Source organism: Protopterus annectens, chromosome 12.part0 (genome assembly GCF_019279795.1).
Source record: "Protopterus annectens isolate FY-2018-M chromosome 12.part0, PAN1.0, whole genome shotgun sequence".
NCBI classification, from domain to species: Eukaryota; Metazoa; Chordata; order Ceratodontiformes; family Protopteridae; genus Protopterus; species Protopterus annectens.
Genome location: NC_056746.1, coordinates 1399730897 through 1399802985, shown reverse-complemented (window position 1 = coordinate 1399802985; position 72089 = coordinate 1399730897).

Here is a 72089-nt window from a genome sequence, read left to right as displayed (position 1 = left end):
TTCTTCAGCCTTAAATACTGAGGGGGATTCATAAAGGTTAACACAAAGTTTAGACTAAATATACCCCTTATGTAATCTTTCTGAGTGATTGGAAGGGAGAATAATGTGTAAGGGATGTTCATGAATACACATCATGTGCACCTAGTGTGTACTTAGTGAAGGTATTAATAAATCAGTGTTTTCTAAAGTAAATGAAACCTAAACTGCATCCCTAATTCATTTCTATAGACTAATCTGGTTCACTGTTTAATTAGTTTGATTTATTATTTATTTTTGCATTTCATAACTTTGTAAGTGAATGAGTCAAATAACCTGTACTACCCATGACCCAAGTTGCAAGGCAAAAACAGGTTAAATTATAAAATCGGTTGAGTTATACATTAAACAAATGAATCCAAGCTAGTTTGAAGTATGTTGCAATGACATGCAAACTATGTGAAAATATAGAATTATCATTTTTCTATCATAATAGTGAAACAAACTCAATACTGCAAATGTTACTTATATTTCTCTGTAGACTGATTACTCCTTATTAAGCCCAAATTGCATTATGAACCAACTTGTTGAGCACAAATCAATGACGTTGATCTCCACGATCACTGTGTTCTATACAGAATCTCTCCAGTATGTTTTCTAAGTCTGCACATGTAGAAACTCCTTTCCTGTTGAAGGTTTTTCACTTCTTCTTGTTAGTGTTATGCTTTTTTTTTTTGGGTGAGGGGGGACTTGCCCCTTACAAAAATTGCTTACAATTATATTTCTTGTTGGGGTGGTTACCTGATCAGTTGCATTCAGCAAATTGGTTTCTCACTGCGTTGTAACTTCACAAGTCATACTTGAAGCTCGGCATTACTTGGGTCACTCCGATTCCAAAATTCATTGGCAGAGAAACACTGCCAACCAACTCCTCATAACAGAATGAATGAAGAATAAAATATATATGTTTTGTTAGAGCTATAGCTGTCTTCTGCTTCAGTTCCATCATAGCTGAGAACTCATTAGGAAGCTCTTTGCTCTATAAGACATATTCTGATTTAATACACTGAAATGCACAATGTACAGGGTATGAAAGAAACCATGGTGTGGAATTTGGCATCCAAGGCCAATCTTCATGTCTCTCATCATCTGAAAAGTAAATTGCTACAGTTGTATCCCAGAAGACATGATTACAAAGGTAGTAATGCTCTGCTTTATTGTGATTCCCCAAATAGGACTTTGGCCTACATACTGAATTAAATGTTAATTAGTAATAAGAAAAGTACTCATTTCATGAGAGCAACATATGCAGTAATACATTGATAAGACAAATATGGCACTTTTTTTTCAAACACATTAAAAACGCACACACACACACACACACACACGCACACGCGCACATGCGCACATGCGCACACACACACACACACACACACACACACACACACACACACACACACATTTAGCTGGATTTGGTGCATATTACTGTTTTTTAATAACTTGGTCTAATCTAAGAGTTTTTGTGATAGAATTTAAGTTGCATATGAAACTGTATTGTCATATGCAGTAGTGTATTGATTGACTTTTGAAGATATTTCATCACAGGTTTCTTGGAATCACGTGCCTTAAGAGTCAATCTCAGAAATCTTCAGTGTCGTCTTGGCACAGTTTGCATCTTAGATATCAAAATGTATGAGCTCTGTCTCCAAACGAAGACTAAGAATATATCATATTTTGTTTACTGTTTTTATGAACCTTACTCAGATTGGCAGATATTTCCAAATGCAAACTTTTGTAGAAGCCTTGCTTCAAGGATGCATTGAAGGAGATGAGTGACTGCTAATAAACTCTTGCTTCTTATAGCAAAAGTATGACTTCTAAAAGTAACCCCTGCAGAAGAAAATGGATTTTCATTATAATACATGTGTAAGTTAAAATTAAAACACAGAGAGTTATAATACTACTCTTAGAAATCTAAGTTAACACTTTTTATCTCAAAATGTTGTAAAAATCAAAAGCAATCTTTCACCATAGAGTCAAGAAATAATACTTTCATTGAAATTGTAACTCACAGTAACTTCTAGGCATTATAATAAATGACAATCTCATATATGACCAGCATATACTGCACACCATTAAATCTACACACCAGAAACTAGGTTTCATTTATAGGATCAAAGGATTCCTTACAGATACTGCAAGAAAAACTCCAGTTACCACCTTCTTTCTGTCAACTCTCTTATACACCACTCTTATCTTAACAAAGTTAAACAATACTCAAAGAAAGAAACTCATATCCTGCTACAATAAAATAGCCACATTTGCCACCAATCCCCCTTAAAAAACCCACAATTGTCACAGCTTAACTGGCTTGAACTGCACAACTACCTATCGTATTCACAACTAACTACGGCACGTAAACTCATTCATCATCCAGAAAAATGCCCTGCACTAAAAAACATATTATTGCCATACTGTCCAACAAGGGACATTTGTTCTAGTAATAAGTTCTTACTACTCACAAATAAGTCAAATAATGTTGCAGGAGACTCACCCTACTCCCAATACATTCTTAAACTCTGGAATAGTATCCCCACAGAAATAAAACTCTCTGATAAATGTAATAGTTTTAAATCACTGCTTAAACAACAGCCTGACTAATCCTGGTCCTGCACATGCTCAGCACCACGTTAAGACTTTGTGATCACATACTATACTCTCAAATACTCTCCTTAAACAGAATACTCTCACCTGCACATGCTCAGCACCAGGTTACGACTTTGTGATCAAATACTATACTCTCAAATACTCTCCTTAAACAGAATACTCTCACCTGCACATGCTCAGCACCAGGTTAAGACTTTGTGATCACACACTATACTCTAAAATACTCTCCTTAAACAGAATACTCTCACCTGCACATGCTCAGCACCAGGTTAAGACTTTGTGATCACATATTATACTCTCAAATACTCTCCTTAAACAGAATACTCTCAACCTCTCACAGAAATGACAAAACAATTTTTATATGTAACTGCTACCTGTACAATCCATTAAATTGCACTTGGGCTTTCTCTTTAGTAACTTCTGCATCTGTATAATCTTAGAATGTATAAATGTAACTACTGTTTGCGTATAAATGTAAACAGAAATGTAAGCCATTGGAGATTTTGTCCCGGGACCTCTGCTGAAAATGGGTATTACCCATCTGGACTTTGACAGTAAACAAAGTAAATAAATAAATAAATAAATAAATACATATCACCACAATGTTTCCACTGATAGAGGGCATAGGCCACACCTTTTCTTTAAATGCAATGACAAACTAGAAGAAAGACAAATAAGTCAACTGTACTCAGTAATGTAGGAGTCATATTATTCACTTTTAACTCTCTTGTCCTTACAGCATTCCTATTTTTAGAATAATCAAACATTATGATGGTGCCTACTATAATTTTTAAGGTCATAACTCAGGTATTTAGAATTTTAAGATTGATACACAGAACTGGGGGAACTTATATATGGTTTTTGATCCTACCTTACAGTTTAAAAAGGATGTTTGTTTGTCTTTTCGGCTTTTCCTGGTTAGGGGTCGCCACAGCGGAACTCCGGTCCACTAATGATTGGCAGTCAAATTTTTTTTTTATGGTGCCGAGTTGCCAGCCCGATGCCCAACCTTCAGCGAAAGCATGACCATTCACGTATGTCTTTCAGAGGCCACTCGACCATGGGGAGGACATGCAGACTGCACACAGAAGGCACTCCAGCCATGAATTGAACAGGAGAACCTCTTGCTGTGAGGTAACAATGCTACCGCTGTACCACCGTCATAACTCAGGTATTCAGAATTTTGAGATTGATATACAGAACTGGGTGAACTTAGATATGGTTTTGGATCCTACCTTACAGTTTGAAAAGGATATAGCTGTCATTTTATCATTAGCTTTGGAAGAAGGCATTATTTAAAAAAAATATTGTATATCATCTCACAGTTCAGGATCCTTCCCCACAATATTTCTATATGCTGCCCAAGGTAAAATTCAACTTGTCCCCCAGGTAGGCCTATAGTTTCAAGCAAGTGGTGCTTGAGCCTTTGCCAGCTTTTTTTTGACAAAATATCCAAAGCCATTGGTGGTTGGGGTTAGACCTCATATTCAAGATACTACTGAATTTCTGAATATATTGCAGGCTCATTGGTATATGTGCACTTTGGATGTTAAAGCATTATATACTAATATTCTGCATTGGGCTAGTTTATTGGCAGTTGAGTTTTGGTAGGAAAAGATCCCTTTATATAGCCCAGGGTTTAATATTTTTTGGTGTGTTTAGCAGAACATGTTCTAACTAAAAATGTGTTTTATTTTAATGGAGATTGTTTTTTACAATTAAAAGGCACACCATGGGGGCATAGTTTGTGTGTATTTATGCAGACCTATTCATGGGATATTTAGAAGAACAATTAATCTATGATGCCAGTCATAATATTCTTTTACAAGAAATAGGTTTGTGGTGCCATTACCTTGATGATTGTTGGGTGGTATGAAAATCTGACACCATCTGTTTGTAGGAATTTATACAGTATTCGAATGATAATAAATGGGGGCTACAATTTAGCTTGAATTTTAATTTGAATCCAATTTCTTTTCTGGATGTCAATGTTGTTAAAAATGCTGTTGGTGCATTGTCTACTTCTTTGTTTTGGAAGAAATTTCATTACAATTTCTTTTTGGATGCCACTAGCTGTCATCTGCCCATATAATTAGGACTATTCCTAAATCTCAATTTTTAAAGGTTAAGGGGATTTGTTCCTCTGTCGAGGAGATAGAAAAAAAAATGAAAAAATGGTATCAAGATTCTGGGCTAGAGGTTATAGATTTGATCATATTCATCAAAGAGAGAATTTTGCCAGCTCTGTAGATAGATCTGTATTACTAAAATATGGGGAATGGAAGACGCAGGATGCTATGTTACATAAGCTCCCCAACTTTGGATATAATTCTGCAGCTTTGTGTGATTTAATTAACAAACAACGGAGGATACTTTTATCAGATAATAGGCTGGCAGAGCTGTTATCCACATATTGTACATTTTCTTATAGACAGGAAAACCATTGGTAACTATTTGAATCACTTCAAAAAAGTTTTCCATTCTGATTCAGCTATGCAGTATTCCTTGAAGGGACACAATTAAAAGGTTGCTATCTCTGTGGACTTTACTCAGCTTGTAAATTTGCTATGAAAAGAAAGCATTTTTCATTTCCTAATACATCTCGCGTTTTTGATATTCATTGCATGATTACTCGTATTTCAGAATGGGTGATATACTTAGATGAATGTAGCTGTTCTTCTTTTTATGTAGGGTGTCTAGACAGTTTAAAACATATTTTCTCCCATGTGCTGAAACAACATGTGAAGAGACTAGTGTACAATTCACAAGGCCAATGTCTGCAAAGTTCATAATATGTCTTTTGTGAGATACTGTAGGGTCCTTATAACAAAGATTGCCAGTGTTACACTAACCTTCACATTCACTAGGTATGCATGCCATGTATCCACTTGCTTCCATGTGAGGGTAGCAATATCTCTATTAAATCCAAGATGGTGTCTCTCTCTACATGGAAGAGGTTAGCAATATCCTTGTCACGAAGATGATGGTATGTTAGTGCCTGGCAGATGCATTTTCCATGCAGAAGACAATAGCATGTAAGATCATGAACACTGGTTCAGAAGATGGCCAATAATGCATGCTGTCCATTTAAGGCTGATGTTAATCCTAGCATCATAACATGAATGAAACTCCTGTACACAGTAATATCCTGATGTTCAGAAGAGATTAGCACAGTAGCTCATTCTGCCTGGTTGATCCTTTTCTAAATGTGTTTCTAAGTTGTGCCACCAGGTTTGATTTTGTTATTTGCATATGTGGTGGCTCTCATTAGCATGCTGCCAGTCATTTGTATACAGTTATGTAGTCATTTAGCATATAATAAACAACAAGCTATTTCTACAGTAGTGACGTTCTACTTTATGGGTCTCTGAATTGTTCCCTCCCTGCATGTAGCATCATGCTACTTCATATCATGAAAAGCAATATGCATTTCTGACATTTATCAAACCCCCTCCCTCAAGGTCTATGGTAAAAACTCTGGCACTCAGGAAGCATGCTGCATATCAATATGTGCTCTGGCCTTGGTCTCATCTAGTTCTTTAGGCACTACAAAAGAATTCCACTCTTTGTAGCAGATTGCGGAACATCCTGTCACCAATCTTGTTATCTGCTTCTTCTTCTCTGTAGTCTTTTCCTATTGTTTTAGTTGACATCCCATCATTTTAAAACATATTTCAGTTTTCACTGTTGCTAGCTTTTGTAATAAACTGGCTATTTTCTTGATAGACTGCTTACACTTTTTACCCACCCACTTTTCTTGATTTTGTGGAATGCAAACTCTCAACACATTCTAGCACACAAACGATATTAAATTCATTTTGACAAACTATTTTGGAAGTTGCCCAATCAAAATAATTTCTTCTCTAGTTCACAGCTGATAAACTTCCACACTTATTGTTACATTCCAAAAATTAATATTCTTCAATGAATCTCAAAGACTTATTTTGTTTATATCAAGGATTCTATTCCATTTCACCTCCTGTTCTTTTTTAGCCAAGCAACGTCTTTTGGCTTTTCCTAGTTAAGGGTCACCACAGCAGATCACCGGTCCGCAAATTGATTGGCAGTGGAGTTTTTACAGTGTCAAGTTGCCAGCATGCAGTCCAACCTTCACAGAAGGCACACACATGCACACACCCACCTTCCTGCATGTCTTTAAAACTCAACGTGCAGATTCCACACAGACGGCACTTCAGCCAAAAATTGAACCAGAGAACCTCTTGCTGTGAGGCAACAACGCTAACAGCTAAACCACCACAGCTGACTCTTTTTTAGCTATGAATTCTTGATAATCCATTTATCAATCTCATTTTCTCCGCTTCTTATGACTCTGAAACTTTTGTTTTAGTCTATTTTACTGTGTATAAAATTAGGGTTATTATCAGACTCCCCAGTGTTTGTGATACATGAGATATCATGGAATTGTTTAGCCTACTTTGATCAAGTTACCATTGCAGATTTGGCTCTATGGCATGTAGAGTGTACAGCTGTATAACCCAGACCTAGACAATTGGGGTTTGTTTAGCAGCATGTGTGTTGGTGTTGCCTTACAGAAAGTGTACAAAGTACAAACGATGTCTGCTCACCTGTGGGATGTGACAGGCAGTCCAGTCTATCATTATTTTGATTGTTATGGTGAAGTGAGAGTAGAACGTGCAGAATATTGGCCAGGGATGTGAACTTTATTCTACTCCACTGTAGTAATGCAGTAACGTTTTGAAAGAACAAATGCAGAAATGTAAGAGGAAGGAGGTTTTCCATACCCACCTGTAAGCAAGTGTACATATCAGTTACCTTGAGAGATGGAGGCTTAGGCACTTAACAGAAAAGCCTCATGGCTTCCTGGATGTGCAATCAGTTCTTGCCCTAACCAGAAGGAATGAGCTACTTGTGGGAGGTCTGATGGTTTGCAGGCAGTTACAGTAACTAATTGATTACTCATATAATTGTTCACACTTTCCCTGGTCATTCATCATTAATTTACTTAATGCATTTACCCAGCTAAGCAAATTTTCAAAGTAAAGGTACAGAATGTTACAAAAATGGAGAGTGGTTTCTGTTCTGACACATTACATTTCAAAGACAAATAATTAGTCTTTCAAAGAGTATGTTTATAAGAAACGTATTAGCATGCAATAAAAGACATTGATATAGAAAAGCAAAAACACAATTCCTGGAAGTTGCTGATCATGGGAAGCACAGTATTCCAACATGAAACAGAACAATTTGATCAATCTGTGCTTACAAAAGTGCAGATGGTCAAGATCCGATAACCTTGAATCATGATACAACAGAAACTTGAAGAGGAAAAAGCTGACAGCTTTCTTAAACAAACCAGCACACATGACAGTATAGAAAGGTGCCACACAGATTAATTTAAATGGATATAAATTATCAGTGACGGAAATAAGTAAAGTTTGGAGTTAAATGAGATTTAAAATTACAATCCTATATGTTAGTCATAATCTTCTTTGACTCTTAGACATGCAGTCTGCCATATGGCTTCTTTTAGCATTAACTAATAGTATAAAACTAAAAAAGGAGCAGATATAAGGAAATTTAAATTAGTAAAATGTTACATTACTTTTTCCAAAGAATGAAACACTGCAGTCTACATTTTCTTTGTCAACTATGTACATGGAATATTGATCTAACATATAAGAGTAAAATACATTTTAAAATGGAACCTTAAAAGTCTCATTATAAAAGATTAACTGCTCATTTAGCTGTTTTAGCTGAATGCTTAAATTAAATAAAACTGATTTTTAAAATGCTGCAAATAACAATGGCATTTAAAAGTTAATAAAAAATCACAGCATCTTATGGGTAGGCTAGATAAAAGTACATAGATGTACATAGAAGTGGGAAATTTGTGATCCACATTTGCTTTAATTCCAAAGGAGGAGCAAACTGCTTTTTATATACCATTAAAACAGAATAAAACAATTTTGACAATACTACGTCATATATGTTATAGTTTTTTAAAGAAAATTAATACTTTCCATGATTTGCTATGACATAGTGTTCAGTTATAATATGATGGTTTATGAATTGATTAAAAACATATTATTATTATATACCTCGTTATATAACATATAGCAAGCACTGTTACAGTTGTGTTTCATGCTACAGAAGTACATTACGGGTTTATCTTTTTTTTCTGATTTTGGAGTGTAATCGCAACACTCCCTGCACTACAATACTTTTGTTGTATGATCTATTATTTGTCCAAAACAGTTAGCTGAAATTAAATTGGCATTAATGGAACATTCCATACCAGGACAAGCTTAAAAGTTTGTAACACAAATGAACCTTCAAATAGACATTTTTTACAAATATACTTATTAGGAAAAGCAAAATCAGTTTTGTGGATGGCACTTTAGAAGCTAACAGGATAGGCCACTTAACATACACATTTAAAGGTGTTCTGTAGTCACAGAAAATCTTGCACTGTGATATATATATATATATATATATATATATATATATATATATATAGAGAGAGAGAGAGAGAAAGATAGAGACAGAGAGGGACAGAGACACGTGCACATACAGACCAAAGAGTAAAAAGGTCACAATACACAATTGGTAAACACTGCAGAAAAAGGAAAATAAACAGCCAAGCTAGAGTCTTCATGGTGTAATACCTTAAACCTTCTGTAGTGGAAGCCCATGGGATATATGTAAATTATTCCTTAAGCTTTACAAGTGCTTCAGCTAGTTGGCTTCTAAATACTCATGATTTTTTACTTTTCAAGTTCTGATTGGCACCTTGAAACCAATAAAGTCAACCCCACTAGCTGTAGACATTGCATGTTTCTTGAGCTCATAATTATAAGATAAGTGGATTGTCTGGTTATATTCCTGAAACACAGAGCTTAAAGCCACGTCTGAAGTCTCTTCATTAGAGTCTCTGCAAAATATCTGAAATATTATCTAAACCAAAGGGTGAGAATGTCACAAAGGCAAAGCATTTAGTAAAAAATGTGAGAAAGCCCCAGCCAAGCTACAGTCTTCACTGTGTAATACCTTAATCCTCATGCACTGGATGTACATGGGATATATGCAAATGACCCCTTAAGGACATACCAGAGTTTCAGCATCATGTCTTTTGAATGCTCTTTGCTTTTTTTCTTTTCACTTTTTTACTTTTTAAGTCTTTATGGGTTCATCAAGGCAAATTAGCCAAGCATGCCATGTTTCAGTCTTTCTCATGGCTCATAAAATGTCCAAAACATCCAAATCAAAGGAAGGAATGGTCACACAGATAAACCTCCCATTAAATTATGCAAAAAAAAAAAAAAAAAGAGGAAGAAGTAACAAGCCTGAGCCTTCACCGTAAAATACATTAACTCTCCTGTAGTGGAAGCTCATGCATGATATACAAATATCCATTTAAGAATGTGAAGTGTTTCTCCCACATAGTTTCTAAAGACCCATGATTTTTTGTTTTTCAAATTTATATGAGTACAGTCAATGTAATAAAACCAATAGCCAGTGCCTACAGGTTTACCATGTTTCACAGTTTTCCTGAGCTCGTCATTGTAGTATACTTGGATTGTTTTGCTACAATTTGGAAACACAGAGCTTATAAATAATAATAATATCCCAAATAACATCTAAACCAAAGGGAAGAACAGTCACACAGACACCCCATTCAGTAAAACTGCAAGAAAGACACACAAACTTGAGTCTTCATTGTGTAATATCTTAAACATCCTGTAGTGGAGGTCCATGGAATATATGCAAATGACCCTTTAAGGGTCTCACAGTGTCTCAGCTACTTGACTTCTTGATGCGCATGACTTTTTACTTTTTAAGATTTTATGGGTACATGAAGGCCAATGAAGTGTGTTTTCGCCTTTGTGTGGCCTTTTCCCTATTACAACGGAAGAACAATAGTCCCATTAATACCACAAATATAGACTGTAAACCTGTTGAATGCATAATTAAAGGCATACTTGCTGAGCTGAAAAACAATATCATAGCTGAGCTAAACATCCTGGACACAAACTGATTTGGAATCGTAAAACATATGATAGCCCTACTAAGCGTGTTTCTTTTCTTCTAAAGGTCTAGATGACAGCCTGCTAATCCATAGTGCAGGTTTTGACTTCATCAACATATTTGAAACCATTTGATCTGCTGGTATCATGGATAAATTCTCCCACCATAACATAAACTGGAATATAGTCCACTGTACAGTCAACTGGCACCCTAAGAGAACCTGTTCTGTTAATGCATGGGTTATTTCCTCTGGCCATTAGAGTGTCATTATTGTGGATTCCAGGGTTCTGTCCTTTGTCACCTAATTTTTTGCAGTGAAAGTAGATATCGAGGAACTATAGCTAAGTAAGACTGTTGATGACTGTGTATTGGTTGCAATTGCTAAGTTCCCCCAGGCAATAAAATACACCAGCTGGATATGGACTGAACCAGTGTCTGGTATGTTAGTCACGAGCTTACCTTAAAGCTAAAACATACAGTATAGTTAACTTTGGGAAAGACATGACTCCATCATCTTACCACATTGCTGGTATCACTCTCAAACACACATAACTATCTAGGACTTGGGTACTTATGTTGATAACAACAAACTTTCTTTTGAACACCATGTCTCAGTTATAGTTAAGAAGTCATTCTACCGAGCATAACTGAGTGCATGCTTTATCTCCTCTACGTCCCGGCAATATCAGTCATCTATATATTTCCCACAATAGACAATGTTCCTTTTAGAATCCACTTTATAAAGCACCTTCACCAACTTGAAAGATCGTAAAGATTTCTGACCAAGAATATTTCTAGACTACACAATCTATTCTATACTGAAAAGATAAAAGCTGTATCACACTTCTCTGTCTCATACAGACTTCTGAGGGGTGATCTGGTTTTGTTTTTTGAGCTTTGAATGTCACTACTGTTTTTCAACCTTTTGTATGTTTGTAGAAATGATGATTTAATGTTCATACCAAACACCTCATAGTCCATTTCAACATCAATGGTACCTGCTAGTATAATATAGTCATTGTCTGGTACATTGTTTTTTTTTTTTTTTTTTTTTTAATAAACTCCTTATGTATGTCAAGCCAAGTAAAACCCTCTTTATTTTTAAGATTAGACGTGGTGACTCAACCAGAGATCATAAATTCATGCACAGGTGTGTGGAAATCTTCCTATCAAAGACTAATAATATACTGTCAGTACAAAGAGATGTTATAGCTAAGCTTGTCAATGGCCACTGGCCATAAGCTAAGTATGAATCAATGAACTCATGAATTTTTAGTGCTATGTCTTGCAAATGTAGATCTACATGAGATACATTTCTCATATATCTGATAGGTAAGAAATGGATGAAATCAAGTTTTACATTCATCAGTACATCCTGACTGAATTTAATTTTAAAACTGCCAGTAAGTTGATACAAAGTTCTCTTAATAGCTATGAATCTCAGGCCATCTACAGCATTGCTCGCAGTCTTTCCATACCTTATTCTTCTTCATGTATATTATTTTGCTAAATGTTAAAATGTGGAGAAGTAGGAATTTATAGGAACAAAATATGCCTAAACTCTGCAAAAGGAGAACTTACCCCTAGTCATAACCAAAACCAAACAGAAGTACTTGGTACAATTATCCTGCTTTTATTTATTTATTTTTTGTTTGTTTTTTTTTTCATTCTGCTTAATGGAATCCTGATGTCACACTTTCTGGAGTTTCTGACTTTATTCTTGTTGTTGCTATGGCTCCCAGTCAGAGAAGTGAAACCAGGAACCTTAAATTCTGCATGTACAGACTCTCCATCCTACCCTCCGGGATGTGTGTCCGCTGTCCCTATATCCCTCCTACATATACATCTTAAATGGGAGATAACCGTAGTACAACACCACCAAACTTAGCATATACTCCACATTTTTGCACTCTCAGTGTTATGCTTATTAGGATCACATTTGTGACACACTGAGTTCTGAAATGAACCCTTGCTTTATCCTTTTTTGTTTGGTGTCCCATATTAAATTATTCCTTAGTTCCACATCTGTTTTGAGAACAGATTTCAGATTCTCAAATCATATGATTGTACCTCTCAAAATAGAAATGTACTAGTGACTTTAAGAGTAGTATTTATAACTCTCTGTGTTTTATTAACTAGAGATAATACAAAAGTCTTAAACAGGAATCTCGGTTACAAGAAATGCTTGATTAAGCTGCATTCAGTTAACTATAGCCTGGTTAAAAGAGTTTAAATTTTAGTTGAGTCGGAGGTTTGATTCTTTGAGCCAGGTTTCTACAGAGGAGAAAGATTTTTGGGTACTGTATTGGAGATTTCTTATTGAGGCTGCACATATGAATGATGAGTTATCTGCATACTGAACTAAAGTAGCATGGTGTGTGGCATTATGGAGGCTATTACTAAATATATTAAATAGGAGAGGACCAAGGATAGAGCCTTGAGGGATGCCTATAGTAAATGGTTGAAAAGACGAGTAAGTTTGTTTCCATTTAATGGTTTGTTGCCTTCCAGATGGGTAACTATGGAACCACAACAAAGAGTACTGTAAAAGTCCTATTGAGGAGCGTCAACAAACAGTTGCTGGTGTGAGACAGTATCAAATGCCTTTGACAAGTCTAAGAACATGTTGGACACGAGCAGACCATCGTTTCTATGTTGGTTTATTTTATTGGTAAAAATGTAGTAGAGCAGTAATGGTGCTGTGCTGGGGCCTAAAGCCATGTTGTATTTCTGAGAGCAGGTTATCTGAGGTTAGGTATTGCATCGGCTGTACATGGATGTATATCTCTAATATTTTAGAGTAGATGGAGAACATCGCTATTGTTCTGTAGTTATTAAACTTTGTACATGTGTTGCCTTTGTGCAGTGGCATGATGTGGGATTTTTTTCCACAGTGACCCATACCTCTCAACTTGTTAGAGCAAGAAATCTGTACAAAGCCATAAATAAAAGTGGGAAAAAGGACCAAAATTAGGACAACTTTTAAATATTGCTTTTACAAACTTAGAAAGTTGATAAAATAACAGGTTTGGCATTAGCACAAATTTTCTGAAGGATTGAAGTCTGAAACTCAAATGTCTGTCATTATTTTCTAACTTCAATCTTTAATTATTTGAAATTCATTAGCCAGAAAAACACAATTTTATTAAAAAACGGACCAAAAATGTGAAGCTAAAATCTGGACATTTTGTGAAAATCTGTGCAGTTGAGAGGTGATGTATCTTTCTGCTATGTACCTATTAATTAGTATGGACACAGGGAAGGCTATGACTTTTGTGGCCATTATTTAGTTAGTCTGATGGTAGTTGGTCTACAGCTGTACAGGTAGTTTTTAGTTTAAGGAGAATTTTCATTATGGGTGAGGTGGGTGCTGGAAAAAAACTCAAGAGCTGTGGGTGGTTTTGGTTGGAAAGGAGTAGACTGAAGAGGCAGATGTATTAGTGTATAAAGTAGGAATTAAATTATTGTCGTATTGTCTGTTTTTGGAGATAGAATGGTGGTCTTTCCAGGGTGGAATAGTTTATTTAGTGATGACCAAAAATGTTTTGGGTTATTTTGATGTTTGTTTTGTAGGTTGGCAGAGTATGTTTGCTTGAATTGTCTGAGATGGAGTTTTGCAAGGTTTCTAATATGTCTAAATTGCTGGAAGACATTTTGAGTTCTTTTTTATATCAATTTTTCCAGGCTTTATCCTTTTTTATCATGCATATTTTGCTTCTTTTGAAGCTATGGTGCAGGGTTAGACTTTGCTCTTTTATCACATACTGGTGCTAGATTATTTAAGGTCTGTAAGGATATGTTATTAAACATTCAGTAGGCAAAGCAACTTCCACTGTTAACTGTGATTCTTCCGTCTTGGTACATTTATTCAGAGGAACTATCACTTCCACTTACAAAAAGTGTTAAGGTGATATGACTACCTGATTATTTTCTATGTAATTTTAAAGCAATTTCTTCAAGCTTTGACACTTCTCTTTTTAGGATTAACACAAAATAAGATGTTTTCCATCACAAAAAAAAAGTAATATAAATATAAATCCTATTGCAAATGAAATACTAAAATCTGAAGCTCATTTACCTGAAAATTAGAAGGACTGGGTTGCTTTTCCTTCTCAACTCACTTCACAAGAATGCTCATTGTAATAAACTTTTTCATACAACTTTAGTGTGTAGTTAGTGGGTTGGGGGAAAAAACAACATTTGCTTCATGTTCAAATCACAGATTCTAGGCTTATCACTGCTTGTTCAGGTCTAGGTCATACATATTGTATGCTACAAAACAGCTCTGTTTTTATCACTAAACTAGTTAAGTTTCTCTTTGAAATAGATTTATTATCTCAGTCTTTTTCAATATGGATTGATACCCTGGTATTTGATAGTCCTTGCATATGTTAGTTATTTGCTAGCCCATACAAGGGGTGCTGCCCTGTTGCTTTCTAGTTATTAAACAGCCTCACATTTTGTAATTTGACAGGTCTCAAACTGTCAGCTGTTCAGTTATTTAGTAGTACCTTAAGAGGTTTCAGTTCTCATAAATGCAGTCTTTAACTGTCTGGGTACCCCCTTTTTCAGTGTTATAAAGTACATTATCAATGCTCTGAGTTTTCAATGTTTTGGGTTTTCAGTGTTTTAAATTTTGTTAATGTTATGAAATTTCATTGTTATGAAGTAGACCCATATATATATATATATATATATATATATATATATATATATATATATATATTTATCTATATATATATATATATATATATATATATATATATATATATGTATGTGTGTGTGCGTGTGTGTGTGTGTGTGTGTGTGTGTGTGTGTGTGTGTGTGTGTGTGTGTATTTTATATATATATATAAAAAATCTCAAAGGCCTCAAAACAATGGATAAAGAAGCAAGCTCCACTCTTAGCAAAATTAGTTTTGAAACACAGTCTTCAAACATTTTGCATTCACCGAAACTTACTTCACCCATTTGACATGTTTCCCTGCTATGCCATGTCTGATAGTTTACATAAATATGTGACAATTATTGAACATTTGATTCACAGCTAATAAAAATCAGTTAAACAGAGTTATGTGATTGTGACGTAGACACTTATTAAACCTATTAAGCAGGGTGACCAAAATCGACATCTGTGGTCATGTGCACTGGCAGATCTTCGTAGTTTGAATAAGGGTTGACATATATCCTGTTATCTGTATGTTATGCATCATATTGTATGGTTTCATGTTACCTGTATGTTATGCATTATATTGTACGGTTTCATGTTATCTGTATGTTATGCATCATATTGTATGGTTTCATGTTAGCTGTATGGTATGCGTCTTATTGTATGGTTTCATGTTAACTATATGTAATGCATCAAATTGTATGGTTTCATGTTACATGGGAGTTATGCACTCTATTGTATGGTTCCATGTTATCTGTATGTTATGCATTCTATTGTATGGCTCCATGTTATTTGTATGTTATGCATCTTATTGTATAGTTTCATGTTATCTGTATGTTATGCATCGTATTGTATGGTTTCATGTTATCTGTATGTTATGCATCGTATTGTATGGTTTCATGTTATCTGTATGTTATGCATCGTATTGTATGGTTTCATGTTATCTGTATGTTATGCATCGTATTGTATGGTTTCATGTCATCTGTATGTTATGCATTGTATTATATAGTTCTACATAACCTTCTCTTTTACATTCCTTTTGTAGACGTGACAACAGTCCATCTTTAATTCTTAATACTGTCCTAGAACAATAGACAGATATCTATGAAACAGAGCATAGATACACACAGTAACAAAACTACAATCTGTTGTTTAAGAGAAGAAAAACAATGATTAAAATGGGCAAAGACATGAGCTTCTTTATGGCATTTAATTACCAGCTGCAATAGTCTCATCAGCCATTACCTTGACTTCTGTGTGCTTGTTTCAAAAGTAATTACTTAACAGTCCTATATCTCCGTCACAGCAGTGTCTGCCCACATTTACCACAGCATTTATTTGGTAGTCTTATCCAGGTAGTAGTATTTTCTTACACAACTGTTTTACCTGTAGTTTCATCACATTTACTTGTTACTTTTGACATGCATTTTGTTCACAGTGAATATGGCCATATGACACAAAGGATAATTTGCGGTCTTGTTTATCTGTTATAACTATGTCAGTGACGCTCATTATAAGTTTTGACCTGCTGACAGTGTCCTCTTGCCTTTATAGCTGCCTCCACGTCTGGACTATATTAGTAATGTATCATACTCTAGTTTAACAGACAAATGATACTACATGTGTGACAATGACAAAGTTCGGACTGATGCAAAGTCAGTGACATATCTCATGTACTAACTGAAAGAAAGTATGTCCAAGTAAGGAACTGTAGAAGATGCCAAAACATTGACCAGAAGCACACAAGTTAATATTTGTACATTTATGCTACTAGGTCTCACAAACACAAATAACACAATGATTAAGTTTGCTGGTGTTAGCAGAAAAGAACTGAAGACATATCCCAAAATGTTAGGGACATGAACTAGGATAGAAACATTTGACTCCAGAGTTTTTTTTTTTTTATGAATTTCCCTAACTATAGTATACACCTATGGATTATCATAATTTAAACTGAATTAACTGCAGATAGGCTAACAGAACATATTGCATATGATGCTATATAAAAAGTATGGCACAACCAGTTTTACCTGATTAGACAAAAATATCAGGTGATTGTGAGCACTCATAAATGATTTCTTTGCAGACAAAAGCAGCACACAGTTCAAATTAATTCTAATTTGTTTATTTATATATTTGTTTACAATTTGTGAACCGAGTAAGTGAATTGGTGCACTGATTCTTCTCAGCCAGAACACTGCTACAATAAATAATTGACAGATGAACAGTATGTAACTATGAATGTGTTTAAATGAAAGAATTAGCAGCAGTAATGCAGAAACATTACAGACTAATATTGAAAATTATCAGAGTTATCATACGCATGGTAACCATTTTTTTATAAAAAGGTAGATGACCAAATTGCATTTTATTATGTATCTCTAGTTTACGCACTTTATCACAGAGGGTAAAGACTGCAAGCTGCAATGAGTTAGTTATGTAGAACTAAGCTTGATGCTCATAAATTGTGTGGTTCTGAACAAGTGACTTACAAATATCCAGACTTCACTCATATGTTACCATTATAAAATAATACATTTTCTTTAGAGAGGTAAATGCAAGATCAACTTAAAAAAGAAACAAAAACATGTCATGTTCAGTTTCTATTCTGTATTGCAGCCTGTCTATGTTTTATTAGTGCAGTCTATGGAAAATCTGCAATCTTGACTTCAAGTGCCAGACATAAGATGAGCAGTACAAGGGCAGGAGACAAGATATGACATTAACTGTCTAATAATTTCATCACATAATACGCTGATAATAAAACTAAATACTTTACCATGTGAAACTATGTTAAGAAAACACATTTCAGTTGTCTGTATGCACAAATATTTTGTTAATGGCTTTGTGGTTACATAAATTTATGTTATCCATTATTTTCTGGAAGGTTGCTTCATTTTCCAACAGATATTTGTAAAAAATACTGTAAGTCTCATCACTAGACGTTCAGAAATCCATCAGAACTGGAAAGAAGTTAGAAAGTTACCCCAACAAATTTTATTACTCACTGAGGGGGGGGGGGTTATGAATACAAAATCAACTTTGTTTATGCAGTACCATGTGGCACCTAAATTACTATTAATCCTTAACTGCCACTTCAGCATCAGTAGTTATTTTTAAGTTATCATACCCATTAACTTTTCTATCCAAAAACAAATTAAAACTTGACCACCAGTAAATTAATTCACTGAGCCATTGCTTTGATTGTTTCTCAAATTGTGAGGCTAGTATCTTGATGGAAAGCCTACCTTACTACAAGAGATGACCAAACAAATAAAAAAAATCATTTGGACTTAAAACTAAGTAATCAGTATTAATTGTATGTTCACCAGGTTTAATAATAGAGAATAAATCTGCATAATTGACTGTAACTCAGTACTTAAAAGAGAAGTAATAGGGTGGGGAAGTTTAAGAAATTATTTGCTTTTGCACAGTGCAGATGTGTTTTTTGTGTGAAGAACTCCGAGGTATTTTTCTGATATATTCAAAGGGGAGGCTCAAGGACATTTAATTGTTTTAAGATAGACTTACTGTCACAGTCTGAGAGCTATATTTTATTTTTGTCATCACATTGTGTTTTTTTTCCTTCTTTTCATTGTCTAGAGTGAATGTTATCATCTGGATAGCAAGATTTTACATCATGCTAAACATTTTCAGTATGAGTTATATAATAAGAACACCCGACGTAGAAATGAATACAACTAGGTTGTACCTGTCCCAAATTTACCTACTTTCTCTTACTACATAGTTTTCTCCTTATTAATTAAACTGTTACTAAAAGCAATTAATACTGCATATCAATGCCATATTTTCTTGAATTGCTTCACTTACTTTGACTTGAATTTCAAAATGTCTGTTGTGAAGTTCTATCATCTTTTGGGAAAGAATAATCTCACAGAAGATTTCTTTGATATTGTGTCAAACCACGACCCCTTGTTCTTCTGCATTTTTTTTTATCAGAATACGTTGTCTGCTATGATTTTAAGCCTCCCTTTAGTTAGCCAAAAGCTTTTTTCAAGTAACCTTTCTTATCATTTGAGTAATATAAATTAGAATAATTGTAGAAAAGTAATGCAGCTGCATGGTAAGTATGCATTAAAATTCTGATATTGTTTCACTCCATATTTTTGAGGACATTTGAATGAGAAATTCTTTCTCTGGTAAGTCATATCAGAATTAAAACAAAGAGGTTTTATTTCAACTTAGTATAATGGTACTTTTAATGAAGCAAATTGCAAGCAAGTTAACAGCATTTAAGCAGATTGTGAACCTGAGCTGTCCAGTTTGGCCAGAGATAGAAGAGCTTAGTATCTGTCAAACTACAAATATCTGCATGACACATTGCTCAGGGCATGTTGGGAACTGACATCTGAATTGTACAAGCTGAAAGATATTGCAATGAGCATGTGCCAGTGGTCATACAACTGCACACATCTCAGAGCATGTGGTACTATATTGCATGTCAGAAATGTGCACCCCATAAAATAAATGGTTTAGAAAAGAAAACACACACATTCTTCTCTCTGTCCCTGTAACAGCCCTGTAAGAATGATGAAGTCTAAATGTCAGCAAATCAGAAATGATGTGAACCACTTTAAAGTCAAACATGCGTTACTGAAAATGCAGGGGAGCTGGATAATGTGTTATTTATGTATTTGTGTATGTATGTATGTATCTATGTATGTATGTATGCATGTATATATTTATTTATTTATATATGTAGTTTATTAGACAGGGTTATTGGGCACAGATGATTCTCTTCAGTGGTTCTGCAGCAACAAAGATTAAATGGTTTGTTTAGGGTCACACTCTTTGCAAATGATGGGCAAGATAATCAAACACTGGACTACAGGATGGGATGTGTTACTATATTTCTCAACATTTTATTGCAAGAATTCTGGACAAAGCAAAAGCAAATGGGTGTATAAAAACATAGGGCAGTACTCATAGTCATTTATGCAAATACATTCAGGCTGTTGTCTGTGATATCTGTAAATGAGTGAAATGGATGTGATTCAGAGACCATTTACACAAATGCATGATGGCTTCAAATGAGCCTATGCAAATGTACTACTAGTGAGATGTAAATGAGGAATGATGCAGCTCAGTGTGTGCTATTGAAATATTCTGTACACAATTTGCTGTTCATAGTGGAATTTTCCCACTTGTTTGTGCTGCTTGCATATATGTTATATAAAGGGAAGTCTTGCCAAATCGATCAGAGTTGCAGTTCATGATAATGCTGTCACTTGCAACTAGTTTTGCTACTTCCTGCTGTGAACTGTTTGTCTTGGCTTGGACAAAAACACTTGCACCCAAAGGTTCTTACTGGCCAGCAAGGCAAAAATATAAACAAAGAATATGTCATTATAACTTTGACAGTCAAGAAATCCCTCATAGGTTCAGAGTAGACAGGGATACTATAAAGGTCTTAATGGATATGTTTGACCCCCATAGGGATACTGGAGAAATGTGTAGACTTACTAACCTTGTGGACATTAAGTTATGTACAGCCTTCGCTATACTTATCAAGGGGATCTTCCACAGACATTTAAGGGACACACTGGGGATCTCATGGACTTTTACCTGAAGGATACTGCAGCAGTTTCTGAATGTACTCTTGGCATGTGTCGATCAATACATTTATTTCTTTGTGTCACCTCAGGACCAAGCCAGGACTATGCATGCCTTTTACAGGGTAGCACATTTTCCTGAGGTACCCAGTGTGACAGATTGACCCCAGGTTGCAATTAGGGACCCTTCTGGTTCACAGAGTGGGCAATACCACAATAGAAAAGACTACCATTCCATAAATTGCCAGGTAGTGTGTTGTGCATGGGGGTGCTTCTCCAACATGTATGCCCAGCATCCTAGCAATGCACACAATTCCCATATCTGACTCACTACCTTACCCTGCTGCCTCTTCTTCCATGGTAGGATGTCCAGTGGTCATCTTGCTGGTAAGTGGAAAAATAATTGTTTTTATATTATATTTAAGTAGTTATTTGTGTTAAAATTGTTGTTGAATGTTAAGCATTTTTTGTTTATTTTGTTTTTTCTCACCCTTTTCACTCTTCCTCTCTCCCTCTATTTTTTTTTTATTTCAGGTGATGCAGACTATCCAGTGGAGCCATGGCTTATGACACCAATGACAAATCCAATTGAATCTGCTTAAAAAACATATAATTAGGTGTACACATCCCTGTCCCAGACCCATACTGTAATGGAGAGGCTTTTTGGCATCCTGAAGAGCCTCTTCAGGTGCCTAGATGAGTCTATGAGTAACCTTCAGTATGACACAAACTACTGCATGAATTATTGCATGTTGCATTAGGCACAACATAATCATGTACCAGTCTGATGGTGAAGTGACCCATGCTGTTACTGTAGCTCTCAGTTCCAGTCCCACTATGACTAATGGAGACCAGCTGGAAGCAGCAGTAAAGGACTCCATGCAGCGGGCTCTTGCATGCCATATGACTGCCCAAGTAAAAAGGTAGTGTGTAGTGCAGAATAATAGACCATGACATTTAGGTTAGTACCTCATTTTTGTAAAAAATACATGGAGTACAATTAATGCATGCAATGATATCTGTGAGCCATATGATGTGTGGTGCAACATCTACTATCTCTGTTCATCTAACAATCTCTCTCATCTGAGTGCTCACTGACTCCTGTTCATTGATGTTGTAAGGCATCATATAAAGAATAATCACATTTTTCTCAGTTGCGATAATAAATTCTGCTGTAATGCTTTACTTAAGTATGGAAGTATTGAATGTTCTCAGCATTTCAATATTTCATGAGTTAATGCATTGCAATTGGATAAAAACATATTTGCTGTTTTTATATTATATTTATGCAATTTTTCCGCAAATTTTGATTGCTGCAATAGTGCACATTAGATTATTTTTATGTTTTCACATACACAATAACTTGTGGCTTCAGAGACATACAGACTATCATCATTTGTGCAGTGGGGAGTGTGAAGTGGCAGCAGTGTTTGTTTACATGACAGGATGTGCATTTTAATCTGTAATATTTCTCACAAAAATGTGTGTGTGTGTGTGTGTGTGTGTGTGTGTGTGTGTGTGTGTGTGTGTGTGTGTGTGTGTGTGTGTGTGTGTGTGTATTAATACTTTTATGTTGTAGGCAACTGCCACCTGCAAGAATGGTAATGCATATAGCATTGATTTTTTCCACCTTTCCTTGATGGTTGACATAGTAGGTTTACAGGGATGAAATGCATACATTTGCATAGTTGTTTCCACCTCCCAATTTTTTTTTATCTTAAATCCATTGAAGTTATACCTTCAGCTCTGTCTTTGAAGGTGAAAGTGTAAAGCCGAAGAATTTTCAGACATGATTCATAGTAGCTCAAGATAAAATCAGTGATACACTTCTCCTCAAGACTGGCTAGGTGATGGTGCAACTGATTTTGTAGAGGGGCTACTACAAGAACTGAAAGGTGAACTGATATGATATCATATATCATGACCTATTTGATGTAGCTGAGCTTGCAGACACTAATCTAACAGTGCTGCTTGACCATGATCGCGACCTTAAATGGGAGGTTCTGCTAGGTATACATGAATGCTGATATGCCCTGCATGAAATCTGTTGAGCTTGATCACCTTGACTGCTGATGCTAATGTCCTGAGAAGCAATTGTATTGTCATGTGATCTTATCCCAAATCTGGGAAGTACCCTGTCCTCTTCCTCTTTCCACACTGACTCCAACTTGACTCTGCTATGTCCTACCTAGTGTACAAATGGAGGCAGACACTGATGGTTGGTGTACTTTTGTACTACACATCAACGTGATCATGGCATTATCCCTGCTCTGTGCCATTTCCAAATACTGCCAGAAATTCTCATGCATAACCTTGAAGACTCTGGCCATTTTCAGCTAACTTTCTGTTGCAGTGCTGTGAGTCCTAAAAATGTCACGGTTGGGCAGCCAATGCTTTATATGATTCCTGGGGTTGCTGTAACAAAGTCCTGTACTGGGCTCCCCCTTGTAAAGTTGCCTCCATAGAAACTGCCATAGGTTCATAGGTTCATAGGTAGGTACTAGGCTATCTGCCCGAGGGCATTTATAAGACTAGCCAGAGTGTGTCGGCTTTCACCACCCCATTGATTAATTAACAGATCCTCTGTCAAGCAGAGCCAATGAAGTGATCCCAGGGGTGTATTTTCTGTTACCTATCCACTCGTCAAGGTTTCTCTTGAAGAGTGTTAGTGAAGGGCTCTGCCTGATGTAATTTGTAATTTTGTTCCAAAGCATGGGGAGTCTCTGTGACAGGAATCTATCCCTCCAGCATGTTCTATTTATTGTTGTGGCAAGGTTTAGCTCACTAGGGTACGTGGCTTGCAGTAACTTGGATTTCTTTAGGTGGAGCATGTCCATCACTTCTGAGTTGGACATGGCTTTGTAAGTCAAGCAGAGATCACCTCTGAGTAAGCGATATGCCACTGAGTACAGCCGAAGGTTTTTCAGTCGGGCTGCATAGGACATATGTTTGAGACCAGTAATCCTCTTGGTGAGGTACTTTTGTGGTCTTTCCAGCTATTGGAAGTGTCTTGTGAGGTACATCCCAAATGGGGCATTGTACTCTATGATGGGTCTAATGAGTGACAAGTAGAGGGGCACTATAACCTCTTTATTTCTAAATGCGAACCCTTTAGTAATTAGATGGGCCACATAGAAGGATTTCCTAACTAGTTTGGCAATATGATTGTCAAAGGAGAGATTACTATCTACCTGGGTCCCTAGATCTCTTATTACCTCTTCTGTATTAAGGGGGCTGTCACCTATGTGGTAATTCATGGGTGTTTTGTTTTTCCCAGATGGGATGACTATGCATTTTTTGGCATTTAGCTTGAGGCCATGACTTTGACACCAGATATCTGTCTCAGTAAGGTCCTTTTGGAGGATGTCCATGTCAGCCGGAGAGTAAGTTATGGCTCCCAGTTTGCAGTCATTGGCAAACTTGGTTAGCCATAGTCCTCCTGTGTTTGCCTGTACTTCTGAGAAGTATATGCCGAACAGTAGCGGTCCCAGGACTGAGCCCTGTGGGATACCACTTGTGACTAGTTTAGAGTCGGACCTGGAGCCAGCTATTCTTACCATGTGAGTTCTGTCTGTAAGCCAGTTGGCAACCCATCTCATGACGTAGCGGCTTATGTTCAGGCTGGTGAGTTTTTCTGTAATACCCGAGTGGGGAATGGTGTTGAAAGCTTTGGCGAGGTCAAAGTAGGCTGTGTGAACCACCTTTCCCTCATCTATGGCCTTGGTGACTGTCTCGAAGAAGTACACCAGGTTTAGTAGACATGATCTGCCCTTAGCAAAGCCGAACTGGGCTGGCTCAAGTGTTTGGAGGTTCCCAATGTCTTCGTTAATGAGTTCCATGATGATGCGCTCCATAGCCTTGCAGACCAGGCTAGTCAGGCTTATGAGGCGATAGTTACAAGGGTCTGTTGTGGCCCCTCCTTTGTGGAGAGGAATAACCATTGCTGTGCACCATTCTATGGGCATGTAGCTTGTGGAGAGGCTGAGGCTGAACAGCGTGTTTAGGTGGGGGGTTTAGTTTGTTCTGTAGTTTGTGCAAGACGCAGCCTGGGACACCATCTGGTCCCATTAATGCTGTGTTTTTGGCTTTTGAAAGGGCTGTTTTCACCTGTGCGTCTTTGATTTTTGGGACACTACACTTTTCCAGTATTGTTGTGGGTCCTTTTGCAGGTGAGAAGGGAGTGAAGTTTGCACTGAATCTATCTGCCAGGAAGTTGGCAATATCAGTAGGTTCAGTATATTTTGTGCTATTTTGCACTAGTTCAGTGCATATCTGCGAGTTGCCACTTAGATTCTTAACATAGATAAAAAAGGCTTTGTGGTTATCTTTTGAATCCTTGGCTATTTTTTTTTTTTTTTGCAGTTAGCTTTGGATGTGTTCATGAGGGACCTCAGTTTCTTACTGATACTGATCAGGGATGTCTTTCCTTCTTGGGATTTGCTTTTTTTCTGAACTAGTTTCCTCCTTCGATTGTATAGCCTGTTTATTGTAAGGGTCCACCAAACTGGTTTCCTTCTCTTAGAAGAGTGAGTCTTGGTTTTGCTAGGGATGGCATGATCCATGCACCCTTGTAGGTGGTCATAGAGAGCATTTTTAAAGGTTTCTGTATCTTGGGCAGCATTATCCTTTAGCGTGGGGACTGTGAAACTTACCACCTCTGTCTTAAGTAAGGTGAAGTTTGCTTTGGAAATTTTTTTTACTGTGATTTCCTTAGTTGGGGGTGGTGGTGGGGTGTGGACATCCAGAGTAATTAGTTTATGGTCTTATTTAATCAGTGACCAGTTGACCTCCGGTGTGGAACACCTGTCACCCATGTTGGTGATGACCAGGTCCAATATGTTTTCACCTCTGGTAGGGGAGTTTACCAGCTGATCCAGGGCATTTGAGTTGATGAATTCCAGGAAGTGCTAGGCCTGGGAATTTGTACTTGAGTAGTTTTCCCAGTGAATGCTAGCGTAATTGAAATCACCCAATATCAGGGTGTTTGGTAGGACCTTCATGTTTTCCAGTGTCTCCAGAAAGGTGGAGTGGTGGTCCTGGGTCATGGAGGGTGATCTGTAGCAGGCCACAATTTTCATTGCAGATTTGCCCGATGTTAGTTGCACATGGATGATCTCAGAGGTATCATGCTGTGTCACTAACCTGGAGGTGTAGTTATCCTTGATGAATATGGATGCACCCCCTCCTTTTGTGTTTCGGTCCATGTTCTGTGGCTGAAACGTGTGGTATGAGTTGTAGCCCAGTAGTGCTGGAGTGCTCTCTGGAGCCATGAACCAGGTTTCAGTTACTGCACAGATGTTGATGTTCTCCATACTGAGGAGTGCTTCGAGGGCGTGCATTTTGAGATTTAAACTCCTGGCATTGAGTAGCATAACCCTCAGTTTTTTGTTAATTGTGCTGTTTACGGAGGTGGGTTTGACTTTTGAGCCTTGCCTAAAAAAAGGCACTATGGGGACAGCAAGAGCCTTGGCCAGTATTCGAAAGCCTAGGGGTGACAGGTGCAAGCCGTCTCTTGCAAAGCAACGTGGCTTGTCGAGCATGTCATCTCAGGCTGACAGACCATGGATCCCCTTTGAATGACACCAGAAGCTTAGCCAATTGTTGAAATTGATCATTTTTACTTTATACTGAAGTATCATTCTTGGTGAGGGCAGGATGCTACTCAGGGTCAGGGTCATACCAGCCTGGCCTACATGATCAGAGAGCTCTTCCATGTATCTTTTTCATGTAGTCCAGGGAGGTACACATCAGGTCATTCACACCAACATGAACAATGACAGAGTCATATTTGTACTTGTTCTGGAGTGACCTGAGTGCTTGTGTTATCTGTCAGATTCTGGCTCCTGACAGACAGCTAACAGTAACTTTCTGCTTGTCCAGCCTAGTCAGTGAGACCTCATTGTGCCTGACTATAGAGTCACCTATTACTAGTGTGTTAGGTATGTTACTTCACCTTAAGGGCTGTGATTGTGCGGCACAATGATTTTTGTGTTTTATGTGTTGTCTGGTTTGTGACAAGAAGTGCAGGTTGTTTGGGTGTCTGCTTTGGAGGTCTCTGATGCTTTTGCAGGTTTTTATTTAGAGCCTCCGAATATGATTTTGTGTATTTATGTGTATTTTTTGCCAATGCTGTTTTATAGGTCTGTGTGCGGCTGGAGTTGTGGTGCAAGTGTTAACCTTCTCCTCTTTACTGTCTGTTCCAGCCTTGGGAGGAGACAGCTTAGCTTCCAGTTTGGCTGTATAATTGCATCTCTCGCATATGTTAGTGTTTGTGGTAGAAGGAGATCGTTGTCTGTGTACATGAGGCAGTTGTAACATTGCCTCAGGATACCCAGATTCACCAGCTGGACTGGAGAGTGCACCTGAAGTTGCCCTTTGGTCATGCCTGAATAGTAGGGTGAGTTGCTTAATTGCTCTGTTGGTGAGGGGTGAATAAAGAGCCTTGCCCTGTTGGGCAATCAGTGTCAGGGTATATTAGTGCTTGCTATTAGGTATGAGTAAGTGCTGGGCTGTAAGATGATTTTTGAGTGCTTAGGTTGAGAGTTAGACTAGTTTCAAGGGAAAAACTGAAGAGGAGACTTAGTGGAGCCAGGAATAATTTAGCCATAGCTAACCAGCACTGCCACTTCGCAAAACTGTGCAAATTATGTTTTTATAGTAGGGAAACCATCATCCTGAAAGTATTCCTCTGGGTTTGGAGATACTGCTGTGGAGATGGGTGGGTGTTCATTCTGTACAAGGCTGAATATAATGTCATCATGTGCATGTCCTTGTGGTGTTCTTTCACTTCCTACAGAGTTATTAAAATGTTGTGGGGTCTGAGATCTGCCATTAAACGTCAGAGCTACATGTCACTTTCCTCAGGTTATCTCATAAATGTATCTATGTCATCATCATCATCATCATCATCATCGTCATCATCATCATCATCATCATCAACATTATCATAATAACACCTATTCTGTTGCTAACATCCAAAATCTTTGTATAGTCGAACTGTTTGTTTCTGATGCTGACCAGGTAAAAAAATGGTTTGAAAACATTACTAATAATGAAAGAGCACACATTACTGTATGCTTATAAAGGGGTGAGTGGATCACTTATCATATACACTGCTTTCACTGTCATTCTGTAATGATGTACAAGATTCACCTATTACTTATTAATTGTCACTGGTTTAATGTGGTAATTTTTTGTCAGCATTTAATTCTCTATATAAACACGTTACTGTTTTTATACCAGCCTTCATTAGCAGACGTCTCTTCCTGCTGCAGACATTTGCCATACCCACCAGTATTCATACCACCTCTAATTATTCGTGGGCAAGCATCTTCTATGTCATAGTCATCCCCATGGATGGAGAGAAGGTATTCCTCATCTGGAGTTAATGAAATCATTTTTGGATTCCCCCCATACTCATACTAGTAGAGGAAATTATATTCTGCCTTGCCTAGTTTCTAGCACATCTTACCATATCATTTGTCCTCTTCTTGCACTGTGTTAATGCTCAATTTCTGCCATCCACTATATTAATGTTGAGAAGTATTTAATTCCAAGTCCTGGTCTTGTCAGCTTGCTAGGGCCCTCCTTTACCAAATACAATGTTTGCATATGTCCTAAGACCTACCATAGGACATGATTTTCTCATGGCTGAAATGATCCTTTCTCTGCTTTGACCCCTTATTTTCGTCATTGCGACATGCTAAGAAGTAAAAGGGACACTGTCACACTGTGAAAGATCCCCCCCCCCCCATAAAAATGTTAGCAAACACAAACAACATAATTACAGACATCTAAATCTAGGCAAGTAAAATTAAGATTAAGAAGTACATTCAGGTAATTGAAGTTATCAGCTTTATGACAAAATGCATCCTTCCCTACACTCTACCATTGTCAAGTATTCATAATTCTGCCACTTTTTATTCCTCACTGTCACTCAGAAATCTCCCAATAATAACTCATGCATGTTGATATCCTTGGCACTGCAGAACTTCACAATTAAAGGACTGCATTTATACCAAATGCACAGTCGCCATGATACCAGAGGAATGATTTATTCACAGTAATTACTAGTAATTTCCACTGCTGTTGTACTGAAATCCCACTTCTAAATGGTACAAAATTCCATTGATCAATCATTCATTGCTATCAGTCAGTAAATCCACTTATTTTTAAGTGGATCTTATTAAATTATAATATATACATATTTTTAATTTTCTTACTTTAAAACACTGCAGTATCCTAAGACATTTGCTGCCTGCATCTAGTACTGGTGAATTAGTATGGTGATGTTCAACTTTTCCGAATAAATTCAGGGCTATTTGCACATGTTTTATACAAATGAGGCCTATTTTCATTTTGCATCTATGAATTGTAGTAATACACAAACATGTACAGCCATATAAGGGCATACATCAGTTTTAGAGAATCATGAATGCACACCAAGACTGACATGAAAGCACTCCTGACAGCTCTACAGTTGCAGCACTCCAGAGATGTCCCAAGCTTGACACGGCAATGTGCGACTGGTCTTAGACTAAATTAAATCATGATATAGTTAAAACAAAATGGAGTTATCCAAGTGACAGTTTACACCAAATTTAAGTATAATCCCTGCCCATCTAAAGTCATCTGTTACATTTTAGCTCCTGAAACAACTCATAACTTCCTGAAACTTGTACATAACACACATACAGTAATATTTACCCCCTCCCCCCAAAAAAAGATCCTGCTACTGTACTACATGAGACATTTATAACTGACACTCAGGTGTAATAATCAAAAAATGCACCTAATGCAATGAAGTAACAGCAGCAATTATAAATCATATACCTAGCAATTATTCAATATATTTCATTTTTTTATCCAGCATATAAGTGAAAGGTTAGTGGTTTTCTTTAAGAAATAAATTTATGTGAGAAAAAAATGTAACTTGCCAATAATATTAATACGTGATGTAATGCCCCTACTCATTAAATGGGTTTGGTTTAGGTAATGTCATGCATACAGGGACTGGTCCTGAACTTGAGAACTACAGCCCTGACCATTATTTTATCATTCTGGTTATAGCACTTCATGCTATGGCATCACTTGTAAAGGCATGAGGACCCACTTCAAAATGGTCCGTCAAAGAGATCCTTTCCATGATAAGACCAAGTTGTGTGTATGTGGCACCACCTGGAATAAAATAGATATTTGGCAGGAGTTGGCAGCCAGCTATCATCAATGGCAGGTATCACCTGCTCTGGTCAGCGGTACTGTTACCATTTCAATGACATGCAAAAGTGTAGGGCTGACCAGCTGGCTGAATGGATAAACCAGCTAGTGGAAAGAAGGTCAGAGTTCTATAGTAAGTACTAAACATTGTTTCTTAATGCTTATTTTGCAATTCGGTTATATTAAACATGAAAAGAATAACAACTTTCCATAAGTAGAGGTATTTCTTGAAAAATATATCTTTAACTGCAATCCTATTATGAAAATGCAGAGGAAATCATAAACATGTGTATAGACATAAATGCATCTTTTGGGAAAAAAAAAGATATGGGTAATTTATAAAAATAATTGTCTTAATAAATGTAAATGTGACATATGTTTACTAAAATAGTAGTCTGCATATGTAGGTATTTAAATCAAAGACAATACATGTGCTGCATTACAGTAAGTTGTTGTCCATGTATTTATTAAGACTGAAAAAAAAGTGTGGAATGTCTCACCTTTAGCAGACTACACATATTTTGCATTCTATTGCATTTTCTGAAAAATAAACTTTAAAAAATCATAAGATAAACTAATATAAATATTTTCTGAACAATAAAAGCTATTGAAACTATGCAAACAACAATGGAATCAGTTAAAAGTATTCTTTAAAGTAATAATAGTCAGTGAGTTCATAGTTTTTCCATAAATACTATAATATATCATCTATTAAAACTATACAAATAATAATATTGTCAGTTAGAAGTATTCTTTTTTATTTTTATTTTTAGAATTTTAAAAATATAATCAATTATAAAAAAGAAACATAACAGATAAAATTCCCAGAAAAATGACGTTTGGAACAGGCAAATTTGTGACCGGACATCTTTAGTGGGGAGAGGAGGGTGTAGTTGAGCAGGTAGGAGAAGGTAGGGGTTAAAAAGTTTAGGTAGAGAAGGCAGACTTTACAGGGAGATTAGACAAGAAAGGGTTAACTAGTGGAAGGATGAAGGGAGGAAGTCAGGTATGGAAAGGGGAGGGTCTTCAGGGCTATGAGGTAGGGAGTTGCCTGTTGGGATCCGCATTTTGGCACGATTTTGTTGGTAGCAAAATCACATTCCAGATGACCTGAGGTGGTGGTACTAAGGTAGGCCTTGGCAGGTGGTTATAGTGAAAGGAAGGGTGAGTACAGTTTTCCTAATACAATAGAAAGAATTCCATATATATATATATATATATATATATATATATATATATATATATATATCAAATTTTTTTCCCTCTTTGGAGTGTTATTGGACATATTTTATAGACAGTATAGCCCCTGCTGCTAAGCTAAGTGGGGCATGAAGTAGCTCTGGGAAGTCCAATTCTGGTGTAGTGGTGAGATTTCACCTCACAGGCAAGGTGCAAGGCTTGTTTTCCTTTGTTTATCCTCGGTTACACAGAGCATGTAGTAGGTCATCTTGATTGCCATAAACTATTAAACTTACTTGCATTGCTTGCTCATTGTTTTCTGGTCCATTGGGTTAGCTCCGGTCATTGTGTTAGCTTCAGTTGTTTCAAGATGGTGAGCTGCTTGTGGCTCTGGCCATTGGGTTGCTTCCAGCCTCTCTTTAGCATCCAGTCACTGGTTTTGTTTCGCTTCTTGGTGGTCTTGAGTGGGGGACATGGTGGAGTTCCAGGCGATCCATTTGCTGGCCTGTTCTCTCGGAGGTGGCATGCACAGTTCCATTGCTTTATTTATTAAAACAAATAAGAAGAAGAAGAAAGAAAGAAAGAAAGAAAGAAAGAAAGAAAGAAAGAAAGAAATTAGTAAAGAACAACAATTAAAACCCTCATCGGAGCACTCTTCTCAATGGTGGGCAGTGGGACTGGCCAGTGCACATCAGGAAGGCAGCGGTGTATTCTTTTTCGCGGGCTTTTGTACTGGCTTGTAACGATCATTTCCACACATGTGCAGTACAGCCAGCTTTGTTCCAAGCAGGCAAGCTCACAAGTGCTTAGGAATACCTCTCAACCTCTTAGAGATTGAGGGCTGCGATTTAAGAAAGCTGGTCAAAGCCATCAATAAAGGGGGACAGGGGCCCAGAAACAGGGACATATTTTAAATGCTGATCGTATAAACTGAGAAAGTTAATTAAATAACATGTTTTGCATTGGTGTTAATTTTCAGAAGGATATGAGGTGTGAAACTCAGTTGTTTGTCACTATTTTCTACCTTCAATCTTTAATGAGTTGCCCTTAGCTAGGTGGGAGTTTGGCATAATGGTTAAGGGAGTTTACCATATAAACACAAGGTGCAGTGTTTGAGTCTCACGTGAGGCAATTGGCTAGGTTTAAAATGGTCCCAAGGGACAATTAGTCTAGTACTAATCTATGACCTATTAATGGGGGTCATGCAAATGAGTCAGTAAGTAGGAAGCTCAATTAAAGTATTAAAAAAAAAATGAAAATGCTGACAAATGTCTTTTAAATAATAATAATGGATTTATAGATGGAATATTAACATTGTGTTCCCGAGGTTTCTGGATGATGTACCAACGCGTCAGACTGACCTATGAAACAATTAAAAGCAGGGAAATGTTACAAGATTACATATACTCATATGGTATTTGTAAAGTTATGAATGATTGGTAGCCAGCCAAAATATTGCATATTGGCTGATGGTTAGAAGAGAACCTCAATTTTATAAAAACTGACCAAAAAAGGTGAGACAAAATCTGGAAATTCTGTGAAACCCTGCATAGTTGAGAGGTATGATCTTAGGACATAAAATGATTGTATGTCAGAGACTGTATCTTCCTTTCTTTCTCAGTAATTTGTGAGTCTTTTTTTTTCTCTCATAGTGCATTTGCTTACAGTGTTCTTATCTCATTTCATGTGTCCAGGGGCAACATTAAAGATGTCCAGGCTTTACGGCAGAGGTAGGCAAGCATTGTGGCTCCAGAGGGGGACCTTTTCTGGGAGATAAATGGTGACACCACAACAAGGACACAGGCCCCCAACACTCATAAGAGAAGGCAAAGGTTTCAGGATAAACAGACAGCCAGAGGCTAGAGAGCACAGAGGGTGCAGCCAGCTGAGGAGAAGACAGCAGAGGTCTCGACTCTGGAGTAAACACTTGCTGCTCCAGCAGGTAATGATCCTACAGTCCCTGTTGCGGGGGATGATGGAGCAGGAGTAGCAAAGGGAGAGTGCCATAGATTGGGTGACAGAATTAGCAGATTGCCTACGTCTTTGGGGGATCCAAGGGGTGGCAGTGAGGGTCTGCAGACCTTAGTGGGACAGGATTATAGCCTTGGGGAGCAGTTTTTTGGTAGGAATAGTCTAGCCATGGTTGGTAGTTTTTCGTCACTAGAGGAAGAGACTGACCCTTGTTTAGAGAAGATAGGGACAGACTTGGGACACGACCGGGAGATTGATTGGCTATGCAGGCGCTTGGACAGGAGGGCGTGGTAGTCCTTTTAACTCCTCACATACCATTTACTGTGAAGGAAAAAATTTGGAAAGGAGAGTATGTAGACATTTTTGAGTTAATTGACACAGATGGTTTCCAGTGCCTGTTGGAAGCCGAGGCAGTGAATGGGAAAGACCTGTTGGCAGCTTTGGTGGCCCTTGGTTGAATGTGAGTGGGGAAATTGAAGCAAAGAACATGGGAGAATTGGGTGTTGGGATTTTGTTTATTACATGGCGGTATGCTTGGAGAGGAATTAGCACTTTGGCCCTTCTGCTCTTGGCTTATTTTATGACAATACAGGAGGCACAAAGGATACAGCCTGGAAATGCTTGGCTATGGTATGATCAGAAATTACAAAAGAGGAAGGCAGTCGATAGGTCTATGCATTGGGAGGAAAGACATCCTGATATATCGCTGACCACTATGATGGACAGCTTTGGTGTTAGCAGCAGAGTAAGGTCAGAGAAGTGGGTGTTGGAGTATGTTGGGCTTTCAATATGGTGAGATGTGCCTGGACTGCATGCAGATTCTCCCATGCTTGTTCGAATTCCCCAGGTGTGCACCCAGCAGTTCAGTGTAGTAGGAGTGAGAGCAAATTGGGGGGGGTCACGCATAATCATTTTCAGGTCAGAAGGGATTAGGCAGACCATCTCCAGAGTTGCAGGGGGTACATGGTAGGGGCAATTTTCATGGCCATAGAGGGTGATCCTTTCAGGGGACAAGGGGACGCATTGGGGGCACATTCACCTATTAAGGTGCATGCCCTGTAGAACATGCTGCTACAGTATCCACAGCCAGCAGTGGCGTGGAAATTGATTGAGGGCTTTTCTAAGGGGTTTCTAATTAAGCCAAGCTTGGTTGGGGATGGCAAGGTGGAAAAAAATGTGAGATTAGTGTGAGAGAGGAGGATATTTGGGAGGCCTTGGTTGAGAAAGAGCATCAGGCGAGCAGGTTACTGGGACCATTTGATAGCTCCCATTTATCCATTTTAAGGTATTGCCCTTGGGGTTGGTTCTCAAAAGGACACCAGGTGAATTTCATTTGATTCACCATTTATCTTACCCTGAAGGGATGTCAGTCAATGATTTCATCCCAGTGGAGGAGGCTAAGGTGAGTTAAGCATCATTGGATGACATGGTCCACATCATCTTAGGTTTTGAGTATCTGTGGTTGGTGAAAGTGGACACTGAGCCTGCCTTTTGCCTTTTGCTGGTATGTGAGGAGGATTGGCCATTGTTGGGCATGGTGGTTGGGGATAAGTTTTATTTTGACACATCTATGCTGATGGGATGTGCAGTGGCTTGCTCCACTTTTGAAAAGTTTAGCTCAGCCTTACATTCGATATGGAACAGCTGGTGAAGAAACAGAGAGCGGTGTATTACTTGGATGTTTTTTTTGCTAGTGGGTGAAGGGAAAGAGGGAGCAGCTGTGGCGATGCAGGAGTTTTTGAGGATGTGAGAGGAGTTGGCAGTCCCATTGACCACTCACAAGCTGGAGGGCCCAGTGAAGGTATTAGATTTCTTGTGGTTGAGCTTGGATGCTGGGCTAGGATTATTTTGTCTACCAGGAGAGAAAGTAGCTAGGCTAAAGGAGAAGATAGTTTGGATGAAGGCTAGGGTAAGGTGTGGGTAAGGGATGCTATGGAACTTTTGGGGTTACTGAATATTGCCTGTTGGGCAGTTCATCTGGATTGAACATTTTGTAGATTGGTGACATTCCTCTGGAAAGGGGGCGAGAGTACGCACCACTGGGTGAGAGTTGGAAAATTAATGTGTGAGAATTTAATCTTGTGGCTGCAGTTTTTACAGCAATTTAATGATGTCACCTTTTGACAGTCAGATTGGGTGGATCAAGGGGATTTACAGCTATTCACTGATGCAGTGAGGGACCTGGGTAAGGGGGCATTTTTTACAGGGCAGTGGTTTGCAGTGCCATGGCCTCTTGAATGGCCGGAGGACTGAAAGTGGGATGTTCCTTATCTGGAACTGACGCCAATGTGGGCAGCGTCAGTGGTATGGCAGGAACGTGTGAGGGGCAGGAGGGCTGTTTTTAATTCTGATAATATTGCAGTTGTGTGAGTTTTACAGGCTAAGATGGCTAAGTCTGTTTATTATTGGTATTGTGTAAATTGGTTCTCCAAACTTTGTTGATTCATTTTTCTTTCACAGGGGTACATGTGCCAGTGGTGAAGAATGAAATTCCTGACAGCTTGTCTTTTTTTCAGTTTTCACGGTTTTGGCAGGTGGCCTCAATGGCAGCAGAGGACTTCATGGTGGTACCAGCCGAGATGTGGCAGTTTGGGCGACAGTGATTGGCAGGTTGGTTCAGCAGTTCTGGGCAGTTTCCACCAGGAAGGCTTATGGTAGGGCATTGCATGATTTTGACAGGCTTGTTAGGCAGTTACTAGGGGAGGCATGTGTGTGGTCAGAAGAGTTGCTATTGTGATATTTAGCTGGGGCTAGGGTGCAGGGCAAGGCAGTGAAATCATTGAGAATGGACTTGGCAGCAATTAGTGTGTTTGCTCGGATGGCAAGACTAAAGGATTTTACTAAATCCTGCACAGTCGGGCGAGTGTTGAAAGAATGGGGCAGGGAGGAAAGTTTGAACAGGGAAAGGCATTGGCCTGTGACAAGATAGATTTTAAAGGTGTTGTTATGGGGTTTGGGTAGGCTATTTGGGGATTTTTAGGATCATGTAGTGTGGGGAACACTGAGTGTATGGATGTACTTTGGAGCATTTAGGGTGTCAGAGTTTTGGGAGTCATTGGTGTGTAATGATATTATGTTGTTGTCTAGAGCAGTTTGGGAAAAGGACCACCAATAGTTTTGGAGGAAGACAGGTTGGAGCAGATTTCAGTGGCATGGGCAAGGATATTGTTTGTGCTTATAAAGGTGGACCACAGGAGTTAGTTTTCCAGTCAGTAGATGGTAGGGGGTTGATGAGGGTCAGTTGATTTTAGTCATGCAAAGTGAGTTTCATAGTATGGGCCTTGATGGAGAGAAATTTTCTACTCATTCATTTAGGATGGGCAGGGTGTCAGATTTGGAAAGTGGGGGATAGCATGACTTGAAGTCATTAAAAGGTGGGGTCATGGTTTTCCAATGCCTTTTTGGCTTATATTAGATAAGGGAGTGTGTTTTGTTATTCTACTATTACATTTTTTGTCTGTCTCTCTCTTTTAGGCAAAAGGATTTTCATCATAGGCCATTCATACATGTATTGGGCAGCAAGGAGGGCTGCAGCTAGGAGTAATGGTTCTGACTTGAGGTTTGGTTGGAAAGTCACATGGCATGGTGTTAGAGGGCTTAAGTGGAACCAGCTATTTCAGGTATAGTCAATGATTCAGACTCAAGTTGGGCTTCCTTGAGTTTTGCTGGTGTACCTAGCAGGTAATGATTTGGGAGTGACACCAAAGTATCAGTTGGTGTATCAAATAAGGAAGGATTTTTTAGCTTTAAGGAAGCTATATCCAATGTTATTTTTGATATGGTTAGAAATTATTCCATGTTTGACTTGGAGGGATGCTAGTAAGTTTTCTGCAGTTGATAGGGCACAGAAGTTTGTAAACTTTAGGCTGTTAAAACAGTTGGGGGAGATGGGAGTGAGCACCATACAGCATGATGAGTTTGTTGATGGGGACCCTATGTGGTTCAGGGAAGATGGGATCCATCTTAGTGATTTTGATCTTGCCTTATTTATTGTAAATCTGTGATTGTTTTTGAAGGAGTTGTTCAGTGATTGAATGGAGTGAGGGGTAACAGCCTGAGTTAGGCTAATGGGTGGAGAAGAGGGACAGGCTTGCCCCCCTGTTCTGTTCCTCCTCTGGTGTATAATTGGAGGAAGGAAGTTTGAAGTGGTGGAAGAGAGTGAATGGGTGCTGCTTGCACCCGGTGGTTTGGATGGAAAATTAGGCTTTGGGATGAAGGTGAGTAGTTGAATGCTGCCTGAAGTGTGAGGATAAGTGAACAGATGGAGGATGCTGCTTATTCAAGGGTGAATGGTGTTACACTGCCATTATGGTCATTTAATGTTTTGTCAATGTGCAATGAAAGAAAGTTATGTTTAATAAAGTTTGATGCAATCATTTCTTTATGTTTAATCAATAAAGGTCATTAAATCTTTTGCTGTTTTTTTTTTTTTTTATTATTAAAGTGGAATGTGACACTTACAATAGTCCATATTCAATCATTTTAACATATATAACGTTATTTTGTTGTTTTAAATAAAGAGAAGAATCGACATTTAAATATTTAACTTGTAAACTTTCTACTTTCAACAAACTATTTTGAGTAGAATTATAATTATTACATGTCGTGTTTATAATATGTAATTCATTATAACAGTCTTTGCAATATTTATAAATTCTATCATTGAGTGAGTAATGATCTCTTTCAATTTTTAGTAACCACTTTTCTAGCTATTACTAAAATAGTCCATATAAAATGATTTTGTAATTTAGGAATAACCTGAGGAATTGGAGCATTACAAATTAGTAAAGTTTTAGGTAACTTAAAATTGTCAGACCATAATGCTTGCATAAATATATTAACATATGCATTTTGATTGTGAAGTATTAAAATCTTTCTGGGATAAAGTTAGACATATTCTTTACAGTAATAATAGTCAGTGCATTCATAGCATACTATATTATAATGGGAGGTTGACATAATGGTTAAGGTGTTACCTTACAGACACAAGTTACAGGGTTTGATTCTTACATGGGGTAATTGTCTAAGCTTAAAATGGCCCCCAAGGGCAGTGAGCCTAGTACTAATCTATGAACCTATAATGGACACAAACTCCGAATTATATTTTTTGTTAAACTTCCCAAATTGTCATGTCTTAGAAACTATAACTACCTAGATATATATCATTAGAGCATTTTTAGGTTCATAGGTTCATAGGTAGGTACTAGGCTATTGGCCCTAGGGCCTATATAAGCCTAGCTAAAAGGGGTTCCCTGGCTTTCACCAGCCAAGAAAATTATTTTCCTTTCCCCCTGTCAAGCAGAGCCACAGAGGTGATAACCAGGGTGAATTTCCTGTTTCCCATTCAATTGTCAAAATTTCTCTTAAAGAGGGCTAATGAGGAGCTTTTCTTGACATGAATTGGTAGTCTGTTCCAGAACATGGGAAGTCTCTGGGACCGGAATCTATACCTCCAGCATGTTCTGTTTATTGTGGTGACAAGGTTTAGGTCCCTGGAGTGTGTGCCCAGAGAGATTGGGATTTCTTTAAGTGTAGCATGTTCATTAGATCTGGGTTAGACACGGCTTTGAATGTTAAGTAGAGGTCGCTCTGAGTTGGTGATATGTGATGGAGTAGAGCTGGAGTTTTTGAGACAGTTTGTATATGGCATATGTTTGAGGCCAGTAATCCTCTTAGTGAGGTATTTCTGTGACTTTCTATTTGTTGTAGATGGTTAGTGAGGTACATGCCAAATGGGGCATTGTACTCTATAATGGGTCTAATGAGGGATGAGTAGAGAGCAACAATGACCTCTCTTTTTCTGGAGGAGAACCCCTTTGTGATGAGGTGTGCCATGTAGAAGGATTTCCTGACTACTGTGGTGATATGATTACCAAAGGAGAGACTACTGTCCACCTGTGTCACAAAGTGTCTTATCACACTTTCGGTGTTTAGTAGGCTACCACCTATGAGGTAGTTCATGGGTATGGTGTTTTTCCCAAAGGGGATGACAATGCACTTCTTGGCATTGAGCTTTAGGCCATAACCTTGGCATCAAGCATCAGTCTCAGTGAGGCATCTTTGGAGATTGTCCACATTCTTAGGCAAATCTATTATGGCTCCTAGTTTGCAGTCATCTGCAAACTTCGTTAGCCAGTGACCAGCTGCATTAGCCTGGACTTCTGAGAAGGAGATACCGAACAGGAGAGGATCCAGGACCGAACCCTGTGGTACTCCGCTTGTCACTGGTCTGATGTTGAATTTGAAGTCAGCTACTTTCACTGTGTGGGTTCTGTCAGTGAGCCAGTTGGCCACCCATGTTGTGACACTGGGATTTATGCCCAGTCCTGTTTGTTTATCTATAATACCAGAGTGGGGGATGGTGTTGAAAGCCTTGGCTAGGTCAAGATAGGCTGTGTGCACCACCTTACCCTCGTCTACGGCTCTGGTGACTGCTTCAAAGAGGTCAATCAGGTTTAAGAGGCATGATCTACCTTTTGCAAGCACAAACTGAGTGGGATCCAGAGTTTGGAGGTTATCTCTGTCTTTGTTTATAAGCTCCAGGATGATGCATTCCATGGCCTTGCAGACCAGGATCATCAGGCTAATGGGGCGATAGTTCCCGGGGTCAGTGGTGGCACCCTCTTTGTGCAGTGGAATAACCATCACTGTGTGCCATTCCATAGGCACAAAGCCTGAAGTGAGACTATGATTGAACATGATACTTGGGTAGGGTGCCAGTTTGTTCTGTAGTACATGGAGAATGCAGCCTGGGATGTTGTCTGGTCCCATGGATGCTGTGTTCTTTGCTTTGGAGAGTGTGGTCTTTACTTCTGCATCTGTGATTTCAGAGGTTTTGCAGTCTTCCAGTATGGTGCTCTGCCCTTTGGGGGGTAAAGTTTGCACTGAACCTATCTGCCAGGATATTGGCAATATCAGTTGGTTCAGTAAATCTAGTGCCATTGTGTTGTAACTCAGAGCAGATCTGAGTGTTGCCATTGAGATTCTTGACATAGCTGTAGAATGCTTTGTGGTTGTCTTTAGAATTCATGGTGATTTTATTTTTGTGACTAGCTTTGCAGGATTGTATGAGGGATCTCAGCTTCTTACTGAGGCTCAACAGGGAGTTCTGGCAATCATGGGGTTTTTCCCTTTTTTGCAACAGTTTCTTCCTTCTGTTGTAGAGTTTGTTTATGGCAGGGAACCACCAAACTGGCTTCCTTTTTTTTGGAGGATAGCGTCATGGTTCTGTTGGGGATGGCACGGTCCATGCACTCATGTATGTGCTTGTACAGTGCATTTGTATATGATTCGGCAGTCGTGCTTCTATTTTCTGTCTGTATGGGTGTTGTGAATTTAGCCACTTCTATCTTAAGAAGCGTGAAGTTGGCTTTGGAGAAGTTTTTTTACTGTGGTTTCCTTAATGGGGGTGGGGACAGGATATGGATGTCTAGGGTTATTAGCTTGTAGTTGGATCTGTCCAGTGAGGAGTTGACCTCTGGCGTGGAGCATCTATTATCCATATTGGTAATGACCAGGTCCAGGATGTTGCTGCCCCTGGTGGTGGTATGGACAAGCTGATCCAGGGCATTGGAATTGATGAATTCCAGAAAACGTTGAGCAAATGAGTTAGTACAGGAGTAGTTTTTCCAGTTGATGGTGGGGTAGTTGAAATCTTCCAATATTAGGGTATTGGGCTGTACCTTAATATTATCCAGTATATTGAGAAACATGGAGTGGGCATCCTGGGGCATGGTGGGGGATCTGTAACAAGCTACAACCTGAATTACAGTATTGCCCAGTGTTAATTGTACTTAGATAATTTCGGATGCATTATGTTGAGCAACTAGTCTGGAGGTGTGGATATCCTTGATGAATATGGACACGCCTCCTCCTTTAGTGTTTCAGTCCAGGTTAGGTGGCTGAAAGGTGTGGTAAGAATTGTAGCCTGGTAATGCAGGGGTGCTCTCTGGAGCCTTAAACCAGGTCTCTGTCACTTCACAGATGTCTCTGTTTTCCATCTTAAGGAGTGCCTCGAGTGAGTGCATTTTGAGGCTTAACCTTCTAGCAATGAGTAGCATTACCCTTAGATTTTGCTTATTTGTATCTACTATGATGGTGCGTTTGATGTCTGAGCCTTGCCTAAAACAGGCACTATAGGGGCAGCAAGATCCTTAGCTAGTATCCAGAATCCTATAGGTGACAGGTGCAGGCCATCTCTGGAAAAACATCATGGCCTGTCGATCATGTCATCCCAGGCAGACAGATACTGGACCCCTTTAGAAGGACACCAGAAGCTTAGCCAATTGTTAAAGTCAGTCATTTTGTCCTTGTACTGTGGTATCATTCTGGATGATGGCAGGATGCTACTCAGGGCTAGTGTCATACCTGCCTGGGCCACATGGTCAGAAAGCTCCTCCATGTATCTTTTCATGTAGTCCAGGGAGGTATGTCTTAGGTCATTCACTCCAACATGGACAATGACAGAGTCATATTTGTACTTGCTGTGGAGTGACCTGAGTGCATGCATTATTTGGTGGATCCTGGCACTTAACAGGCAGCTGACAGTAACTTCCTCCTTGTTTAGCCTAGTGAGAGGGACGTCAGCATGCCTGACTATAGAGTCAACTATGACTGGTGTGTTGGGTACATTGTTTTGCCTTATGGACTGAGGTTGAGTGGCACACTGATTTTGTGGGCTATGTGTCATTCGAGTAGTGTTGGGGTGTGGTGGCTGCTTGTGTTTCAGCTTTGGAGGTCTCTGTTGTTTGGGCAGATTTTTATTGAGACCCTCCATGAATGTAGGTGTGTGTTTTGTGTTTCTATGTGTGGGCTTGGGAGGTGCAGGTTTTGATGGACTATGTGTTGAGTGCGGTGAGGTGTTTACCTTCTCCTCCTGACTTTCTAGTCCAGTCTTGGCTGGAGAGAGCTTGGCTTCCAGTTTGGCTATATAAGTGCATCTCTCACAGGTTGTAGTGTTGGGTGTTAGGAGGAGAGGGTTGTCAGTGTACATGAGGCAATTGCTACATTGCCCCAAGATGCCCAGATTCATCAGGTGGACAGGAGAAAACACCGGGAGCTGACCATTAGACATGCCTGGCTTGTACTTATTAATTTAAGTACTAAAAACTGTTTTCCTCTTGATAAGTGAGGAAAGCTGAGTGCTGTAGTCATTTGTAGATTATTTTGCAACAATTTTTGGACAAGTGCTGACCGCAAAGAAATAGTTTTGAGTGCTAAAACTAGAAAACTGGCTAGTTCTAAGGGAAATTCTGAAGATCAGACTTTCTGGCACCAGAAATAGTTTAACCGTAGTAAAGCGGCACTACGCAAAGCACAAAACCGCGCAAACATGTTTTGTTAAACAGAAAGATGAAAGGGATAGAAATAGCCCATAATGGCCAATAAAACTATAGATCTGAGCTGAAACCACTCCCCCAGCAACAGATAGGCTGCTCAAAGCTCACCACTCTCACTGATGAACAGCGAAGCTTCCATCTATCTTAGTAAAGTCTGGGTAACACAAAAACTACAAAACAGCCCAGAATTCAGGAAAATTTGAAAACTGGACTCTACTGGTTATAGAAAGGTGGGAAACAAGTAGAGAGATATGATTTTTGAGGGGTTGTATTTTATTAGAACATTAGAACAGATACAGTAATACAAACACCTTTGAGGCAGTAAAATGGCTAGCACACTTGAGTGTGTAGCCTTCAACAATTAAACAGTTGAAAAGCACTTAAAATGATCAAAGTGCAAACAGTATCAGAATTAAAAACTGTTCAAAATAAGTAGCAAAGATAATAAAAATGCTGGTTTTGTTAACCAGACATAAAGTTTCACATAACAACTAGAAATTCCTTTTGAGTGCATGTTTATTGAGATAGCTACAGAAATACGAGAACATGTTCTTAATTGTACAATTAGCAGTATAAATAATATTGAATTTCTCTAAAAAAATTGCAATTAGAACTATACAGGTGGTGCACAGTTTCTTTCTGTATAATATTCTGTGTATTGCATATAACCTGGCAGCTCATGGAGTGGAACATTTTCACTTGATATACTAGGGTCCATTTGCACTAGGTAGGCTCTTGATGGAGATGTGGGTATAGTCAATATCCCCTAGAAACATGGTGAAACATGTTATTTTGTAGATTGCCTGCATAGTAGTGTTCCTGTTTTCTGCTGTCCAAAAGAAACACATATGCTCTTCCCCATATTGCAGTATAACATTCAAAGAACTGGTGTAATATTTGTGAGGCAGATGCCTGCTATATACCCACCATGTCACTTGGTGGCTACGGAAAGGTCTGCTCAACAAAGATAGTTAATGTTATACATACCTTATTGTCCAGAGGGATTGGCATTCCATGCCTCTTCCAGGACTGCATGTGAAGATAGAACTTATCTACCAGCTAATAACTACAAATTCAGCAACGAATGTATAATAAATAGCCACCAAAGAAAAGGAAACATGCTGCATGGATGCAAACATCAAAGACATTTTTCTTAAAGAACATCTAAGGTTTCACCTGATGCCTGCAACAGTTTGTAACTCACTTGGTTTTTGAAATATTAAATACATATGGAAATATTATTTCATAATTACTAGCAAACAACTAGTAATATCTTAGATATCTTGATATAAAATGACATTGATAATGAATTTTCCTCACTCTCATGGCATTTCACACCATATCCCTCAATAACATGTAGGGATCTCAGCTATAAAAATATGAACATAAATATGAAAATATGAATTGAATAAGTGATAAATTAATTGATGATTTTTTCTACTGCAGGCCATACTAAATTAACAATGTTATTGCCATTTTGTTAATAACTCTTTGCACTTTAGAATACTGCCTGTTATTAGATGTCAGTTGATTAAATAAGCCAGGTCCAGAAAAAGGTCTGGACACTATAATGTGCTGTGGATATGAACTAAAAGTATACAAAAATGTCATTATAGCCTTGAGTGAGTTAATGTATTACTAGTGCACAAACTGATTTACTGCTTAGATTACATGAAGCCAGTTTTTGTGTTAGACCACAGGAATATTATTATGACTGTTGCTTAACACAGTTGTTTGTTCAACAGTATTGCAACTGCACGTAGAACACGGCTGAAGTCTCAATCAGACACCACACCCAAGTCAGAGTGGACATCAAGGAAAGGAGGTGGGAGTTGCTGTGCCAAGGGAATATCCAGGACAATCTTTACTGACAAATGAGTACTTATTTTACTTCTGTATTACCTAGCAAATCAGACATATTTGTACAACAAAAGAAATGCAAACTTGCAAGAATTGCTACGCTTCTATGTGAACAAGTTGTACATAAGCACAGTGTTACATGTTCACCATAGTATTTTGAAAACAACATTCCACCCACATTGCATGCATTTATTTTTCTCTTGCATGTTAGGGAGTATTGGCATGTACAGAACTTGAGAGGAATACATTGCCCTTCCAAGTACTCACAAGCGCTTCCCATATGAATTCATATGAAGTATGTATAAGCAATGCTCATATCCTTCTTCTTAAGTAAACAAACCCTTCCTAAATGAATAGCTCCAGTTTGTGCATAAGCACTTCCTGTACATGATTTTTAACTTCAAAAAATATTTCATTTTAATGTAAAATTGTCATAAGAAATCAAACGGCATGTAAATGTGATTTGTGGATTTACTGTGCATTTTCTCTTTGGTAGCTCCCCGCCTTACCTTATTCTCTGCTTATGTTATTTTATTTATGCATTTCTGTCTCCTTTATTATTATGTTTCTCTCACATTTATTTTATCTTTTTTACAGATTAAAATCCCTCAGGAGCAGCCCAAGAACATACCTCCCTGGTCAGGGAGAGCTTACTCCCTGCCCATCCAGGAAGGTGGCACCATTCCTGCAGGTAGCCAGGCAAATGTCAGCCTGACAAGCTTCACTGAAAGGGGACTTTGGAACTTGGTAGAGCACATACTGGTGCAGGTAGAGGACAAGAGGATTCAGCCTGTCAAAGCCTGTATGTTGTGTGCTGAAAACGTACTCTCTCAGTTGGTGCCAAAAACTTCAACATAGGAGCCTATCCCTTCAACATCAGGGTCCACCTCTGCACCACCATCTGGAAGTGGAGGTGTTTGAAGCACTGTGGACTGCACCATCTCTTCCTCAGCCATTCTTCCTTTATCCTTTGTCCATTACCCTCTTACCTGTTTCCCTCCCACATTATCCTATCATATAAAAAATAATAAAATTATGAGGGTGATCTATTCCCAGACAAAAACATAGCGCCCATCCTTTCCTACCTACTACACCACACATCCTCTTGATGTTTTCCTTGCGTGTTCCCCTCTTTGTTTGTCTCCCCTTTTTATATCTTTCCTACCTCCCCTTTCTTATTCAAACCATTAGTGTATCTACAAAAGGAACCCCCTATATAAAACCTTTTATTTTTGAAAGTATTAACCGCTGCACAGTCTGCCACTTGCCTTATACCTTTCAAGTACAACTGTGCTTAGCCATACTTGCCCGCTATACTTGAAAGCAAAGTAATACAAATCCTAAGGATTTTACAAATTAATTTGACAGTTCCTAATGCTAGATTTCACATAGTTTTATACGTTTGCCATAAATGAGCAGATTTATAAAAAGAGCTTTGTTTATGCTTGTTCATCACAAATGACCTACACTGAGCTTATTTACAAGTCCTCCAGTGACAATCATTGCAGAATAACATTAGGCATTTGAAAAGTCCTGGACCATGATTACCAGCCACAAAATCAGGGACAGATTTTAAATATCACTCTTATAAACTTTGAAAGGTGCTAGAAAAGTGTAGAAATATATGAAGCCTGAAACTCAAAATGTCTGTCATTGTTTAGCATGAAGTCTGAAACTCAGAATGTCTTTCCTTATTTAATAACCTCATTACTCAATTATTTGCTAGAAAACCACACATTTTATGAGTACAGACCAAAAATATGAGTGAAAAATCTGGACATTCTGCAAAATTCTGGACAGTTGAGAGGTATGCTTCTAACCAATTCATAACTTTAATTCTTTGCAATAAACATCCACACAGGACATGTCTTTCTCTGGATGCTGAGGTTATGACTGCCAGATGTACTGTCCCTAACCAATTATTTCCCCTTTAGTTTAAAAAGATTTTGAGAGATGTCCATTCTAGACTTGTATACATCACTTCAAAGGAGAAGGAGTTTAAAATCAAAACAATCCACATGCTGATATTTTAAATTTTATTAAATACTAGCTGTACCTGGCCACGTGTTGCTGTGGCTCAGTCTGGTTAAATGGAAAAGAAAGAAAAGAGAAAGCACACATTTCTAGTACGTTTAATTTCACAATGCTTGCTGGTATACAATATTTTTTTGTTGTTCCATTGTCTGTGCAGATATAGAGATTGTCTGGTTTGCTGACTCTAGAACACGCAACATATAATTGTCCATGTGAGAAGCAATCCGTGTGTAGATCTAAACCGCACAATTCTAAAGACTGGCCCTGAGCTTTGTTGATGGTGATTGCAAACGGCAATCGAATTGGGAATTGCAATCTCTTAAATTGAAATGGCATATCCGTTGGAATCATAGGAATGCAAGGAATGAGGACATCGTCACCTTTGAAAGGTCCTGTCAAGATTGTTGCTTCTATGACGTTGCTCATTAATTTTTTTACTGCAAGCCGCATGCCATTGCAAAGCTTTGGCTGGTTGATATTTCGCAACATGATAATTGGCACGCCAATTTTCAATTGCAGTACGTGTGGTGGCATCCCTGGCAGATCGAGTGAATTCAAAAATTCTGTTGGATAATTAACCGCTTCATTTGCTTCTACAACAGTGTCGACGGACTTGTATGTGACTGCCTCACTTTGAATGTTAGACTGAATAATATTGTTAAGTTCGTAGACGTCTTTGTTCTTGGCCGCAAGAATAGCTCGTTCAGTCAGCCAATCGTGAGTCTTATAATTGGTTTGAATATTGGGAAATACTTTTTCAACCAGTTCTTTTTTTGACGTCACTAAATTGCAGAAGTTATGAGGCAATGAAATTCGTCCTGAGGTCAGATCAACCGGCACCATTCCATTCCCAATTTCCAGAAATTGAGGTGACAATATCTCAGCTGATCGATTGTTTTGCAGCTGGACACGCATATCTGTAGTTAATTTTAATGTCTTTACATGTCGCCACAAAGTAGAGTATTTCAGGCAAGCATTTATTTCGTCTGCTGGTGTCGATCGAGGAGAATGAAGCAGATCTAAAGCTGCAGAACGCGATTGCCATGCTCACAACCGTGCATCCTCAAGTCTGGCTGCACATCACTCTGCTGCTTCCTCGGCATGTATTTGAACCATTCTTTGTCTGTTTTGCTCATTCACTGATGCCCGTTCTTCCTCAGTTTGATTTGCAATTACTTGTCACACAGCTTCTGCTCCGCGAGTACGACGACCTAAGTTTGATCTTCTGCGAGGCATTATTTGGATGAACTAAAGCAGATTGACTGCACTGAAAAAGAAGTAAGAAAGTTATAACAAAAACATATAGAATTGCATATTTGTATACAAATATATAGAATCCATAGTAGGTATATAAAAACACGCGCATATTCAAATGCAACATTGTGTGAAAATTTCAAAGCAATCGGTGAAGAACTTTCAGAGATTTAAGATTTTGAACAAACGGACATTTACATTTTTATTTATATAGATATTCATTCTTTCCCTGATGTAGGATGGCTTTGATGTCTGAATAAAAGTCTGTCTGTGTTTGCATGGGCAATACAGTTTAGGTAGCATTTGCATTACATGATTGCAAAAGAAGAAATATCTGATGCAAGTGATCTTCAGTTAACATTTGAGCTACTTGACATTTAAAATTAGGAAATGTGATACAGAATAATCAATGCAAAAAGTTAAAGGCAAGCCAATGTAACTGAACAGAGCATGTGAAAAAGTGAACAAGGAGCTAGTAGTATCCCTGTCATCTGTTCTAGATTTATATGATGTGCATCTGTATGAGGTACAGTTCTAGTCATGTGAACAGAAAGATGCTACTCCTTCAAACATAAATTTAGCCTAAACAGGTTGCTGCACAATTGTTAGTTCTATGCAACTGAAAAACCATAAATCCTGCAAAAGATAACAATAATATGAAATGACTAGATGAAAGATGGACATAAAACCTAACTTATAGAGACAGTTAATGTTTTTCTTTTAAAAGGTGAGAACCTGAAACAGGATGTTTACAGTATGATGTCCACACTTAAATTATTGTTTTACAGTGGCAGCATATAATCAGTATGAAACATTAGGCCTTTTAACACTTTTGGATAATGCTGTAGCTCAAAATGAATAAGGAATACCAGGGGAAGGTTTGTGAACATTTTGGAATGGAAAAAAAAACTGCAAAGAATATATCTAAACCTTAGATAACAGATGTACACATATAGCAATTAGTAGGATTCTATAAAAACCTATATGCTAATTTGATGTTGATAACAGAGGAATTTACATTTGAAATCCCTTCCATACCCAAGACAAAATGATTTTAAATAATGAAATCACATGGCTTACTTACAGCATTGCTATGGTAGCTGTTATCCCAGGGGTGCAGTTAATCATGTGAACTAAGAGTGAGGGTTGGAATCTATAATGTTCACAGAATCTGGCACATTTTGTCGATATCTGTGTAAAAGTTGTGGATAAGCCTATACTCTGCAAATATGCCTCAGTAAACTTAGAATATGCTGGCACAAAATAGAACTAACCAGCAGCACTGCTGCAATGTCTTTCAGTCACAGCCAGTCCGTAATTCATGAAAAGTGTTTCATAAACCATGCTGTGCTTTAACAAAGCTACAGAAATTATACAAGACCAATGCAAGCTACAGGGTATTTAAAACAATACATATCTACACCAATCCATCCAGTAGGTCCACAAACAACTTTGGAAGTCTATGTATGTACTATTAAAATAAATTCACCAGAAAATGTGGAATCCAATGGAATCTATGACATTTCTGATAAAAAATGAATAAAGGTGAAGGCTAATCATGGTCATTTTGCCAGGGCTAATTGTAGCTAATAATGGGTGCAGGACATGTGTGGGTAACACAGGTAATGCATACACCCGAGGAAATAGGGAGATAGAAATGCAAGCATGGGGTAGGGGCTGGGTGAAGAAGAGGGGCACGTGTTGGAATAGGAAAATCTGAGGAACAGTCAGAGGGGCATGGGAAAATTTAGTTTTTTTTATGGGAATAGGCCCCATTTCTTTTATTAATTAATTGATTTATTTATTTATGTATTTATTTATTTTAATTTGTTTGGAAAATAGAAAGAAAGGAAAGGATATGAAAGAGGAAGAGAAGGGCAAAACAGCAGATATGGACATATAACAAATATCACAATCTATAACAGACAAAGGTTGGAAATAAAGATAAAGGAATGGTAAGGCACACAGACAGCACACTCTACAACATGTGGAAAAGAAAATATATAAACAGAGACGTGATGAATACCAGCCATGGTGAAGTGCAGAAATATGTATGCACCTATGCACTATTACACTATGATTTGTTGCAAACTGTGTGAAAGTCATACCTGAATGTATATGACTGATGACAGTTAATTTTTCATTTTCCATCCAACTTTTCTAATGGGAAAATTAATCTGAATAAAAAACTTGAACTGCAACAGCTTCAGAGTTTTATTTCGATTAAAAACTCTTCACCCAGATACAGAGGAATTTTTAAAATATATATTTTTACCCAGCTTTCACAACCCAAGAAGAGGAACAAAGATGCCCTTAATTATTGTTTCTTTTCTCTCTCATTCTTGTTATAAATACACACACACACACACACACACATATATATATATATATATATATATATATATATATATATATATATATATATACATATATATATATATATATATATATATATATATATATACATATATATATATACATATATATATATATATATGTATATATATATATATATATATATATACATACACATATACACACATACACGCAAACAGTACATACACGCAAACAGTGCATCAATACAGGACATGAACATGGATTCAATGAATGCACACAGTCACAAGGTACAGCTGGGTTTCTCCATTGACTGGAATATGTGAAGAGACATACATTAATCAGTGCATATATAAACCAGTTTCAGAAATATGAGCATGTATGTGAATGAGCAATACATGTGGGAATGTAACATAAGCCAAAGAAGGCATGCTTGATTGTTGCTATATAAATCAGAAATCCCACAGTGTATACACAAATAGTACAGTGGTGGCCTATGCATTATGTAAAGGAGGACTGCCCATATATACTAGCTACACATAGATGATATAACATGGCACCATTGGTGCCAGTACATGCCAGACAGAAAGAGTATACCAGTGTGACAGTAGGACACAGTGTCGCATAGAGTGCATGGTCAGTGACATGTCTTATTGTTGAATATACATGACACAGCAACCCAAAAACATACCCATCTCACTGTATTGTTTGTGAACTATGGACAAAGTTTTGTTTGTGAGTTGCTGTCAATCCCACACATGTACAAAGTGGAACTCTTGCATCAGTAGCAACATGTTAACTGCAAAATTCATAACTGTGACATACAGGGCCACAGAGCATTCGCCATAACAACAATATGTTACACTGCATGAATAGGAGTACACACATACATGCACATGTAAGTAGTAACACACCTGCCCACATGGAGTAATGTATGAATCAAGTGCAGCAATTTGTAGACTTCAGCAAGATTACTAATGCATGCCTAATGTGGTAGCCTGTGTCATTCACCATGTGCAACATAATGCAAAATGTCACATCACTGCAGCATTGTAAAGTCAGACATGTATCACATAAGCATGGCAGCAATATGCTGTGCATGCACAAATGTGCCATTATACTCCAGTTGCTTATATGGAAAACTCAGTAGTGGTAGCAGTTTACAAGTGAATCACATAAACAATACTTAGTGCCCTGAGGTCCTACCCTGATGGGGATGATAATCACAAATGATCTTGTGGACTCTTTCCTTGAATGAATCATGCATAGCCCACACCATATCCTGGAAAGAATTCCCCATCAGGTCCTTTATCTGCCATCACTTCCTGGATTTGGTCCTGAATATTGACTGCTGGTGGAGGTGGTGGTCAATATCTCCTCCAAGATGCAGCAGGGGTGATGGCATTTGATTGTCCACATCGTTTTCATCATCATCTTCGACATGGTCATCGCTATCATAGGAATCTGATGACTCAAGCAGTGTTCTGGCATGCACTCATCTTTGGCACCTGATAGGAGAGCATCAATGCGTCTTAAGCTCTGTCAAGGTGAATCACATAACAAGAAAAAAGTCATAATATGCATTCTTATAGCTATATAAAGGCAGAAAACATTCAATATTACACAATACAATAAGATATGCCCATAGTTAAACCTACCACCGTATGTGATGTAAGGCATGAATGCAAACCATAATCATTAAGACCACTTGTCTATCAGACTGCGCATTCCTGTGCAAAACATGGCAGTCATAAAGCACAAACTGATTTGCACATAAAGGATGTAACAAACAAGAACTACTACGCTTTCAACATGATGTCTGCAGATGAGAAGAAAGGTACATCACCATACTTTGCAGGTGTCATTAAAATCTCATTCTTAGATGACAATGGCCTATAAGGATTATAATAAAAAACCAAGTTATTCTAGTGGGTGGATATTCATGCACATGACATGTTTTCAATTATTTATTGTTATGGATGAGTTCAATAGATGCCCATATCAGGCCAGTACATCCATCACAGAATGTGAGCCTATTACTCCATTCCATGACATGGCATGCATAATTCACCTTATGTGTGGAAATCCTGCCATTACCAGAGCAATTGTTAATCAGCCATCATTATGCATGACAAGCATATGCATAGCCACCACACATAGATATCATGATATATGAAGAAAGCATTACATGAAACTGTGGCATGCAACACTGGCATGTTTACATGACAAAAGTAGATGCTATAGTATTAGACCACTCTGACAGCTATAATGGGTAATACTTGAGATATGTCTCACTACATTAGCAAGCACCCTGTCCATGCCCTGTGCCTTGTATGTGTGCCCCACATATTTATGTTGGTGTCTGAATAAGTGAATCACTTAGAACTGTAATCCAGGCATCTGTGCAAGTAATGAGTCATGTTAACAGTCACCAAATAAATTATTTGTATAATAAATATATAGTCAGATGAAAATTCAGTGGAAATTTTAAAAGCTGTATGCAAATGAGATGAACAATGAAACATCAACATTGGCTGACACAACAACATCAAATATTTGGAATGCAACATAACACCCTAGAACAAATAGTCATAAACACAGTGACAGCAAGTGACACATAGAACCTTAGGTTCCGTCGTAGAAACAACACTGTCTGTCTACAAATGTATCAACACCCTGCTTACATTTTTTAGCAATCCCTAAGTTTGTAACTGCAAAATGTAAACAGTGCAATGCTGATAGGTGATTATTTAACAGGGAGATATAAATGAAGAAAAGGAGTGTCTCTGTGCACAACAGTTCCTAAACACAGGGTACAAATGTGTTGCAATCAAAACATCACCCAGTTGTATAGGGAGAAGTACTAATCAGGTTGAAATGATGTCCATGCCAGACATAGCCCACCAATGAGATAGCAAACACCCATTATGTGAATAAGCAGGCTATATATAACTGAGCACCATCTGCTATACAAACAAAAATAAAAACACAATTACATTTCATATGAAATATCACAGTCCAAAGCACCGTGGGAGTTATGCATAATTGACTGTCATGTACGTTGTGATGTACAATTAACATTACCCTCAGCAAACATGCCCAGCTCCTAACTCATATGTAAACTCTTTTATTAAAGACATACTGGTAAGCCCAGGAAATGTATGACTGTTTCAGTTACATTGCAGATGTATGCTGGATAGTCTTGCATTACTAGTAGCATGCTGAGCTCCAAACTAAACCAGTCCGCTAATAATGTTCTGTTCTAGGAAAATAACAAGAAAACGTACAAAACATACTTATCTCCCTCCGCTGCTCCTCTCGTCTGTGCATCCACTCAATGCACAGTGATGTACTCCTTGCTCTGTCTTCATCACCAAAGCATGTACTTCCTAAGCACCTTATAGCTGGCTATAACCTTCTATAGCTAATTCCCATGCCATCTCTCACACGCTGTAAATATTGTAAATAGTTTTTGACTTTTGACTTTAACTGTGTGAATTTGTTAAAATGTATCTGCACAATATTTTTCCACTATGGGCAATATTGCTCACGGTTTGTATTACTTGATATGTATTTGTACTTGTACTTTTATTTTTATTGGACTGCTGTCTTTACTGTAATCTGTTTCATGGAGCCTTTGTCCCTGGGCCTCCACTGAAAACGGGCTCTATGGGTCCAGTGGAGTTCCCCAGTAATCAAAACTGGAAATAAATAAATAAATAAATGTATGAATGGCAAAAACTAGGATGTGAAAAAGAGCAGTGAAATACAGTGAGTAGCAAATGTTAACTTTTTAACATTGAGTAACATTGCAGATTCCTCTTACTCACGTTTTGCTGTGTCACACACAATACTTTACACACTGGAAGACTAATGAACCCAGATTGAAGGATTTGAGATCTCAACTCTCAGCTGTGTTCATACTGTAACACTTACTTCTACCTGCCCAACTAATCCATCTTGGTTGTGATTGCATGGAGTAACTGCAGCTAAATCAGAGGTATGACTGTGCAGGGATGGAGTAATAACATGGATCAGGGCTTCCACATTACAAGATGGTTAAACTACAGTCCAACTTTCCCTAGGTGTTTTACATTTTTAAACCAAAAGATAACAGCACAGTGGTCACAACAAAAAACACACAAATGTAACATTCCATTGCTCAGTCTCTGGAACACCTTCATAGAACTCTTAGACAACTACACATAAATTATGCATCACAGATGTCCCTGATATTTGGGCTTGTTCCGGATTTAGAATCAAAGTTTATATCTGTCCCTCTCACTTCCTCCAACTAACAGTAGTACAAGGGTGGTAAATCACACTTGATAAATAATGGCAGAGGTATACAGTACATTAACTTTGGCAATGTTATAGTATTCCACCTTCCTATATATTGTTGCGGTCACACAGTAATAGTAGTAACACAGAAAATATGTATCTGATTGTCACAAATTATTTTCTGAATTATTCCCTGATTATGTTGAGATGTTTCCCTGATTGGTTGAGAGCTATGTTCCAACTATAATATGGCCAAAGTCATATGCATAAAGCTATAGTAACATAGCTGCTGTCACCAGAAAAAATACGGTTAGTGGAGATATCCATAGTGATCCGACAAATACACACTATAGCCATAAGCATGTATGAAATAATTGTAAAAATGAACAAGCAAATATCTATGCAAGCATTTTCAAAATGTTTATACAGAGAGAAATCTAACGAAAGCCATCCTTTACTGGATTTTAACCTACATTTTTCCACTATATACGTATGTTGGCTTCTTGTTTAACAGTTTGAGCTAAATACACAGAACAATAACTTCCCTCCTAACAAACTACCATTGGATGTGTGTTTCCTTATCCCTGTGGATAATGGAGGAATACATACCCATCCAGCACCTAGTTGCTATACGCCTTCATGCTCCACACACACTTGAGATGTGTAGCTGCAGTTAGCATTAAGTTTTACAACATACAACATGTGCTAGGCATGCTGACCTGCAGTGGTCTTACACTCATATGTTCAACAAACAGGTAAGTAACAATAATGTTCATTTTCTAAAGCAGAGTTGATAATGGAGGTCTGTGTGACTCAGTATTCATGCATACAAAAATATACCGTGTGATGGTCTTGGAGTATTACAGATAACTGAAAAACAAGCAGTCATTAATGGCATAGTCGCAATAGGCATCAGTGAAACATGGCCATACTGAATGTGTAAAATTATGTACTGCATATGTTGGAAAACAAACAAGTGTTATATTCAATAGCATGTATATCAAAAACAATACTAAAGAAATAATCACCATGGGAATCAAACCATTAATTGGGGAGAACAGTCACATTGCATTCTTGATTACACAGATGAGCTAATTGTCAGAACAACTAAATAATGAGTTTAAAAAGAATATGCTTGACATATGGGTCACAGCTATATCTGTGATTTTCTTGGGAATGTACAGATAAACTGGGGATTATGACACATACTGTAGGCATTCACCAGCTGTCTTTACACCTCTGCAACTCTCCAGCAAAGATCATCAGTGCCCCTCGGATGCAGGTCATCATAACAGGGGTAAACCTGCACGCCATTCTGATACATTCTAGTATGATTTTGCTGTTCCTTTATAAAATGGTTCCAGATGTCAGCCTTAAAGAAATTCTGTGCTCTTCCTGTCATGTGATTTTCCACTCCAGCATAAGATGATCAGCATCTAGGTAGTCTCCTCCTTGGTCCAATTGTGGCACAGACACATCAAAGCCTCCTCACAGTAGCCATGTTGATGATAAAATATTAATATAGCAAAATTCCAAAAATTGCTCACTGAGGTCCCACTCAGTTTGCAGATAGCAATGGTCTGATCTGTAAATGCATTAGAATCACTTTTTAAAAATGTCACTAAAATTAAAATCAGCTTTTAAAAGTGTCACTAATTGGAATATAAGATTATTGGAGGGCAACAGGCATGTGCTACTCATAGTCCTGTTTAACGATACATATCAGGTACTTGCATGAAGAACCTTCTTGTTATGCTGAGCTATTGGTTAATGTGCCAAATTTTAAGAACTTTTGTGTATGTGCGCAAATGGGATAGCAAAACCTTGAATGTTAGTGATCCTCCTTAATTATGTATGGTGCAAATGGGACTTAAAAGCTGTATCCACATAGCTGGTCTCACTTTCAGGTATTACCTGACGTATAGGTAGATTCAAAGGTAATGTGACACCTGCTGGCATTGCTGTAGTGGGACATATTTCTCTTGTTGTACATCTATGACATTACTACTCCTCAAAAATGTATTTCTTAATGCTTAAATTGATGTTTATTGTGAAATTTCTCTGCAACACAAAATGGATGTGACTTACTGGAGGGGTGGAAGATTGACCTGTTTGAGTACAGGTGGGTTCATCTGCATCGCTTACAAGCAAGGATTCCACATATGAACATGTACAGAAAAATGTAGAGCTCCAGTGAACAGTATATATGGATCACAACATCCATATACATTGCTGCTGACCCTGTTCATTCTATGGCATACTTACGGAAACAAAGGTATCTGACAGTATCCATATGTTACTAAGCAGTATTTATTTAGCTGTAGTTTTGTTTTGGATATTCACTGATGTTTAGTAATGTATGTACTATGAATAGTGCCTCATTAAAAATATATCCCTGTTCATGTCTGGTTACCTTGCATTGTCTGCGGTATGCTTATGGATAATGAGGCTTTCCGACATTTTCCGTATGTTGTACAATTCCTACTGTGCAGATACTTTCTGTTAAGATTAATATAGAGCGGTTGTCAATGAATTTCATCTCATACACATGAAATGGGGTAGCACTGACTGCTCACTATTGATTGTATTCAGTAGAGTAGCTAGAACATGGCGAGAGAGGTAAATGCACTGGATACAAAGTGTTGGAGGCACAATCAGACAGTCTCACTCTCTCTTTAATTCAACACCAGCTTCACAAAGCCAGCATTGCAATTGTGGTTAAACCTAAGCTCTTAAGTACTACGTGTGTTGTCTAAACTGACGTAACTGCTTGCTACATTGTAGTAAGCAGTTTGTTAGTTTTTTTAACTATTTATTTTATTTTATTTATTTATTTATTTTATTTATTTAACATTTGTTGACCGGGAATGTCCGACTAGGTTCCACAGAGCCTGTTTTCAGCGGAGGCCCGGGGAGAAATGCTCCAGATGCATGTCTTTGGAATGCATAAACTAAAATATGAGCACTGAAGTGCTCCACCCAGGCAAGCTATAAACTGTAGCAACTGTTTGATACATTTGTAGGAAACAGTTTGCTACAGTTTAAAAATATTTTTTTCCCTTTATAATTTAAACTAAAACATGAGCGCTGTAGCATACTATGCAGGCAGTATAACCTGTAGCAACTGTTTGATGCAGTTTAAAATAAGGAATTCCCCAGGATTCAAAACATCTCCATGTAGGTTTCGCGCAGAGCCTACAAAGGGTTTACATGTTAGAACAAGGGTATGTGCAATGCATATTAATGGGGTGTGGTGCATCTAAGCTAGGTTTCTTGTATGGCAACAGTGTTGCCAGCCAGGAAACTGTGTAAGCAAATGCAGATATCAATCCATGTAAAAAAGAGCACCTATGATCCATGGATTTGCACGGAGTGCCACAATGACAACCAGTGTTTCACAAATAGCTGTGAATCTGTTAGTGCAACATATCTCTTCAAAGATCAACAGAATGCAGAGATATTTATCAGTAACAGGGACATACTTGACATAGATGTCACATAGACATGTAGTAGAATGAAACATAAACATACCAGTCATCCTCATTGAGCAAGATATAGGGACAAAGGCATACATTATGGGGGACAAAGGTCCAAATATGGGGACAGATTTTTAATATTGCACATTCAAACTTAGAATGTTGATAGAATAAATAAGTGTACATTAGCATGAACATTCTGGATAGAAAGGAGTTTGAAACTCAAATGTCAGTCAATGATTAGCCAGAAAAAAATGTTATGAGGAAAAGATCATAAATATTAAACAAAAATTGGACATTCTGCACAAATTTGGATAGTTGAGAGTTATGCATTCAAATGTATGTAATATTGAGTAACATCAGTCCAGATATCATCCCAGTGATATGGCAGAAATCCACATATTTGATAAGGAAAACATCTGGACATCCTGGGAATATCTGGACAGTTGAGAGGTATGAATGTGAAGTATATGGTCCAAACATAGTACAGGACATTGTACCTACAGTGCAGAGTATTGTGATATCCCATTCCTGGCATTCTGTACTGAAGCTGTGTTGATGATCTGTAACAGGGCATGGGCTGCCATATAAAATTATCACTAAGGGGAAGTGTGTGTGTTGAATAGGGACACACAGATGAGTTGTAGGAATGAACACAGGGAAATAGGACAGTTGAAAATCTTTCATGTACAGCAGAGGAGGGCTTGTCAATGGAAGATGGTTGTAGCAGCAACACCAATCACATATCTCTATGGTACAGTAGGGACTGTACAGTTAAATATATTTTATGTGATTGTCACACAAGGTGACATAACAATAGGGAGGATGTCTGTGTGAGATAAGCATCCGTACATGAATAATGCAGAGGACATCTATCAGGGATCTGACATACAATTGGGGTAGGTTGCATATTGTGATGCTATGCAAACTGATATGCCTGAATGTGAGTGTACTCTCAGCAGAGGTCTCCAGCAAGCTGGCCACAGGTGAAGGATTAAGGAAAACATTACAGGAACCAACCACAATTATGGACAATATCAGAATAATATCACCATTAACCCCATGCCACTGGCATAACATATGTCATGTGGAGTGATAAGAAATAAGCCTGCACACACACACACACACACACACACACACACACACACACACACACACACACACACACACACACACACACTTGGACAACTATTTGATACATTAACACTCTATGAGGGTAAGCATGCACACTCTTCTGGCACTATAATATCTGCAAGAGGTGTTAGGAGGACACTGCTATACCTGTATGTGACAGTATGAGCAATATAGGCTAGCTGCCTTGTGTGCATGACAAATTTATATGGCATAATCCACACTGTCACAAATGATATACATGCCATTAATGTTGACAAGCACTAATGTATGCAATGTGTGCATGAGGTGAACAGGTAGCACACATGCATCTGGTGTAACAACTTGATTGGTGTTCCGCACTATCAGACAGTCAAGTATATTCCACAGAAAGAATTCCTAGGTATGGCCAATAAGCTGTGTGACAACTGAATGTAACAAAGGTGGTACAATTCAGTCACACATCACTGGACGATGTGTAGGGAGGTACATGAAGAAAGGTGCATAGTACACAGTTATTGGTGTGATGCAGGCTGGGAACCATGAAGGGATTATGGCCTCTGATATGCATGTTCTTCACATACCCAGTACTTGTGTTACATTCAACGGTGTAGTCAGCACTGTGATCACATGCTGGTGGATGTACCACATACCATCTACCCCAGGACATGGGTCATATACCTACTGGTCTGATTATAGGATGTGGTGTCCAAACTATACTTTGATGGTGTGCTTGTTTCCTGATTCAACAAATCCCTCCATGTTTCTTATCAATGCAAGTGTTCTCATAGCTGTGGCAGCTGATTTTAGTATGTGTTGATACTGCCTGTGTTATACTAATATCACAGCTGGAGTCACTGATTGCCCATGATCTGTAGTCCTTCAGGCAGCTGTTTGGACACAGTATGTGTATTTTGGGTCTATCTTAGAATCTTGAAAGTTTAATGCTGCAAATCACTAAAGATCGAACTTTAGTGATCAAATCATTAAACCATCAAAATTCTACAGTACCCTGGAAAAAAAACAAGTAAAGGGTGTTTAGGCAGGGGGAAAGCCCCCCTTCACCCCCACACCCCCCACTACTTAAATATACCAACTCCGAGATCGCACTTTAATGGAGTATGGTGCAGAAAGGGAAGATTTCCCTTTCCTACACTGTAGCACAATCTCGGAGTTGGTATATTTAAGTAGCAGGGGGAGTGGGGGTGCAGCCCCCTATGTGGGGGATGCAGGGGGGCTTGCCCCCCTGCTTAAACCCATCAGGGTAAGTATTTGATGTTTCAATTTATTTTTCAAAGTTACTGAACTTCGATAATATGGTGTTGACCATATTGTATTCGATTTTCCGTAACTTTGAGATAATAATAATATAGAACCGTGTATTTCACCTGTGATGTCCATTACTTAACTAGTGAGCAGGAAAGGGCCTAGCAGACAACCTTGATTATCAACCTGATCACTGCACCTGGCATATAGGTCATGTCACACATTTCAAAATAGTGAGATGACATGTATGTCATACACTGGTCTACCCATTTGGTGATATAGCTGTTTATGACCACATATGACAGTGATGATTGAATACCTCAGTGTGGATTTGTGGCAAATGCCTTGACCTGGTCAAGTTCCACAAGATGATACTGTTGTCATTATGCATGGCCTCAATGACCTCTTTGAGGACATCTAGCAGATGTAACAGACTTGATGTGGCATTAACAACTCACACAGGTATGTTGCACACACTGGGAATATTAAAAGTGTACATGTAGAAGAGGTCCATAATGACATGTTGGTCTACCTCACAGTCAAGAAGAGTCAAGACATCTATACACACGCATGCAAGCATCAGGTGCTGTCCCCCAAAATCAGGTGGATGCATGTTAATGTACACCCCTGTATGGGAACATGGGCCATGTGGAGGGTGTGTTGAACTGTGTATTCAACCATATCAAGAAGGTGTATGTGCTGAGCCACACTATAGGTGACCTGTGATGTCACAGCCCATTGATTCCATGTGATAGGCTGGGATGATGGTAAGACAGTGCATACTGCCTATTGTGATCTGGGCTAGGGTTTTGATACAATCCCCCACACAGGTATCATTGAAAAAACTTCCAAGATGGACATTAACCTTTATGTTCATTGATGAGTAACCAATTGGCTCACTGACAGAAAACATCATGTGAAAGTTGGTGAATTAACCTGTACCAGTAAAGCTGTCAACAATGGCAAACCCCAGGAATCTGTGCATGGCCTATCAAGGTTTGAACTCTATTTCCTGACAGTTCAGACTAAAATATATTACTTTTGGCTTACCAAGTAGGGCTGGCTTTTGGTCAACTGGTGCACTAGGCAAAAGGGGACCACAGCACCCGCCCACACCACTTGTTGCCCCCATCCTCATCTACCTGCACCATCCAGATTACTGGAAAAGCACCCCTACTAGAGTGGAGCCTTAGGCGGCCACCTAGTAGGCCTATGCCTAAGGTCGGCTATGTTACCAAGTTTGCTGATTCTTGCACAAATTGTGCAATCATTGAGTCTGCCAATGGTGATAACATACTACAGGAGGAGCTAACCCACACAACTATATGATGGTAAAGGCACACAATCTATGAATAAATGCAGTAATGTGCATTTGTAATGTTGTTCATCTGAAAAGTGGAATTCCATGTTAATCACATCATTAGTAACCATTCAATAGTTGCCAATTAAAGAGTGATATCATCAAAACTAAAAAAAAAAAAAATACCAGACTCCTCCAGCATACCATTATAGAAAAACAGACTGGAAACAACTCAGTCTTGCAAACTCTACTAAAAATGAAAAATAAAAAACTTTTTAAATTGTGGACAGTACAAAGTGTGTTTGTAAGGCACATTTGCAGACTTTTTTATACCATAAACATGTTCATAAATTTGCACTTTGACTGTCCTAGTAGTTCTACCTGAACAGAATGCTGAGCAAACTGAACATAGGTTAATAGGTTCATAGGTTCATAGGCAGGTACTAGGCTATCAGCCCAAGGGCTTACGTAAGCCAAGCCAACAAGGTTCCCTGGCTTACGCCACCCAAGAAAGTTATTTTCCTGTGCCACTGTCGAGCAGAGACACAGAAGTGATCCCCGGGGTGTATTTCCTATTTCTCATCCACTCATCAAGATTTTTCTTGAAGAGTGCTAATGAAGAACTTTGCTTGATGGGAAGTCTCTGGGACAGGAATCTATCCCTCCAGCATGTCCTGTTTATTGTGGTGACAAGGTTTAGGTCCCTAGAGCATGTAGCTCAGAGGGATTGGAAATTTTTTAGTTGTAGCATGTCCAATAGCTCTGGGTTTGACATAGCTTTATATCCTAGGCAGAAATCACCTCAGAGTAGGCGATATGCTACTGAGTAAAGCTGGAGTTTTTTGAGGCGGTCAGTGGAGGGCATTTGTTTGAGGCCAGTAATCCTCTTTGTGAGGTACTTCTGTGGCCTTTCCAGCTGCTTTAGATGTCTTGTGAGGTACATTCCAAAAGGGGCATTGTACTCTACAATGGGTCTAATGAGTGTTGAATAGAGGGGAACAATGACCTCTTTTTTCCTGGAAGAGAACCCTTTTATGATGAGGTGTGCCATGTAGAAGGACTTCCTGACTACTGTGGCGATGTGACTATCAAAGGAGAGATTACTGTCCACCTGGGTCCCAAGGTCTCTTATCACACATTCAGTGTTAAGTAGATTGCTGCCTATGTTGGAGTTCATGGGTACAGAGTTTTTACCAAAGGGGATGACACTGCACTTTTTGGCATTGAGCTTGAGGCCATGGCTCTGACACCAGGCAACTGTCTCAGCGAGGCTCTTCTGTAGGATGTCCACATCATTTGGGGACTTGGTTATGGCTCCTATTTTGTAGTCATCTGCAAACTTCGTTACCCAGAGGTCTTCTGCGTTAGCCTGCACTTCAGAGAAGTAGATACCAAACAGGAGAGGTCCCAGGACGGAACCCTGTGGTACTCCACTTGTCACTGCTTTGAGGTCAGATTTGGAGACTGCAACTTTTACAGTGTGGGTTCTGTCAGTGAGCCAGTTGGCAACCCATCTTGTGACGTAGGGATTTATACCTAGTTTAGTGAGTTTATCTATAATTCTAGAATGGGGGATGGCATTGAAAGCCTTGGCGAGGTCAAGATAGGCTGCGTGAACCAGCTTACCCTAATCTACGGCTTTGGTGACTGCCTCAAAGAAGTCAATCAGTTTCAGGAGGCTGGATTTGCCTTTCACAAACCCAAACTGGGTGGGATACAGAGTTTGGAGGTTACCAATGTCTTTGTTTATGAGTTCCATGATGATACGTTCCATGGCCTTGCAGATCAGGCTCGTCAGGCTAATATGTCGATAGTTCCCAGGATCAGTGGTAGCTCCCCCTTTGTGGAGTGGGATAACTGTTCCTGTGCACCATTCAGTGGGCACAAAACCTAATGTGGGGCTATTATTGAACATGGTGCTTAAGTGGGGAGCCAGTTCATTCTGAAGTTCGTGCAAAACGCAGCCTGGGATTTTGTCAGGTCCCATGGATGCTGTGTTTTTGGCTTTATAGAGTGCAGCTTTTACCTGCGTAGTTGTGATTACAGGGACTCTGCATTCTTCCTGTATAGATATGGGCCCTTTAGGGGTGAGGGGGGGTAAAGTTAGCACTAAACCTATCTGCCAGGATGTTAGCAATACCAGTTGGTTCTGTAATTTTTGTGCCATTGTGCTGTAACTCAGAGCAGATCTGGGTATTTCCATCGAGATTCTTGACATAGCTATAGAATGTTTTGTGGTTGTCCTTAGAATTAGCGACGATTTTGTTTTCATAGCTAGATTTGAAGGATCTTATAAGGGATCTCAGCTTCTTACTGAGGCTGACCAGGGAGCTCCTCCACTCATGGGATTTTACTCTTTTGCAACAGTTTCTTCCTTCTGTTGTACAGTTTGTTTATGGCAGGGGACCACCAGATTGGCTTCCTTTTTTTGGAGGATAGCATCTTGGTTCCGTTTGGGATAGCACAATCCATGGACTAGTATAAGTGCTTATAGAGTGCATTTGTGTAGGATTCAGCAGTTGTAACTGTATTATCCATCTGCATGGGTGTCATGAAGTTCACCACTTCTGTCTTAAGAAGCATGAAGTTGGCTTTGGAGAATTTTTTACCATGGTTTCCTTAATGGGAGGTGGGGGCGGGATGTGAATACCAAGGGTGATTAGCTCATGGTCGGATCGGATCAATGAGGAGTTGACTTCAGGTGTTGAACACCGATCACTCATGTTGGTAATGACTAGGTCTAGGATATTGTTGCCCCTGGTGGGGGTGTGGATAAGTTGATCCAGGGCATTGGAGTTTATGAATTCCAGAAAGCGTTGAGCTAAGGAGTTGGTACATGAGTAGTTTTCCAAGTTAATGGTGGTTTAGTTGAAGTTACCCATTATTAGGGTGTTTGGTTGAAACCCTAATATTTTCCAGTACATCAAGAAAAGAGGATTGGGAATCCTGGGGCATGGTGGGGGATCTGTAGCAACCTACAATTTGGATTGCAGTTTTGCCCAGAGTTAGTTGCACTTAGATAACCTCGGATGCATTATGCTGAGCAACTAACCTGGAGGTGTGGATATCCTTAATGAATATGGACACACTTCCGCCTTTGGTGTTTCGGTCCAGGTTACATGGCCAAAATGTGTAGTATGAGTTTATAACCTGGTAGTGCAGGGGTGCTCTCTGGAGCCTTGAACCAGGTCTCAGTCACTGCACAGATATCGATGTTCTCCATTTTAAGGAGTGACTCAAGTGAGTGCATTTTGAGATTTAGACTTCTAGCATTGATTAGTATTACCCTCAGTTTTTGCTTGCTTCTTCCTGTTACAGTGGTGAATTTGTTAACTGAACCTTGCCTAAAAAAGGCACTATAGGGGCAGCAAGAGCCTTAGCCAGTATCCGGAATCCCAGGGGCGACAGGTGCAGGCCATCTGTGGGAAAGCATCGTGGTCTGTCGACCATGTCTTCCCAAGCAGACAGATACTGGATCTCCTTAGAATGACACCAGAAGCTTAGCCAATTGTTGAAGTCAGTCATTTTTTCCTTGTACTGCGGTATCATTCTTGGTGATGGCAGAATGCTACTCAGGGCTAGGGTCATACCTGCCTGGGCTACAAGATCGAAGACCTCTTCCATGCCTCTTTTCATGTAGTCCAGGGAGGTATGTCTCAGGTCATTCACACCAGCATGGACAATGACAGAATCATATTCGTACTTGTTGTGGAGAGACCTGAGTGTGTGGGTTATGTGGCAGATTCTGGCACCCAACAGGCAGCTGACAGTAACCTTTTCTTTGTTTAGCCTGGTGAGTGGGACATCAGTGTGCCTGACTATAGAGTCACCTATGACTAGTTTGTTGGGTACGTTATTTTGCCGTATTGGCTGTGGTTGAGTGGCACACTGTGTCTGTGGACTATTTGTCATTTCGGTTGTGTTGGGGGGTGGAGGTTGCTTGCGTTTCTGCTTTGGAGGTCTCTGTTACTTAGACAGATTATTATTGACAGCCTCTGCAAATGTTTTTGTGTTACTATGTGTGGATTTTGGTGGTGTATATTTAGTGAGACTATGTGATGAGTGTGGTGTGGTGCAAATGTTTACCTTCTCCTTATGACTGTTTTCAGTCTTGGTTGGAGAGAGCTTTACCTCCAGTTTGGCTAGATAAGTGCATCTCTCACAGGTTGTAGTGTTGGTTGTAGGAGGAGAGGGTTGTTTGTGTACATGAGGTAATTTCTACATTGCCAAAAGATGCCCAGATTCATCAGATAGACAGGGGAGAACACTGGGAGCTGACACTTGGACATGCCTGAATAAAACACTATTTTCCTCTAGATAAGTGAGGAAAGTGAGAACAAGTGCAGTTTTCCTCTAGGTAATGAGGAAGATTGAGTGCTTTAGTAATTAGTTGCTTATTTAGTGCTTACAAGTTCTGAACAAGTGCTGAGCACAAATAAGCAAATTTAAGTGCTAAAACTAAGAATCTGTATCTGCACTAGACAGGTTACTGGACAAAAACAAGTGCAAATGCAGGCTTTCAAATCAGAAAGTTGAGAGAGATGGAAGAGATTGCCCAAACAGCCAATAACTACAATTTCTGGGCCAGAACTACTCTTTATGTGGTAGACAGGTTACCTAGTGCTTACCACTCCCACTGATAAGCTAGAAGGTTACCCTCCAACACAGAAAGACTTGGGGGGCTCAGAAGCTTACATACAGTCCTGGATACAGAAAATCTGTATTTGGAACACTAGTTACAGGAAAGGTAGGAAACAGGCTTACAGTTTTAATTTTTTTTTTTACAGAAAAGTAGCAAACATAGTAGTAAAAACAATTCACATGCACTGCAAGCTAGCACACTTGAGTATGTAGCAATATTAGACCAAACAGTTTAAAAAATGCAATTAACTTGAAAAGGACTAAAAGTAAGTTCAGAAAGAGTTCATTAGGTAGAATGTGGTAAAGAGATGGGACTGAGGGAATGTCCCAGATCAAATCTACAGTGGGGTGGGCAACTACAAAAGCCACTAAATTTAAACTACAACCAAAAAAATATACTCAGCTCTGTATATCTGCAGATAGACTGGAACACAATCTCTCAGAACAGGGAGACAATAGTTTCAACAGAGATCTAAGCAACAATTTAAAACTCTAAAACCAAAAAATATATACTCATCTCTGTAACTTTGCAGATAGATTGGAAAGCAGACTCTCAGAACAGGGAGACAATAGTTTCAACAGAGATCTAAGCAACAATTAACAAACTCTAAAACCAAAAAAATATATTCTCAGCTCTGTATATTTGCAGATAGATTGGAAGGCAGTCTCTCCAAACACAGGTTCCAGCAATTAAATGCAGGCTGTTACTAACAGGTCTAATTTTATGCAAGTGATCCTTGAGTTACATAGCACACAAGCTGTGAAAACCAGTTATACCAACTGAAGACACGGCAGAAAATGGGGGGGGGGGCAGTTTCAACAGAGATCTAAGCAACAATTAACAGTACAAACTCTAAAACCAAAAAAATATACTCAGCTCTGTATATTTGCAGATAGATTGGAAAACAGTCTCTCAGAACAGGGAGACAATAGTTTCAACAGAGATCTAAGCAACAATTAACAAACTCTAAAACCAAAAAGTATACTCAGCTCTGTATAGTTGCAGACAGAATGGAAAGCAGCCTCTCAGAACATGGGGATAATAGTTTCAGCAGAGATCTAAGCAACAATTAACAAACTCTAAAACCAAAACTGTATATTTGCAGATAGATTGGAAGGCAGTCTCTCAGTGGTTAAATACACTACCATTCTCATTTTACAATTGCATTCTCCTGGACAGGAAAGAGTTTTGTTATGTCCTCATCATGAATATTATTTCTAGTATTTGCAGTAACCACACAATTTCTGAATGAAAAAATCTTGTCCTGTTACAATTGTTTTTTTTTTTTTTTTGTCAAAAATACTTTTAATATTTTCACCCCTACTGTATGCATTCTTAGGTAATGCACCTAATAGCTCTTTATATTCTGTTGTAAAAACTCTTTTCCAAGGTTCATTTAAAATGTTTCTAAATGCTGGTGCCTGATGATTAGAATTAATAATCATAGCACCAACCTTATCATAACTGTTAGTGATGATAGTTGTACTCTGGGTTGTCTCCAACATTTGGTTAGTGTTGCAAAGAATAGGAGCAAATTTCCCTGGTCTGCCTTCCAGAAGTTTGTTTTTAACAGATTTGAATAAATTGGTGGGATAGTTCCTTCCATAAAACATGTTACCTAACTTTTCTAGTCCATCTACAAAAATGTTGTCAAGAGAAACAATTCTTGATACGCGTAACATTTGGCCTTTAATTATGTTTCTTTTTTGATAGTAAGGATGACAATTGTTATAGTGTAGAAAGGAGTGAGAATATGTCTTCTGTATATAAATACTAACAGCAACCAAGTCATGAAGTTCACCACTTCTGTCTTAAGAAGCATGAAGTTGGCTTTGGAGAATTTTTTTACCATGGTTTCCTTAATGGTGGGTGGGGCCGGGATGTGAATATCAAGGGTGATTAGCTTATGGTCGGATCGGACCAATGAGGACTTGACTTCAGGTGTTGAACACCGATCACTCATGCTGGTAATGACTAGGTCTAGGATATTGTTGCCCCTGGTGGGGGTGTGGATAAGTTGATCCAGGGCATTGGAATTTATGAATTCCAGAAAGCGTTGAGCTAAGGAGTTGGTACATGAGTAGTTTTCCCAGTTAATGGTGGTTTACTTGAAATTACCCATTATTAGGGTGTTTGGTTCTACTTGACTTTATTTCTTTCTATAAATATTTGAAACATATCTTTTCTGCTAGTAATCTTTAGATATTATCTAGGTCTAGAAATCTGACTGAATCTATGCCTACAATAAATGTAAATTCTAAAAAGCATTAAGTTCTGACAAGAATTGAACAAAAACAGTAACATCATTCCACAAAATAAGTATATTATCTGAAAATCTATAATAACAAAATACTTTGTAGAAATAGGTAGAAGTGAAGACTTTACTGTGCTTTCAGTCAGCAAGAACTAAATTAGCAAAGGTGGGAGCACATCTAGCTTCCATTGCTATTCCTGTTATTTGATGGTAAAACTCCCTATCAAAATAGTTATTTTTAACACCATTTCAATGAATTCACTGATAATATATATTTCATTGGTGTTCTTTGTTTTATCCTTAAGTATCATATTGTGAAAATGTTGCAAACCAAGACTGAGTGGGATGACAGAGAGCAAGTTAAGAACATCTATAGTGATAACTATGGCATTTTCATTAAATGGAGCAGTATTCAGTAATGGCAATAAATGCCATTAAACATGGAAGATGTGTTTCTCATTTTCCAATAATACTTTGCAGTGCACAGCTACATATATGGCCAGAGGCTTAGTTTTTTTATTTCCCTGCAGGTACAGGTCTGGGGGGGGGAGTTGTACAAGCATTAATGAACTTTTGGTATTCAAATGATTACTGGAACTAGCAGCTTGTCTACTTTAATAAAGTCTAACACCTCTCTTGACATAACTCCTTTAAGGACAAGATAATTTAGTTAAAAATCTATTTTGGAGTGTGCTATAGTAATTTCATTTTTTGATGTCAAACGATATGTGGTGGTATCATGCAGTAATTCCAACATCTTACTTGCACAAAGAAAAAAATCCATAATAAAGGCTCCCCCACTTTTATCTGGTTTCATAACATGGATGTCCTTGTTTCCCTTAATCTGAACAAGCATTTCTTTTTCTTTAGGTCTTAAATTATCTTTCATTTTATTACTATTTTTCAATAGACATCTGAATTTACCTTCACAAACCCTCTCAAACACAGATATCATTGGGCAACAAGGTGGTACAAAAGTGTTATTTCTTTTTAATGTTAAAGGAATACTGGTGAGGGGAGAGTTACCAAAGAACCATGTTAGGTTAAGCTATCTAACAAACAGTTTAAAATGCAATAACACTTGTACTCTGTCTTGCTTAAATACAGGGATGAACTTAAACCCTTTTTAAAAAGTGAGACATACTCAATAGACAAGTGTTTTCTCAACCTTCTTGGTGCAACAGGTGTTAAGTGTAGGACTGCCATACACATGGTCCTGGATTCAAATACAGGATATTCCATACACTTTTAATGTTGTTTTACTTCCCATTATAGTCAGTTATGTATTTATTTATATATTTAGCACATGGATTATCAAATGTATGACTGTAGGTATACTGTGTAGTATATTCCTGTAAGTATATTTCTGCTATCTGGACTGCCATGGACTTCACGATTGTCTAACACACATACACAACTGCCTGTACATCCAATAACCTTGAAATTGCTTTGCTTGCCACAGTTGTGCTACACTTACCATCTTGTAAATGCGGTGCTCATAGGTGTGCACTACCGAACACCATGTTTGCAAGATGGTAAGAGGACCGCAACATTTTCATACAATGTGTGTCCTCCCAGTAAATGCAATAACTGGAATTAGTGGGAAACCATCACTATCCATTAATCTCTTCCATGGTAGAAATTGCAGACATTTCTGGAGATGCCCTATTTATAACACAGAGTTGGGGTATCCAGGAGTCCAAGATTTTTATTGGTCTCTTAGCTAAACACCAAAGTGCCAGGCTTCTGCAGGGGGATTGTTCTGGCTCTCAGTATAAGTCGGAAGCTTTAGATAGTTTGGTCTGGGCTGTAATCAGTGCCACTGGTATCTCGCATACTGGTGACCAATGTAGGCATAACTATAATGACCTGCAGAGGAAGAGGGATACCCTTAATGTTTAGCTAGAGGAATTTAGGACTTTGGACATGCCACAACTGTGTACGTATCAACTACAGAGAGTACTTGTGAGACTTAAAAGCTGAATATAGGCAAGACTGGTATTAATGATGGCATTATGTTCTGTTCTCTTTTTACTACAGCTGCCATGGACTGGGAGGTCAATGCAAGAACCCATGGGGCTAGATTGGTGAGAATAAGGGAAGCATGCGGTATGTATTCAGCCGAAAAGTAATGTTATTGTAGCATTAAAAGTTAAATATAGCTTTTTTGGTATTTTATAGAGTTGTATCAAATTGAGCATGCATACCTCAACTGTAAAAGCCAGTATGTATGCATTAGTCTATAGCACATCCAAGAGTACAGTATTAGACTTTAGTTAGAGGTTGTGGGTTCAAAGATCACACATCCCAACTATACAATACTGTTAATTCTTCAATTATGTGCAACTTAAACATTTAAAGTAAAAGCTCTATACCAGTGGCACACATACCCTGTTGTAAACTGTAATCTGTATAACTGGAACACTCAAATGTGCAATATATGCATGTTAAGAAATATGTACTACAATTTGAAGTATAGTATGTATCTGTTTGGAGCTGGTAGTCATAACAGTAAATGTTCCCTGTTAGGAAATGGTAGTTTTAAAAGTAAAAGTTAAGATAATAGAGTCAAATAATTGTATTAATGCATTGTATGTAATATATGAAGGTACTAATCTTATCTCTTCTTTTCTATCACCCCAACAATTCTCAATTTTTATTTATTTTATATTTATTTTATTTTTTTATTTTTTGTTGTATTGAATGTCATCAAAATATGTCCATGTCATCCATGTGTACCACATTACTAAATGCTCCACAGCACAGAGGGTAAGGCCTGCCCCACAGGCTCTGCTTGCCCCCCTCCACTGGCTTCAGCACCATTGTCCAGCACATCTGGGTTCCAACCTAGCTGCACCACCTCTTCTGCCATTGTACTACCTGCACCCTCAGGTAGTCCTGCCCCAGAGGCCGGTTCTGTGATACCCTCTGGGAGCAGTAATGGAGATTGTGATTTTATTACCTGCACTAAGATGCCAGGGCTGGAGTTTAGAGTTCTGCACCACACTGTTGGTGCATGCCTATGCTGGCCAGGTAGGCTGACCTCCCTCATTTTACATAGTATCTGTAGGAGGTGAATGAGACATCAAGTACTGCAACCAGTGATGGAGTGAGGTGACAGTAATGACAGTACAGTGAGTGAAGATTCGATTCTCACTGACATTCAGCTTGATGTCCATGGGTTCTGTAAATCCTCCCCCACCCCAGTCATGGTGTCGCCAACATGTTGTGCCCATCATCATCCCTGTGTCGTGTTTGTCATGTCTGCTTGCAATTGCTTCCTTACCTAAACAACTTACTTGACCCAGACATGCATACATCCCTTCCCCAATAGTCCTTTCTCTATTAAAAAAAAGGACACCTGTCCCACAAAAAAAAAAAAATTGGCCTATACATAGCTCTTTATTTAGCACATGTGTCTTCTTTTCAGACTTGATTCATCTGTTTGGTTGTACAACAGGACTGTGTTGTGATCACTCCTCTCTCTGGAGGTGACAGTCCAAATTCAGTTAATATTTTGCACACATGTTCACTTTACACTGTTAAAGAAGCCTTGTTTTCCCTTTGTTCTCCCCCCTGCTTGTTCCACATTTCACCACTGTCCTATCTTCCCCATGTCTTTTCTTTAACACATTACTGTTTGATGGTGGGCATTCTGCACCAATGAGCAGCAATGCTAATGC